The 72089-nt window shown below is 44.3% G+C and overlaps 1 long non-coding RNA gene across 1 annotated transcript; it reads left to right on the plus strand.

Annotated features, from left to right (window-relative positions):
• Nucleotides 1-3314: 3314 nt before the first annotated feature.
• On the plus strand, nucleotides 3315-8601 carry LOC123059597 (uncharacterized). The gene is made up of 6 exons (XR_006427491.1): nucleotides 3315-3415; nucleotides 6172-6322; nucleotides 6524-6566; nucleotides 6995-7106; nucleotides 7546-7639; nucleotides 8478-8601. It is a non-coding gene; the product is annotated as an uncharacterized lncRNA (long non-coding RNA).
• The last annotated feature ends 63488 nt before the right edge of the window (nucleotides 8602-72089 follow it).

Genomic DNA, 72089 nt, shown 5'->3' on the forward strand with positions numbered 1-72089 from the left:
CCGAACCACAGTTCATAAGGTGTCGTCTCGACGGATTTTGATGGTGCCCTATTTAACGTGAATGCAGCCGTCTGTAAAGCATAACCCCAAGATGATAGCGGTAAATCAGTGAGAGACATCACAGATCACACCATATCTAATAAAGTGCGGTTATGACATTTGAACACACCATTACGTCGTGGTGTTCCAGGTCGCGTGAGTTGGAAACTATTCCACATTGTTTCAAATGAAGTCCAAACTCATAACTCAAATACTCACCTCCACGATCAGATCATAGAAACTTGATTTTCTTGTTACGATGATTTTCCACTTCACTCTGAAATTCTTTGAACTTTTCAAATGTTTCATACTTATGTTTCATCAAGTAGGTATAGCCATATCTGCTCAAATCATCCGTGAAGCTGAGAAAATAACGATATCCAACGCGAGCTTCAATGTTCATTGGACCACATACATCAGTATGTATGATTTCCAATAACTCTATTGCTCGCTCCATTGATCCGGAGAACGGAGTTTTAGTCATCTTGCCCATGAGGCATGGGTCGCAAGTACCAAGTGATTCATAATCAAGTGATTCCAGAAGTCCGTCAGAATAGAGTTTCTTCATGCGCTTTACACCAATATGACCTAAACGGTAGTGCGACAAATAAGTTGCACTATCATTATCAACTCTGCATCTTTTTGCTTCAATATTATGAACATGTGTATCACTACTATCAAGATTTAGTAGAAATAGGCCACTCATCAAGGGTGCATGACCATAAAAGATATTACTCATCTAAATAGAACAACCATTATTCTCTGATTTAAATGAATAACCATCTCGCATCCAACAAGATCCAGATATAATGTTGATGCTCAACGCTGGCACGAAATAATAATTATTCAGGTCTAAAACTAATTCTGAAGGTAGATGTAGAGGTAGCGTGCCGACGGCCATCACATCGACTTTGGAACCATTTCACACGTGCATCGTCACCTCCAACTTAGCCAATCTTCGCTTAATCTGTAGCCCCTGTTTCGAGTTGCAAATGTTAGCAACTGAATCACTATCAAATACCCAGGCACTACTGCGAGCATTAGTAAAGTACACATCAATAACATGTATATCAAATATATTTTCACTTTGCCATCCTTCTTCTTCGCCAAATACTTGGGGCAGTTCCGCTTCCAGTGACCAGTTCCTTTGAAGTAGAAGCACTCAGTCTCAGGCTTAGGTCAAGACTTGGGTTTCTTCACATGAGAAGCAACTAGCTTGCTATTCTTTTTGAAGTTGCCCTTCTTCCCTTTACCTTTTTTCTTGAAACTGGTGGTCTTGTTGACAATCAACACTTGATGCTCTTTCTTGATTTCTACCTCCGCAGCCTTTAGCATTCTGAAGAGCTCAGGAATCGTCTTATCCATCCCTTGCATATTATAGTTCATCAAGAAGCTCTTGTAGCTTGGCGGCAGTGATTGAAGAACTCTGTCAATGACACTATCATCAGGAAGATTAACTCCCAATTGAGTCAAGTTGTTATGGTACCCAGACATTTTGAGTATATGTTCACTGACAGAACTATTCTCCTCCATCTTGCAGCTGTAGAACTTATTGGAGACTTCATATCTCTTAATCCGGGCATTTGCTTGAAATATTAACTTCAACTCATGGAACATCTCATATGCTCCATGACATTCAAAACATCGTTCAAGTCCTGGTTCTAAGACGTAAAGCATGGCACACTGAACTATAGAGTAGTCATCAGCTTTGCTCTGATAGGTGTTCACAACATCTGGCGTTGCTCCTGTAGGGGGTTTGTCACCTAGCGGTGCTTCCAAGACTTAATTCTTCAGTGCAGCAATGAGGATAATCCTCAAATTATGGACCTAGTCCGTGTAGTTGCTACCATCATCTTTCAACTTAGCTTTCTCAAGGAACGCATTAAAATTCAACGGAACAACAGCACGCCCCATCTATCTGCAACAACATAGACATGCAAAATTCTATCAGGTACTAAGTTCATGATAAATTAAAGATCAATTAATCAAATTACTTAAGATCTCCCACTTAGATAGACATCTCTCTAATCATCTAAGTGATCACGTGATCCATATCAACTAAACCATGTTCGATCATCACGTGAGATGGAGTAGTTTTCAATGGTGAACATCACTATATTGATCATATCTACTATATGATTCACGCTCGACCTTTTGGTCTCCAGTGTTCCGAGGCCATATCTGCATATGCTACGCTCGTCAAGTTTAACCCGAGTATTCCGCGTGTGCAAAACTGGCTTGCACCCGCTGTATGTGAATGTAGATCTTATCACACCCGGTCATCACATGGTGTCTCGGCACGACGAACTGTAGCAACGGTGCATACTTAGGGAGAACACTTATACCTTGAAATTTAGTGAGAGATCATCTTATAGTGCTACCGTCGAACTAAGCAAAATAAGATGCAAAAAGGATAAACATCACATGCAATCAATATAAGTGATATGATATGGTCATCATTATCTTGTGGCTTTGATCTCCATCTCCAAAGCACCGTCATGATCACCATCGTCACCGGCTTGACACCTTGATCTTCGACGAAGCATCGTTGTCGTCTCGCCAACTATTGCTACTGCTTAGTGATAAAGTAAAGCAATTACATGGCGATTGCATTTCATACAATAAAGCGACAAGCATATGGCTCCTGCCAGTTGTCGATAACTATGTTACAAAACATGGTCATCTCATACAATAAAATTTAGCATCAAGTCTTGACCATATCACATCACAACATGCCCTACAAAAACAAGTTAGACGTCCTCTACTTTGTTGTTGCAAGTTTTACGTGGCTGCTACGGGATGAGTAAGAACCGTTCTTATCTACGCATCAAAGACCACAACGCGATATAGTGATTGCTTTTTGATCTTCAGAAAGAGCCCTGTTCGTTGAATCCGATTCAACTAAAGCTGGAGAAACAGACACCCACTAGCCACCTATGTGCGAAGCACGTCAGGTGAACCAGTTTCGCGTAAGCGTACGCGTAATGTCGGTCTGGGCTGCTTCATCCAACAATGCCGCTGAATCAAGAATCAACTAGTGACGGTAACCAATATGTATATACCCACGTCCACAACTCCTTTGTGTTCTACTCGTGCATATAATATCTACACAGACTACCAGAAACGCGAAATGTGTATATACCCACGTCCACAACTCCAGCTACCCTGTCTTCGACCCAACCCTCAACATTGCCCCAGCAGCATCGGTCGCGGCCTTCGTCGTACCAGTCCGCCGCTCCACCTGCTCGCCTACTGTTCTTCGTCCTCACCGGTGGAGCGACCCAGCCGTGTCCTCGTCGGCGCCTGTGCACGTCCGCCTCACAGCACGCCCGAGCGCCCCGTCCTTGAGTCGTCACCACCTGGGAAAGCAGCGACGGTATTGCCTGATTGTTCGCCCCTTCCTTCTCCTCTCTGCCTCCCTTACAGATCCAACACACTGGTGGAAAAAGGGCCTTTGGTCGCGGTTCGCAACTGCCATTAGTCGCGGTTGCGCAACCGCGACCGAACGGGCGCGACTAAAGGCCCCACCCTTTAGTCGCGAATGCTTAAGAACCGCGACTAAAGGCCCGTCCACGTGGGCGCCAGGTGGCCGTCGGGGCGGAGGACCTTTAGTCGCGGTTCTTCTGGCCAACCGCGACTAAAGGCCGCCGCAGGTTTAGGGTTTTAGCCCCCCCCCCCTCTTAAACCTGTTTTCTGTTTAATTTGTATTGTTTTATTTCTTTTGTGCTTTATTTTAATTTTGAAGGAGTTTCACATATTCTACGGTACTAAATACATGCATATGAATGTACAATTTCAAACAAATTTGAAATTAAAACCAAAAAGAATTCAAGAGGAATATACAATATATATTCAATATCATCGGATGACCATATACAATTTTGAACAAGTTTCCATACATAATTTAATGCATATAAAGTTCTACGTCCTCGTAATGGTGTTCTCCTTTAGGATGGAGGACTTCCCTCCTGAACCATCCAGCTAGTTCCTCTTGAAGTGGTCGGAAGCGAGCTTCTGGACTAAGCATCATCCGGAGGTTATTCCTCTGAGCATTGGTATCACTCGGAACCCGCTCAGAGGTGTATCTCCAGATCATCTCACAGACATAGTATGCACATAGATTGGTCCCCGCTGGCTGAATATCCTCACCATTCTTAGCCTTTGCCCTTTTGAATTCTAGCTCTTTTTTGAATTCACCGACCTTTGTATCTACGAACCGTCTCCAAACCCTACGAGGCAAAGAAAATTAAATGAACAAGAGAGTTATTAGTTACTTGATATTAGGAAATGAACGAAATAGGCCGATCGATATAGAGCGCAAATGAATGAAAATAATTACTTCTGCAGCATTCTTCTCATGTCGACCCAAAGCTTTGGATCCTTATTCAGAGAGTCGTGGACGAGACATTCTGAGGTGTCAACTTTAATTACTAGCAGAATCCAGTGGAACCTGCGGACACGATACATGCACGGTACGTCATGCATGACTCATCGATTAGCCGGCCACATACCATGCATGGAGTAAACAAAAGAGAATGTGCTCAAGACAGAAACACTCACCCAAAATGGTAAGGAAATAGAATATCACTTTTGAGTTCCTGCTTTGTAAGAAACTGCCACAGGTCTGCCTCCATGTCGGCGGGGTGATGCTCCAACACATATCCATTAACGATGTGTGGGTCAATGAACCCAACATCATGGATGTTCCTTACTCTGCATTCCTTAATCTTCATTCTGCATGTATAATAGCGGACACAACAATATAGTTAGGACACAAATTCTCGTATTCACCGCGGTAGAGGATGCAGTCGTTGATGCATGCATGTATCTTCAGAACCTCTAAACCTAGAGGGCAGACAACCTTCTTTGCTTCGTACGTACTGGCGGGCAACTCGTTATTCTTTGGAAACATATTCTTCAACATTTTCAGCAAGTTTTCAAATGCCGAGTCAGCTACACCTGCCTGTGCCTTCCATTTCAGCAAATCCAGTGTGCAGCCCAGCTTTTTCAGACCATCATCGCATCCAGGGTACAACGACTTTCTGTGATCCTCTAACATGCGATCCAAATTCTCCCTCTCCTTTTCAGTTTCGCAGCGTCTCCGTGCATCAGCAATGGTCCGACCAAGATCATCAACGGTCTCATCACGTGCCTCTTCTTCACCTTCACCTTCACCTTCCCCTTCACCTTCCCCTTCACCTGCCCCTTCACCTTCCCCTTCACCTTCAGCATCCTCCATGAAAGTATCACCGAAATGAGCAAGATAGCTTTCATCGATGAAATCATCCCCTTCTTCATCTTCTTCCATTATAACCCCTCTTTCTCCATGCTTGGTCCAACAATTATAGCTTGGCATGAAACCGTGCCGAAGCAGGTGCAGGTGAACTTCTCTTGAGGAAGAGTAACCCTTCTGATTCTTACAGTCAACACATGGACAGATAACAAAACCCTTCTGCTTGTTCGCATTAGCCACTACGAGGAAATCTTTCAAACCCGTAGTGAACTCGCGGGAGAGTCGGTTACCGTACATCCATTGCCGATTCATCTGCATTATTATAATATAAAATATTTAATTAACCATCATGCATTTGTTAAAGTAACTAGCTATAAACAATAGAAATTAAACAATGAACAACACACATGCATATTTTATCAATGACACACATGCATGAAAGGTTCAAGTTGCTAACCGCGATCGAGGAGGAACCTCAAGTGTGGCTCCAACACTTCATATCATGTTTGTTTCACGCTGTTGGGCATTTCATCAAACACCTTGTGTGCATAAGAGGAACCAAAAGCAAACCTACACCCCCTTGTGAAGAGAAGTGGCACCAAATGGCTAAGTGAGTGCGCTGAACTGGTATATATAGGGGAGGAGCTTTAGTCGCGGTTGGCCTGGCCAACCGCGACTAAAGGCCTTTGGGCACCTTTAGTCGCGGTTGGCCTGGCCAACCGCGACTAAAGCCCCTCACGTGCACCAGCCGGCCACCGAGCGCCCTGGCCCAAGCCTTTGGTCGCGGTTCGTCTGCCGAACCGCGACTAAAGACTTCATTAGTCGCGGTTCCTACAGTTTCGCGACTAATGGGGCTGGACGGAAGCCTCTTTTTCTACTAGTGACACTTCCCCTCACAGATCCGCCTCACCAAGATGACAACGACTGCCTCAAGTTGGGGGGACACATCCAGTTGGTGATAGACCAGGGGAGACGTTGCTCCATGAACATGGGAGTACAAACAGGAGCAGGTGGATAAACACTCCACGGAGCTCACCAGAATAAAAATAGGTAATCCTTCTCCCCTGCCGTCTTGCATCTTTATTCTTGGTTCTTGCTTTTCTATTTATGAAGTGCAATGACATATACTACTATTTTAATGCTTGCATACAACTATAATTGCTGGGTTTTTTGTGCCAAATGTTGACTTGTGTTATTCTAAACTTGTGTACGTGAAAGCACATTGACCAGCTCATCTCCACTATGATGCAGGGGAAGAAACTGAATCTGGGGAAGACATTGTTAATATCATCAGGTTGTCATGCTTAAGTACATATACAATTAGATGTGAAGCTCCAAAACAGGGTTTATAATCACTCGGTCGTTTCTGTTTCTTTATTATGTTATCATGATAAGACCAGATACAGTTAGATATGAAGCTGTTTGTTTGTCGCCCTTTATGTTAATGTGATATTCAGTAGGGTAGCTCTTTAATTTATATTTTTCTTTCTCTTAGGCAGCAATGATGCTCCTTATATTGATGTGATATTCTACCATGTTTTATCCTATACATTACAATGCCATTCTGTATTTAGTATGCTCAGGATCATTTGATCTGTCTTGTGCTTGTGTTTTCTTTGTTGGTTCAGTCTTAATGGTACTTATCCTTATAGTTCCTTGGGATTTTTGTCTATCATACCTTTTGACCTTTCACTACGTTAGTATTTTTGACTTATTCGGCAGTTACATTGCAAGTTCAAGGAATATCATTGGCACAGCAGAGAGGTTGCAAACAAGAAGTTGAGTTTATCACCTGGTGGCATTAAAATGTATCATTATTCCTCCAGATGAAGAGGTACCATTCCCTACTGTTACAAAATCAAATAATTTTGTGTTATGCCGATAAGCTTGGTAAAGTTGTGTGCTCACGTCATATCATCAATCTGTCCTCATTTGTTATGCATGTAATCTACTGATTGTAGTAGCCTTATGTAGAAAAACAATTATTTTATTTATGTTCTCCCATCGCAGAACCATCTTGGGTGAAACCGCTATTACCACATTTGAGGGACTGCAACCATTTATTGCTGCCTTAATTTGTTAAATTAGTTTGAAGACAGCCATATGTTTCCATAAATTCTGAATTCTTTACTACACTAAGATTGAGCGGAATACATGGTGTGATTAGCATTTGTTCTGTTTTCCGTTGAAATACATGTAATATTACCACCTACACTCTACTTATCTCTAATTAGATTATGTAATGAGCACTGTCTTTATACATATTTTCACAGACAGAAAATAGCCTTTGCAAAGGATAAGAGGGCGACAACAGAATTAAGATTGCTTTGTGTGTTTGTTGAGTTGGCCTTGAGCTGCTGGGTGGAGGTATGATTTTTTGCTTAATTGCCAAGTGCATGAATTGATTGCCGTGTGTTCTTTTAGTTTCGTGCTTGGAAATTAATCAATTGGTACAAGTTTTAAACTAGCTGCTAAAAATATATTGTTTTAGTTGTATGTCAACCAGCCATCACACATAAAGACGGTTATGATTTTGAGTACCCGTTTGAAAACTAATTTGTTTTGAAATGTTGGAATGGAGACCAGGAACACAACACTCAACAAGTGGTCTGATGTTGAATTTAGTTGTCCATTGCCTCCGGCGAATGTCATCTCCCAGCTCGTGGCCTTGCCCCCCTAGTATTTTTCATACTATACTAAGCTGCAAAAGCTATTTTGTTGATTTTTTTAACTAATGACAATACTTCAAAGAGAAGTAATTATAATAAGATTGTTCCTGCATGTTTTTCTTTTCAAAAAGTAGCCTCCATGCTTCTTAAATCTGGGTACTGTTTTGTACAGAAGCTTTTGTCTATAGAGAAGGACATCTGTTTCTGGTACATACTATTAAAACTAATGAGCAAGTTTGCTGCAATGATGTTCCACATATATGGTTTGCAGCTCCATCAATTAAATTTGGTGTCAACTTTGTGTACAATTCTGCGACTTATAGTTTCACCTAGTTATTATGTGATGGATTTAGAGGGATGGAGGTAAGGTTTGGCCAAGTTAATTTGAGAAACTAAGATGCCGAATAGGTTCTTACTATATCACAGATCAATGGTCCTAGTTCTTGCAATCGTACTTTTGCAATTGACATTTGACATAAAATGTACAACCTCCATGAGTCCTTTCTTTAACAGATTGATGAGTCTTTTTGGTGCAGGCTAATCTGGAAAAGAAGCCAATTCAAGCTGTAATTGAGTAACAAATGAGGTCATGTTTTTCATATGTAGTTGACGAACTTATGTGTTATTAGATGTGCTCTTCCTCCTTTGTTGTATGCAAATTAGACGGATTTGTATACAAAGTACATGTGATTTATTAAAACTATGATTAATGTAACCTCTTAAGCTGTGTATGTTCTTGATTTGTTGTGAAATAGATCAATTATGCAAAATGTATTTCTATCCATTTTATTTTTTTTGTTCACCCAATTCTATTTTCCTGACGGTTCTGTCCCGACAGGGATTTACATTCCCTGACGGCCACCCGACAGGAATAGGTTTCCTGTCGGTCTCCCGACAGGCATTTTCTCCTATCCCTGTCAAGCTATGGCTGACGGGTATTCCTGTCGGTTGGCCGACAGGAAATACTATTCCTGATGGTTTTCCTTATTTTCCTGTCGGTTTCTGACCCACAAAAATATTTGCGTTTCTGGTAGTGACATAATCCTGGCTTGGATGCCACTGTTGGGGAACGCAGTAATTTCAAAAAAATTCTTACGCACACGCAAGATTATGGTGATGCATATCAACGAGAGGGGAGAGTTTCGTCTATGTACCCTTGTAGACCGTAAGCGGAAGCGTTATGACAACGCGGTTGATGTAGTCGTACGTCTTCATGATCGACCGGTCTAGTACCGAAGATACGACACCTCCGCGATCCGCACACGTTCGGCTCGGTGACATCCCGTGAACTCACGATCTAGTAGAGCTTCGAGGGAGAGCTTCGTCAACACGACGGTATGATGACGGTGATGATGTTGTTACCGGAACAGGACTTCTCCTAAGCACCGCTACGATATTACCGAGGTGGATTATGGTGGAGGGGGGAACCACGCACGGCTAAAGATCAATGATCAACTTGTGTGTCCATGGGTTGCCACCCTCCCCCATTTATAATGGAGTAGAGCAGGGGGAGGGGCCGGCCTCTGTAGGTGCGCCCCAAGGGAGTCCTATTCCCATCGGGAGTAGGATTCCCCCCTTCCCTTTGTTGGTTCTAGGAGAGAAGGAAGCAGGAGGAAGAAGGAAGGAAAGGGGGGGCGCCCCCTCCTTTGCTTCTTTTCTCTCTCTTCACTAAGGCCCAATAAGGCCCATATACCTCCCGGGGGGTTCCGGTAACCTCCCGGTGCTCCGGTATACTCCCGATTTCACCCGGAACCATTTCGATGTCCAAACATAGGCTTCCAATATATCGATCTTTACATCTCGACCATTTTGGGACTCCTCGTCATGTCCGTGATGAAATCCGGGACTTGAAACTACCTTGGGTACATCAAAACACATAAACTCGTAATACCGATCGTCACCGAATGTTAAGCGTGCGGACCCTACGGGTTCGAGAACTATGTATACATGATCGAGACATGTCTCCGGTCAGTAACCAATAGCGGAACCTGGATGCTCATATTGGTTCCTACATATTCTACGAAGATCTTTATCGGTCAAACCGCATAACGATATACGTTGTTCCCTTTGTCATCGGTATGTTACTTGTCCGAGATTCGATAGTCGGTATCTCAATACCTTGTTCAATCTCGTTACTGGCAAGTCTCTTTACTCGTTCTGTAATGCTACATCCCATAACTAACTCATTAGCTACATTTCTTACAAGGCTTATAGTGATGTACATTATCGAGAGGGCCCAGAGATACCTCTCTGACAATCGGAGTGACAAATCCTAATCTTGATCCATGCCAAATCAACAAACACCATCGGAGACACCTGTAGAGCACCTTTATAATCACCCAATTACGTTGTGACGTTTGGTAGCACACACAGTGTTCGTCCGGTATTCGGGAGTTGCATGATCTCATAGTTATAGGAACATGTATAGTTATGGAGAAAGCAATACCAACAAACTAAACGATCATCGTGCTAAGCTAACTGATGGGTCAAGTCAATCACATCATTCTCTAATGATGTGATCCCGCTTATCAAAAGACAACTCTTTTTCCATGGCTAGGAAACTTAACCATCTTTGATTAACAAGCTAGTCAAGTAGAGGCATACTAGTGACACTCTGGTTGTTTATGTATTCACACATGAATAATAAACATTTATCATGATATAAGGAAATATAAATAACAACTTTATTATTGCCTCTAGGGCATATTTCCTTCAAGAGAGTCCTCAAATAGCTACCTATTTACTTAACTACTCGCTTTATCTTCACTTATATCTTTTTGGAGTAGCTTGTCATTTGCTCTTGTCCTTCACTTGTATCCTATTAGTAAATTGTTGAATGATGTGAATATAATGAAGTTGAAATCATATGTTCATAGCATACCTACTAGTAGCTTCACATTGGGTTTGGAAAGTTGAAGTTGAAGTTGAAGTTGAAATATTTTGAAGCTTGACAATCACAATATTGGTCATACAAGCAATTCATGAATTATTACTATAAGGAAGGGAACTTTAACATGCAAATACACTATCCTGGAAACTTTTGTGATTGTGAGCCCCCATCAAAATATTATATGCCAAAATTGTTGACGTTGGACAAGGAAGACAACATAATGATTTATGTTTGTTCATATTCACATAGAAGCTATATTGTCATAGATCCTTCTGAAGGAAATATGCCCTAGAGGAAATAATAAAGTTATTATTCATTTCCTTATTTCATGATAAATTTTTATTATTGCTAGAATTGTATTAACCGGAAACTTAATACATGTGTGAATACATAGACAAACATAGTGTCACTAGTATGCCTCTACTTGACTAGCTCATTGATCAAAGATGGTTAAGTTTCCTAACCATACACATGAGTTGTTATTTGATCAATGGGATCACATCATTAGGAGAATGATGTGATTGACTTGACCCATTCCGTTAGCTTAGCACTTGATCGTTTGTTTACTGCTAGTGCTTTCTTCATGACTTATACGTGTTCTTATGACTATGAGATTATGCAACTCCCGAATACCGGAGGAACACTTTGTGTTCTACCAAACGTCACAACGTAACTGGGTGATTATAAAGGTGCTCTACAGGTGTCTCCGATGGTACTTGTTGAGTTGGCATAGATCAAGATTAGGATTTGTCACTCAGATTGTCGGAGAGGTATCTCTGGGCCCTCTCGGTAATACACATCACTATAACCCTTGCAAGCATGATAACTGATGAGTTAGTTACGGGATGATGTATTACGGAACGAGTAAAGAGACTTGCCAGTAACGAGATTGAACTAGGTATTGGGATATTGAGGATCGAATCTCGGGAAAGTAACATACTGATGACAAAGAGAATAACGTATAGTGTTGTGCGGTTTGAATGATAAAGATCTTCATGGAATATGTAGTAACCAATATGAGCATCCAGGTTCCGTTATTGGTTATTGACCGGAGACGTGTCTCGGTCATGTCTACATTGTTCTCGAACCCGCAGGGTCCGCACGCTTAAAGTTCTATGACGATCGGTTTTATGAGTTTATATGTTTTGATGTACCGAAGTTAGTTTGGAGTCCCGGATTCGATCACGGACATGACGAGGAGTCTCGAAATGGTCAAGACATAAAGATTGATATATTGGAAGCCTACATTTGGACATCGGAATAGTTCTGGGTGAAATCGGGATTTTACCGGAGTACCAGAGGGGTTACCGGAACCCCCCGGGGACTAATGGGCCTTGTTGGGCCATAAGGGAAAGAGAGAGGGGGCGGCCTAGGGCAGACAGCGCGCCCCCTTCCCCCTGTCCGAATTGGACTAGGAGAAGGGGGGCGGCGCCCCCCTTTCCTTCTCTTTCTCTCCCTGCCTTTCCCCCTCCTAGTAGGAGTAGGAAAGGGAGGAATCCTACTCCTACTAGGAGGAGGATTCATCCTCCTAGGCGCGCCAACAAGGGTCGGCCGGCCTCCCCCTTGCTCCTTTATATACAGGGGCAGGGGGCACCTCTAGACACACAAGTTGATCACAAAGATCTCCCCCAACCGTGTGAGGTGCCCCCCTCCACCATAATCCACCTCGGTCATACTGTAGCGGTGTTTAGGCGAAGCCCTGCTGCAGTAACTTCATCAACATCGTCACCACACCGTCGTGCTGACAAAACTCTTCCCCAAGCTCTACTGGAACGTGAGTTCGTGGGACGTCACCGAGCTGAACGTGTGTTGAACGCGGATGTGCCATACGTTTGGTACTGAGGATCGGTCGATCGTGAAGACGTACGACTACATCAACCGCGTTCTCATAACGCTTCCGCTTAACGGTCTACGAGGGTACGTGGACGACACTCTCCTCTCTTGTTCCTATGCATCATCATGATCCTGTGTGTGCGTAGGAAAATTTTGAAATTACTATGTTCCCCGACACCTTCAACATGTGGTGCTTGCCCCCCATCTTTGGTAGTCAAAAATTCCGCACCAAGTAGACATACTACTTGTGCATCCAAAAACCCTTAAACACAAATATTATTTTCAAGAGTCCACCATACCTATCTAAGGATTGAATAAGATCCTTCAAGTAAGTTCTCATCGGTGCAATAAGGTAATAAAAATTGCTTCTAAAGAGTGTTAGATCATTTAGTGTAAGACAAAATTGAGCGTTGTATGAACTTGTGATGGCAAAGAATAAAAGCGATAGACTGCATAATAAAGGTTGCTATCATAAGTAGCAATACAAACAAACTAGCAAACATGCCCGTGCGTTGCACCGGGAGAAAAAAATGCCACACTTTCCTTGCCCATTGGCTCAAGACCATATTTTGCTGCATCACTGAGATACTCTCTCTCTCTCTCTCCTGTTATCATTAAGATATTTTCCCACTCTTCCTCTACCAATGAGACATTCTTGGCAACGTAAGTCATGTAATGTATTTTATAGACATTGTGACCTATGTTCACATAGCACTGCACTTAAAGGACATGCTCATTTTCATTGCAAAGAATTGGTTAATTTAAACATGTAAATTACATTCACAATTAATTGAAATATGTAAGGAGCCATTATGTTCATCAGTTGATATATTATTGAGACTTGAGAGAATAAATCATGGGGATCGTACATATATGTTGACAAATAAGAAATTAAGGTTTAATTAGTAAGTCTTGAAATGCCCTTTATTGATTATGAAATTTCTTCTAACCCTGCTTGCACGTCCGACCTATATACAAAGCTTAAAGTGCAACTCAATTTTCTTTTCTTCGATACAGAAGGAAACATAATAAACAGATTTGCACGTACCACACCAAAGCAATTTTATTTCTTTGAAGAATGCGGAAAGAACATTAACCTAATTATATCAGGTCAATTGAACAACATTTGCTAAGCTTAATTAACGACATAGCAATGATTCATGCTACGGTAATTTACTTCGAAATTTTGTTCTTCCAAAGATGACTTTAATACACATGCATTGCAGACCTTTTCTTGGTTGCACCATGGCCTCCATGACGTCCAATGTGTTGATGCCAAATTTTAAATATGAATTTAAAATGTAGGCGGCCAGCAATAATTTTCACGAAATCAAGTGCATGATTCAGATTTTTTTTTAACCATGCATGCTTCCGAATCCAAGGAAAGCCATGATCCAGTTACTTAGACAAAGAGATCATTGATGTTTTGGCAAACCTGATTGCTCTCCTACTTTTGACAGTGATTCCAGAGAGATTAGGAGCACCGGACACAATACCAAGCTATGTTTTGACAACAGTTAGTACGTGATTGAAAAATTGATGCCAAATATGACATACCGATGAATTAGCGAGATGCTCACCGTGTGTGACAGGGAACAAATTAAATATCACATGAATTCATGGAGAACTTGACGATTCAATGGATGGAAGGGTCTTTGAGAGGTGTTAGCTCGGTATTCAGGTTCGTTGTGTCGGTACTGTCCTCCTGTTAGTATAGATTGACAGAGACGTCTCGGTTCTGTGGAATTGAGCTGCGTTGGGTCGGGTGGTTTGACCAAAATCTATAGACCTGTTGTGGTCTAAAAATTGTCTGAATTTTTGAAAATTGATTTTCGCGATGCCGTCGTCGCTAGCTAGGAGGACCTGTATGTCGCGCGGTGGGCGTCGCCGGGGCTACCTTTGTGCCAATTGGTCAAGGCCACGCGGTGGGCAGCAACCGAGGCCATCGTGGCCATGGCTGAGTGCCGAAATTCCAGGAACAACATGAGCGCCATGTAGCGCCGCGTGGCGAGCAGACTGGCTGTGGCAGCGACCGCAGACCAGGAGTACTTTGTGGAGTCCCCTGGAGGTCTTTAATTGTCTTGCTCATCCATGGCGCCGGTGAACATGTCCTCTGCGTTGCCTCCCCGTCTAGCGGCTCGATTGGCCACCGCACCCTTGACGTAGTCCTTCGCCCAGCACTGATCACCATTGTTGAACAAGACGGTGGGTAAGGACTAAAGAGTAGGACATTACGTGCAATAGGTACATCTTGGCATGGATGATAATCAAGCTAGGTTCAAGACCATGGCGGAGGTGGGTTCTGTTTTGCAGGCCGACACCTCGATCTCTTGGCGGAGATTGTGCATAAAATAGACCTTCAAATAGTGTAATTTTTTTACACTATCACAGCTCATGTCTCCTTCTATTATAACTTTGAAATGCAGTACAGAGAATTAGTAATTTCCTGTAGAGCCAGTTTTAATCCTGTGATGATCGTTGAATTGACAGAATAAAATTCTATGATCTTAGCACAGCGCAAGAAAAGTCGGTTTGCAACTTTATTCCAATTAAACAAGAACCTCAAGTGTGCTGTTTGTCAAAACCTTCAGGTTTTTGTTCATAGTAAACTTGATATGTCCCTCTCTAAACTTGCATGGTACACTCCTAAATTTTGCAGTCATCAAAGGGCTCCCTGGAAATCTTCCTGAAGGTACATGAAAAAATGAAATTAGTTCTTCCTCTAAATTCCCACGGCTGGATAAAATCAATAGCAGTAAGTAATTGAAAAAGTACTGCTAACAGGCGTGCTACTTCAAGGTTACTCATGCTCTGATGATGTAGAACGTAGTCTTGTTAATCTAACAATAGAATTGCGTTTAACTTGGCATGTGAATAATATGCTACGGAGCTACAAAAGCGTACAAACACACAATAACGTGGTAAATAACTACATTTAGCTTTGGCATCTGAATAATATAGTACACAGGTACAAAAGCACACAAGCTACAAACAGTTGCACACAAAGTCACAATTGTACAAAGAAATCAATGCGCCAGCAGGAAGCAACGCCAGCAGAGCATCGAGCAATCCCATTCTCTAATTTATATTCTCCAATTCTCTATCACGTTACACAGGAAAACATAAAACATACACTGAATCACTGATACAAATTACAGAGGAGGGATTATCTTAGGACATTAAAAAATATTACCACTTCATGGGTCTACTGCCCTGTCGGCTTTTGGTTCTGGCCTGCTCGGTCCTCGGTGTAGAAGCAGCCGTGATGGCCGCCAGCCCGGAATCAAGCGGTGGAGACCAAAGACGCCCTGCACTCAAGTGACAGCGGCCGGCCGGGAGCCTCGACTCGAGCGACAACGGCTGCGCTGTTCTGTCGTCCGCCCTGGAGAGCATTTGAGCGAAGTAGATTGAACGACTACCAGATTGAATACTTCTGTAGAGGTTCGAGGCCTTTTTACGTGGCAAAAGGAGGGCGGTTGAAGTGGAGTCCGTGTCCGGCACCCCTTGATGGCGTGCTCAAGCCGGACACATCAGAAACTTTCTGATCCGAGTCGGACGACGAGCGCCAGCGAGGTGGGGTTTTACCGGGAGGAGGCCGGAGGCGGGGGCAACGAGCGCCAGGGAGGCGAGGTTCTTCCGGGAGGAGGACGGAGGCGGGTAGGAGAAAGAGAGCAGTAGGAACCTGCCCTATATTTTGAGAGCGCCGCCGAAGTCGGGGTGAGAGGAGCTGTGGTCGTGTTTTTTAGATGGGCGATGTGGTCGTGTTGCTGTTGGAGGGGGTGCTCGCATGGACAGGGGAGGGTGCGCCTGACCAGAAGACGGGCCAGAGATCATTATTTTTTTAGCTTGTAGCGATCAGAACTTATTTTTTATTTTTACGGAAGTAGCCATCAGAAATTAGTCGTAGTCTCGTAGGCGACGGGCGACGTTTGAAAAAAATAATCATTTTCACTTATAGGTGGCATATATGGTGTAATTTTTGTCAACTTACAGTTATGCGGATCTAATTAAATCTCAGCCGTAAATCTAGTAAATAAACGGATATAAAGAGGGTGACGTATGGAGAACTATAAAAACTTTCGTCCTTTAATATTAGGTAAATAGATAAGCGCATGACACCCTCTGCTTCCCTCTGCGAAGGGCTTATCTTTTATTTTTATGTATTTACTTTCATGCAAGAGTCAAAGTTATTCTCTCTATTTCCTTTTTTTCTCTTTTGGCAAGCATCATGTGGTGAGGAAAGATCTAGGCACATATATCCAGTTGGATATGGGTAGCATGAGTTATCATTATTGACATCACCCTTGAGGTGAATACGTTGGGAGGTGAAACTATAAGCCCCTATATTTCTATGTGTCCGGTTCAAACGTTTTGCTCATGTGTGTGCGATGAGTGTTAGCAACCATAGCAGACTATATGATGGTTGAGTATGTGAAGCTCTTACTTAGACTATTTTGGAGACTTTGTTGAATAAGTTGAATTACAATTGCTTGGTGACTGATAACATAGGTTGTTGAGTTTCAAGAGGATTCATTGTTTGAACCTTATCATGTGAATTGGTTGCTACTTCTGTCATGATGAGTTTTATGAGAAACAATTGCTGGTATGATGCTAGGAAAAGTGATTGAAATTTTCATTGATCAAATTTGTGCACGTTGCTAGCATTCACACTCCAAAATTATTTTCTTTATCATTTACCTACTCGAGAACGAGTAGGAATAAACTTGGGGATGCTGATACACCAGTAGAAAATGGGCCTTTTGTTCCGGTTCCAGAGGGCCTTTAGTCCCGGTTCTGAAACCAGGACAAAAGGGTCGGGACTAAAGGCCCCCTTTAGTCCCGGTTGTGTTACGAACCAGGACCAAAGGCCCTCCACGTGACCGCTGTCTGTGCGTGGGCTGGAGAACCTTTAGTCCTGGTTGGTGTTACCAAACGGGACTAAAGGCACCACCATTAGTGCCGGTTGGGAAAAAAATAAAAAAATCATTTTTTTTCAATTTTGTGTTTTTAGTTTGTTTCTCATGTTCTTTCAATTTTAAAATCTTTGAATTATTTGACAATTTAATCTCTAATCACCACTCCTCTGATCTCTAATCAGCACTCATTCAAAATCGTCTATCTTCCCGGCAGGTCACCCATCCTCTCACTACTCTAGCATGAGCACGCTTAACTTTCAGGTTTTGTCAGTCTTAGTTTCCAAGTCTGCTCTTGTTGTTACCTCACAATACTAAGCTATCAATCATGTTAACCCTTAGGTCTTGATGTCACATGATTTAATTTTTTGAATTCCAGATAATTATTAAAATACACAACAATGATTAACAAACAACAATGATTAATTTTAAAACACAAAAATACTTCAAAAAAAGAAAAAAAATTACAAAAAATTCTTTGAAAAACAGAAAAAATCCAAAAATCCAAAATGATACAAAAAGTTCAAAATAAAGTAAGTAATAATAATATTGAATTTCAATGAAAATAAAGTAAGTAATAATAATATTGAATTTCAATGAAAATAAAGTAAGTAATAATATTATTAATATTATTATGCCATTTATTGATTTAATATCCTTAAATCTGTAAATCGAAATTCAACAAATAATATATCCATTATTACAGAAAAATGTGACCATGATGTCACACGCTTCACCATTTGAGTTTGAAATTATTATGCTAAAAACAATAATTATTTAGTAACACTAATATTTATTGAATTAGTAGTTTGACCAGAGTTTGACCACATTTCAATTTTTTAAACTTATGTTAACTGAAGAATTTTTGTGTGTTCAATATGAACCATTCAAAGCCACATCCCTTAATTTCAACTCTTTTTGACTTCATTTACTATTTTTTCATGCATTTAATGATTCTTTGAGCTAAATTAGCCTGAAATTGAAAAGCACTATAAATGAACTCTGAAAGGTTGGAAGTCAGCATGGTATCATCATTTCACATAAATAGCTTGTGGTAAAAAGTTGAGATGGTTATGGCAAAAATTAAATGCACTTCGTGTATAAATTGGACCATCTCTTTCAAAGTAACAGGGTTTAGGACGAAAAAGTTGAGAGGGTTATGGCAAAAATTAAATGCACTTCGTGTACAAACTGGACCATCTCTTTCAAAGTAACAGGGTTTAGGACGAAAACTCAGTTGTTACAAAGACATCTCATTTTTTTAATCTTATTTCAACTCCGGAATTTTTGTGTGTTCAATATGAACCATTCAAAGCCAAATTCTTATATTTCAACCCTTTTTGACTTTATTTGCTATTTTTCATGCATTTAATGATTATTTAAGCTAAATTAGCCTGAAACTGAAAATCACTATAAATAAACTCTGAAAACCCTAAACCCGGGACTTAAAACGTCCGAAACTCTCACTACTAGGGAGAACTCTAGTAGTAGCGCGGATTTTGGGGCTATTAGCAGCGCGGGAAGCCGCGCTACCAATAAGGCGCTACAGCTAACTGTTAGTAGTAGCGCGGTATGTACACGCGCTACTACTCTGGACTGTATCAGCAGCGCGTTTTGGAATGCGCTACTATTAATTAGCTGTAGCGATTTCCTTGCCCCGCGCTACTGCTATATCTTTCATCATCCCCCTCGGTTTCCTACCCCATTTCAACTTCAATAAACAGAAATTTCCAGATACTAGATACTACTAGATATCAATTTCATAAAGCATTATAAGTACTAGGTAGTACTCCCTCAGTTCCAAATTACTTGTGGTGGTTTTAGTTCAAATTTGAACTAAAACCACGACGAGTAATTTGGAACGGAGGGAGTACTAGATAATAATTTCATATATACTCAACATGCATCCTCAAGCAGTACAAGGTGATATCGACGACGTTCATCATATGTAGTTCTAGATAATATCGACGACGATCATCATATGTAGTTCTACATGATATCGACGACGATCATCATATGTAGTTCTAGATGATATAGCCACACACACACATGTAGTTCTAGATGATATCGATGACGATCATCATCCTCAAGCCTGGGCGGTGGGTGTTCCTGATAGTAATTAGGATGGCCTATCCAATACGAAGATTCTTGCCAACGAGGAATCTCTTCCACCCAACCGAGTTTAAGTGTGTACTACCGTCTGTGTCCATGCGGTAAGTACAGGTGGTGACGGAGCCCCTTGCGGTAAGGCGTAGTCCAGCTGAGCCTTCTTCATCAGGCTCGATACCACAACTCACAGATAGGTTCCTTAGCAATTTCTAAATAAGAAAAACATATCAATTAATAAATTGCCTCGCACATACTCTTGCAAATATATTTCTATTAAGTCTAGATTTCTACACTATCAAAAGACATAGTACTACGCATTTGTACTAACTAATCATGAATTCTACTAATAAGTATATATAGATTATCTACACTATTAATAGTTCATTGGATACTACACTAATAAGAGCATGTGATCAGACTCTACACTGAAGCATATCATCGACTAGATTCCACAAAGCATATCACTGGACTCTACACTAAGCATATCATCGGATTCACTAAGCATATCATCGAATAATTTGCATTTGTAAGTATAACAATAAAGCATATATATATATATATATATATATATATATCATCAAATTACTACAGGCAGTACGTATAACATACCATTTCATGCCGATCGACCATGGTACTTGTCAGGCGGGTCACGAATGGCACCCCGACAAAGTCATCACGTGGCGGAATTATGTCCCATAGGTTGCACACCTCCTCCTCGCTCAGCCTCATTCTTGGAGCTATGATGGCTTCATGAAGTGGGTTCTCATCATCTTCATCGAGTGGGTCCTCATTATCTTCATCATCTTCGTCATCTTCCATCGGGTTGAGATAAATGACCGCCAGCTTGGGTGTTTCTGCTCTGAAAGAGAAGCTGATCAACTCACCACCAGTAAGACGCATGTGGGCAAGGAAACGGGCCCATCCATCTCCTCTAATGTGCGACATATTGCATGCTTTCTCGACCTCCATAGTGTACGCCCCCCAGGAGCCTCAAATGGCATAGTGTCTCCTGTCAGCTTGTTGAATTTCAACCTCACATTGCATGGGACGATCTGTGTAAAAAAAGCAAAATGACACAATGCAGTAATGCCAACACTAAAAATAAAATAGTTATTACATTTCATCTAATTTCTTACCGCCGGATGACGAAAACTCGGTTGGAAGTAGATGCCGAACAGCTTGCCAGTTGCAAGGCTGCTGGTGCACCTTGACTTGCACAGTCGACATAGTGGTGGTGGTGGTGGCGCCATTTTCCTAAAGCAATATGAGCAAAGGATTAACGATTCACTTCACAGGAAAGAAAACAGTAGCATGTGATATTTTTGGTTCTTCCGCGAGAAGCAATTTTATGGACAAAGCATTTCGGTGGCACCTATTGCCGAAAAACTTTTCACAAATATCTACCAAATAAGGGTACCAACTACCAAGACATTTGATCTCATCTGGCCCCTATTGCCTAAGATAATTGATTAAAAAAACAAGTGGCAAATTTAACTAAATTGGCACCTACATTTTGCCAAAAAATAACTTATTACAAAAAACAAAAGCATCTACCTATCCATGTACAGAAAAATAACAATAAAATGGTGCATACTAAATCAACTAAATCAACTAGCCTACTAAATCCACTAACATACTAAATCAACTAAATCAAAATGTTCTAAATCAACTAAATCAACTAGCCTACTAAATCAACTAGCCTACTAAATCAACTAAATCAAGATGTTCTAAATCAAGTAAATCAACTACATACTAAATCAACTAAATTAAAATGTTCTAAATCAACTAAATCAACTAGCCTACTAAATCAAAATGTAGCAGGGAGGAGGGGTTGTGGATGGAGGAGGGAGGAAGGAGAAGGAGGGGCGACTCGAGGAGGGAGAAGAGAGTAGGAAGGAGGAGGAAGACAGAGCGAGGAGGGGCCAGCCGGCAGCAAGTGGAGGGAGGACGGAGAAGGAAGGCGGAGCAAGGAGGGGCCGGCCAACAGTGACTAGAGGGAGGACGGAGGAGGAGGCTGGTACCGAGTCCAGCGAGGAGGAGGAGGTGGCGGCGGCGTAGATCGGAGGAGGGGCGACGGGGGAGGACCGGCGTGGGGGGTTGAGGGGGAGATCGAGTGAGTGTGAGTGTGAGTGGATCGGATAGGTCGGAGAGTGGGGGAGATGGAATGGCTTAGCAGTAGCGCGCTATAGCAAAAGGCGCTACTGCTAAACGACCTAGCAGTAGCGCCTTTCACAAAGAGCGTGCTACTGCTATGTGTCAGCATGTAAAAATAGACATCAAAAATACATTGATCATCAATGATCTTTTGTGTACAATCTGATTTGTCAATATGAGTCCTCACCAGTTTAGGAACTAGTGAAGACTCATATTGTGGCCACAAATTTTACACATAGAGTTCAATGAAGACCAAGTGGTTGTGAAAGTTTAAGAAGTAACATATTTAAGGTGGTACAAACTCTCTTCACGAAGCGAGGTGGGACTAATTTTTTTAGTAAACTTAGCAGTAGAGGTTATTGTGTAAATGCGCTACTACTATGGTCCCAAGCAGTAGCGCTCTTCATACAAGCGCGCTGCTGCTAGAACTGCCTCGCGGCAGCGTCGTGGCAATTATAGCAGTAGCGCGTCTTAGAGTGGGCGCGCTACTGATATGTTCATTTCAGCAGCGAGGTTTGTGCGCGAGCGCTACTGCTAGTTAGCAGCAGTGCCTTATTTAAAAGCGCGCTGCTGGTAAGATTCTGTGTATAGGCTTTTCCCTAGTAGTGTCTATTCTAAACAGTAAATACTAAAGGTTCAAACCCTACAACCTAACCCTGCACTTGGAAATCTAAACCCTAGCCCCAAACCCTAAAACGTCTAAAACGTCCAAAAACTCCATTTTCCCTTTGGAATATTGTCATTTCAAAAATTGTCCTAAACCCTAAACCCGGGACTTAAAACGTCGAAAACTCTATGCTAAATAGTAAACACTAAGGGTTCAAACAATAAAATCTAGACCCTAGCCCTAGACCTTAAAACGTCTAAAACGTCCGAAAACTCTATTTTCCTTTTGGAATTTTGTGATTTTAAAAAATAGTCGAAACAGAAAACTTGTTCTGCAAATTTTGACATATTGTATTTTTCTGAATTAGGATGATTTAGTTATGATTTTTTCCAAGTTTAATGTGGTAAAAGGCTTTTGTCCCGGTTGGTGTCTCTAACCGGGACTAAAGATAGACCTTTAGTCCCGGTAAAAGACACCAACCGAGACTAATGGACTGGGAGAAAAAAAACTAAAATTTCAAAAAAAATTGGAAAAATTTGAAAAAATTTCCGTCCCGGTTTGTACCTCCAACCGGGACCAAACATAGACCTTTTAGTCCCAGTTGGAGATACCAACCAGGACTAAAGAGGTCGCATCGGTCGAAGCTGGTCGCAAACCCTTTAGTCCCGGTTGGTGTCTCGTTCGAACCGGGATTGATGCCTGTGCCGCTCGAACCGGGACTAATGCTCACACTAGTCTCGGTTCGTAACTTGACCGGGACTATTGCTCCAATCCGGCTATGACGAAAGCCCTTTTTTCTACTAGTGATATGTCTCCAACGTATCTATAGTTTATGAAGTATTCAAGCTGTTATATTATCATTCTTGGTTTTTTTACAATCATTTTATAGAAAGTTTACATCATTTTTTTGGGACTAACCTATTGACCCAGTGCCAAGTGTCAGTTGCTATTTTTTGCCTGTTTTTTACATCGCAGGAAATCAATATCAAACGGAGTCCAAACATCGTGAAACTTTTTGTGGATTTTTTATGGACCAGAAGACACCCAATGGGCCAGAGCTACACCTGGGGGTGCCCCAAGGGGGGCACAACCCACCAGGGCGCGCTTAGGCCCCCAGGCGCGCCCTGGTGGGTTGTGCCACCTCGGTGGCCTCCGGCACCCCCTCTTTGCACTATAAATCACCAAATATTACAAAACCCCTCGGGGTTAACCTAGATCAGAAGTTCCGCCACCAGAAGGCACTGTAGCCGCGGAAAACCAATCTAGACCCCGTTCCGGCACCCGGAGGCTACCACGATGAGGAGGGAATAGTCCACCCTCGAGGCTGAGGGTTTGTACCAGTATCTATGTGTTTAATCTCTCTCTCTGTCTCTCGTGTTCTTGAGATGCATAATCTTAATGTATCGCCGACTTTGTTAATAGAGTCGGATCATATGTGTTTTCCCGTCTATATCTTGTTGTGATGAATTGAGTTTTCCTTTGAGATTTTGTTTTATCGGATTGAATACTTTTATGGATTTGAGCAAACTTGATGTATGTCTTGCATATGAATACTCGTGGTGACAATGGGGTATTGTATTGATTCACTTGATATATGTTTTGGTACTCACTCACTTATTCCCGAGGTGGCATTGGGGTAATCTATGCATAGGGGTTGATGCACGTTCTTGTCTTTGTTTCTCCGGTAGAATCCTGGGGCACTCTTTGAAGTTCTTTGTGTTGGATTGAGTATTATGAATCTGAAATTGTTTGATGCATATCGTATAATTAACTCATGGATACTCGTGGTGATATTGGAGTATCTAGGTGACATTAGAGTTGGTTGATGTGTGTCATATGGTGTTACTTTAGTACGAACTCTTGATTAGATTGATTGGAAAGAATAGCTTGCTATTATTTTAGTACGAACTCTAGGATAGATTGATCGGAAAGAATAGCTTTGAGGTGGTTTCGTACCCTACAAACAATTTCTTTTTATGTTCTCCACTAGATAGGAACTTTGGAGTGATTCTTCGTTGCATGTTGAGGGATGGTTATGTGATCCAATTATATTAGCATTGTTGAGAAATTGCACTAGCGAAAGTACGGACCATATGCCTCATTTTCAAGTATTGTAATACCGTTTTTGCTCACTTTTGTTACTTGCTACCTTGCTATTTTTAATTGTTCCTATTACAAAAACCAATATCTACTATCATTACTACACTTTTATTACCATCCAATCGCCGAACTAGTGCACCTATACAATTTACCATTATATTTGGTGTGTTGGGGACACAAGAGACTTTTTGTTATTTGGTTGCAGGGTTCCTTGAGAGAGACCATCTTCATCCTACACCTCCCATGGATTGATAAACCTTAGGTCATCCACTTGACGGAAAATTACTACTGTCCTACACAACTCTGCACTTGGAGGCCCAACACGAGTCTACAAGAATAAAGTTGCGTAGCAGACATCATGGGCCCACAGGCCTGACCGGGCCCTCCTAGGCTTGTAAAGCTTCCGCTTTGGCGCTGCAGAAGGCACGTCGTTGGCGTTGCCGCCCCCGATCCGAGCTGCTCCTCTACCTCACCATGCAGAAGATAACGAAGCCACGCCAGGGACCGACCTGCTAAGACCCATATGGGGCCCGCAGGGCCCAGATCTGAGCTCGGGACGCGCCGCCGGCCACCCCGCGCCACCACGCTGCCCTGCCACCAAGGAGTAGCACTACAACGACGTATGCCACTGGCCACCCCGCTGGGACACCGGACCGCTGCCTGGCCGAGCGACGTCGCCACCGCCCCCCGCCCCGGGGTGGGAGGACGTGCACGGGAAGAGGAGATCCTGCCACCGGCGACAGTAGGGGAGAGTACGAGGGAAGAGAGGCCGAGCGAGCCACCCCGGCCGCCTGTCGAAGAGGCAGCGCGAGGACAGAAAGAGGGAAGGGGAAGGAAGGGCGGGGGATGGGGGCCCCGGATCCGATCCGTAAGCTGGCGAGGGCCGCCTGATGCTGTTGGAGATGGGCTAGGGAGGTGGCGGCAGTGAGGGTTTCGTGGGGAGGGAGAGTCGTGAGAGCCTGAGGTCGTCTATCTGGATAGCCTCAAAACCTCCATTCCACCTTTCCCAGGTACTCCTCCACAAGGGTTGGATAGATAGGATTGAAAACACAAAATACTCTTTTCCACGCATTGGGTTGTTAGCAGATCTGGTCCGGAGAGACCTGTACTGTTCAGCAGAAAGCCCATGGAGAGTCCTTTAGCTGAAAGGCTACTCTGGTCGGCGGAAGAGCGAATGCACAATTAGCACTAGGGGTCGCCTGAGGTCATCTCATGAAGTGGGCGGCGGAGTGGCTCTCCAAGGTCACATGTGGCGGAATCAATGGGGACAGGTGGTACTGTCGATGGGGTCAGGGCAGCGTCACCGAGATTGTCGGTCGATTCCCTGGGGTAGAACCGGATGCCACACAGGGTACCGTCGATGAGGTTAGTGCATCACTTGGTAGGGGTGGTTGACCAGTCTCGCATGGCAGCGTTGCTGTGCTCGCCAGATCACTCTCGATCAAGGAGGGTCGGGCTAATGGATATAGGCTGCTGGTGGATTTTCTATTTTGATTAGGGTGAATCGTCCGTTACTGATGGCAGAAGGGGAAGTGAACAGAGGATGTATGCGGGAACCGGGCCTTTAAAGAATTTTTTTTCTACTAGGGTTGATGTGGCAACTTGTGGTCAGGCTCTCCAGTAACCCGATAACTAAAAAATGATGTGGCGGGGCCGCTGAGATGGATAGGCTGCATGTCAAGAGATATAACATAGTGAAGATGTGCTATTTAGGTATTATATATTGGAGATGACCATCTGTCTGTCTGTCCACTCTGCTTTCTGGTTGGCATGCTCAATATTTCTGCATTCAGGGATTGTTTCCTCATCTGCTTGATAGGCCCTGAACTGAGTCATGTAGGAAGAACCTGCAGTGTAGTACTATGCACACCCTATCTGCCGTCCATTTTCCACCTGACCTGATAGAGTCGGGCACCCGGCCCGTCCAAGAATTTTTTTTAAACACGGTATAGATGCAAGCGAAAAAAGGATTTCGCATATCACCTGGGGTTGGGATCATGGGCTGGCTTTCACGCGGCACTCCCACCGGTTGTTGCTGACAGCCTCCTACAGACAAAGGCATCCTCTACAGGATCGCCGTTCGTGACCAAGGCCATTATTCTAGCTCCTCGGTGGGCAGCACTGACCTTGTCGTAGGGGACAATGAGACCGTGCCCAAGCCCAAGAGTGCCACATCCAACCAAGCCCAGGAGCTCTTCTCTGTTCTACCGATGAAGATGACTAAACTGAAACTTTCTCTCTCTCTGAAAAAAGACTAAACTGAAACTGCACAATCATAAGACATCCAAACAACCACAGTGTCGGTGCCTGGTCATAGTCTATTTGACACAAGGGGTGGGAATCAACGGCAACAGATGGATCAATGAATGATCTGCCTACCATGTGTCAGTTTCGTTCTATATTGCTTTTGCCATATTTCGACAGAATATCCAACCATCCTTTAAGAATTTTACTTAGACTACCGCTTGAGTTGGACTGATTCCTCTAGAGGGTCTTTGATTTTTTTTTCTTTCGGTGCATAATTGCAATGTTAACTGCATGACTGCAAGCCTACAAAACTACAACCCAAAAACTGGGATCAAATATTCCTTTCATGTATAACTATCTGTTCCTTCAGTGCATGATTTCCCAGTGTAAACATGACACACTAATACCTACAAGTTTTCCGTGACATCATTTGTGTAGAGAGCTAGATTTTTGTGTGTGCAGAATTGACAGGTGATGGTGTAGTAACATCATCCCATACAAGAGAAAACTGGCAGGTGATGGTTAGCTGTACTCTATGTTGGAAATATGAGCAATTTACCGAATGATTTTATTAGCAGAAATACTAGATAAAGCATGACTAATATAGTAGAGATAAAACAAGTCATGCGTTCTGACAGAGAGAAGGAAAATAGCTTCTGCATATATGAACCGTAGCTTATCATATCTATAGCAGATAGTAGAACTAGTTGCATATATGAGGTAGAACCTAACATATTTAGGGCAAGTACTAGTACGAGAAACTGTGGCAGGATATCTAACAGAAAGAAGAACACATACGGGATAGCAGCAGCAGTAGCACTGGACTTGGGGTTGGTGTCCTCGCCAGCCATGTCGTCGAGGAGGTTGTCGACGTCGGGAAGTAGTCGTCCGAGTCCGGGGCGTCCGTGACGAAGGAGTCAGTCAGTAGTCGCGCAGAGCGCTCCCCAAAAACCTTATCACCCTTCTCCCGTACAGTACTCAAAGAGGTGCGGTTTCGGAGGCCTACTGTCCCGACCTGCGGTGCATGCCGCAAGCCGGGATGAGGAAGACAGCAGCAACTCAGAGATTGGAACCGGTGGCGAGAGGAAGGAGAAGTTCTGGTGCATCTCTCTGAGAGGAGCGACCTCCCTTTTATAGGCGCAAGAGAAGGAGGCAAGAGGCTGCGCCGGGAGCTGAAGGGAACGCGGGAGATGAAACGAACAGACAGCAGCCGAAGGGTGCAACGTTCATATTCAATATCCACTACAGCAAAAACTTTCCAGCTCCCAAGTGACCTCTCATATACCCGTAGTGCGTGGCAAAAAATTCAGACATCGGCTCGGCTCATTCCCGCAACCTGCGGCGCGGCGCGGCGCGGCGCGGCGCGGCGAGGCGGGCGGCGGAGGAGGAGCGCGCGTGGATATCCCTCTTGTTCTCATGCTCGTACAAGTGGGGAAAGAACATCCCTTATAAGGAGGTCCAACTCCCACTAAACTAGCAATGTGGGACTAAACTTTAGTAGTATCCCTTGCCTTGCACAAATGGGCTAAGTGGGCCTCTAGGATTTATTAGGAATTTCTGAAATAGTTATTGGGCTGCCCAAAATAGACTAAATTCCAGCAATCCCCCACCAGATCCCAGAGGCACACAGAAATTTGCCTTTGGTTCCAAAACACTGTTTTATATACCGGTACTGCAGTGGAGACTGTTAAGTTGAACTTCCACCTAGAACTCTATGCTACACTAGTAAGCAACTTGAACAGTGGACTGGGCCTTGAACTGCAAGTTTTCTGCGAATCTAGCTTCACATAAAGCCTTGACCGATACGTGGCTACCGTGGGTCTTCCCCGCGGGTGGAGCTTATGCGTCATACTCTGAGACCTTTCATGAGTTTACTAGAGAGAACCCTACTCTCATAGATTGCGACGTTTAACAATCAGACTCATATAGGTGCGTTCTTCAAAAGATGTTCTGCAGGACAACATCTCTGCTTCAAAGAGCCACTTAGAACACATTAAGATATACATCAACCTGCCATGCAGATTAGGAGAGTATTGCATCTTTATGGAGTGGTATTTTAACAGTAAGGGTACTCTCCTCCTAGTTGACCAACAGCTTGTCTTCCACATCTAATTCACGGGATCTCCGATCACAAAGAATAGGTTACCACTGTGAACAACTCATATTGTGGGTCTCATACCCATCTCCCTCGATGCATTATCTATCACATTACGTGATAGACCCTTAGTAAAAGGATCTGCCAGATTTTTAGACGTTTGGATATAATCCAATGCAATAACTCCGGAGTTTCTCATTTTTCTGACAGACTTTAACCTTCTCTGAACGTGTCTTGATGACTTCATGTTATCCTTTGAGCTGCTCACTTTCGTGATCACAGTTTGATTGTCGCAGTTCATAAGAATACCCGGTACAGGTTTCTCAACAACCGGCAAGTCATTCAAGAGCCGGCGAAGCCAATCTGCTTCGACCGTAGCTGTATCTAGTGCTGTGAGTTCTGCTTCCATTGTTGACCTCGTTAAGATGGTCTGCTTGCAAGACTTCCAAGAAACAGCGCCACCTCCATGAGTGAATACATAACCGCTCGTGGCCTTTATCTCATCAGCATCTGAGATCCAGTTTGAGTCACTATACCCTTCAAGCACCTTTGGGTGCCCGGTGTAGTGAATTCCATAATTTGCAGTGCCTTTCAAATAACGCAAAACTCTCTCTAGAGCTTTCCAATGCACATCTCCTGGTTTTGAGACAAACCGACTCAGTTTGCTAACAGCAAAAGAGATGTCAGGTCTTGTAGCACTTGGCTAAGTACATAAGCGAGCCAATAATCTGAGAATATTTCAATTGATCTCTAGCAATTCTTCGATTCTTTCGAAGTAACACACTCGCATCATATGGTGTTGGAGAGGGCTTGCAGTCACTATAGCCAAAGCGACTCAAGATCTTTTCCACATAGTGAGATTGAAGCAATGTAATCCCACCATCATCGTCTCTCAACAACTTGATGTTCAGAATGACATCAGCCACTCCTAAATCCTTCATCTCAAAACAACGAGATAGGAAATCCTTGACCTCCTTAATAACATTCAGATTTGTTCCGAAAATCAGTATGTCATCAACATACAAGCACAGGATAACTCCCTCGCCCCCACCATGGCGATAGTACACACATTTGTCAGCTTCGTTCACAACAAAGCCTGCAGCTGTTAAAGTTCTTTCAAACTTCTCATGCCACTGTTTGGGTGCTTGCTTAGTCCGTACAAAGACTTCAGCAACTTGCACACTTTCCCTTCCTGACCATCTAGTACAAACCCATCTGGTTGTTCCATATAAATTTCCTCGTCCAACTCTCCATTTAGGAAAGCAGTCTTAACATCCATTTGATGAACGAGAAGACCATGCGAGGCAGCTAGTGAAAGTAGAACTCGAATAGTGGTCAGTCGAGCCACAGGTGAGTAAGTATCAAAGAAGTCTTCACCTTCCTTTTGGGTATAACCCTTAGCCACGAGCCGAGCCTTGTACTTTTCAATAGTACCATCAGGCCTAAGCTTCTTCTTGAATACCCATTTGCATCCTATAGGTTTGCACCCATAAGGACGATCAGTTATCTCCCAGGTTTCATTCGCCAAGATGGAATCCATCTCGCTACGAACCGCTTCCTTCCAGTAGTCAGCATCTTCAGATGCATAGGCCTCTGAAATAGAACTGGGAGTGTCATCTATGAGATACACAAGAAAATCATCACCAAAGGACTTTGCAGTCCTCTGTCTCTTGCTCCTAGTAGGAACTTCATTGTTCTCCTCCACAGGACTTTCAAAGTGTTCTATCGAAATGGCAGGTTTGGTAATTGTAACTGGTTCCTGATTCGATGAACTAGGCATCTCCTGATTAGATGAGGTAGCCATATCCTTCATGGGAAAGATATCTTCAAAGAAAGTCGCATCATTCGACTCCATGATCGTACCGACATGCATGTCAGGTACCTCAGATTTTACAACCAAGAATCTATAGCCAATGCTATGAAAAGCATATCCCAGGAAAACACAATCCACAGTCTTTGGTCCAAGCTTCCGCTTCTTTGGAATTGGAACATTGACTTTCGCCAAACAACCCCATGTTCGCAGATAAGAGAGTTTTAACCTTTTCTTCTCCCATTCCTCGAATGGAGTTATCTCTTTGTTCTTTGTGGGGACTCGGTTCAGGACATGACATGCTGTCAATATCGCCTCCCCCACCATGCCTTGGAGAGACCCGATGTGTCTAACATGGCGTTAACCAAATCAGTTAGAGTACGGTTCTTTCTTTCGGCCACCCCATTTGACTGAGGTGAGTAGGGAGGAGTCCTCTCATGGATTATACCATGTTCCGCACAAAAAGCATCAAATTCATTAGAAAAATACTCTCCACCACGGTCGGACCTAAGCCTCTTGATTTTTCGATCAAGTTGGTTTTCCACTTCAGCTTTATAGATCTTGAAAAAGTTCAAAGCCTCATCCTTAGATTTCAGAAGATACACACGGCAGTATCTAGTGGAGTCATCAATTAACGTCATGAAATATTTCTTTCCACCTTTTGTCAACACACCATTCATTTCACATAGATCTGAATGTATGAGCTCTACTGGTGCAAGATTTCTTATTTCCGCAGTCGTGTGAGACTTACGAGGTTGCTTAGCTTGCACACACACTTGACACTTAGATACCTTGACGGTGGTGAAACTAGGGATTAAGTTCAACTTCGCTAGTCGCGACATGCAACCAAAGTTAACATGACAAAGACGTGAATGCCACACATTGGATTCACTATTGTTGCAAATATGATTAACAACTTTATTGCAAACGTCTGATAAGGATAAACGAAACAAGCCTCCTGACTCATAGCCTTTACCAACAAAGGTTCCATACTTGGATATTACAAATTTATTCGACTCAAAGACAAGCTTGTAGCCATCTCTACACAGAAGAGATCCGCTAACAAGATTTTTATTGACGGAGGGGACATAATGCACGTTCTTCAGCCGCACGATCTTCCCCGAAGTAAACTTCAGATCGACCGTGCCAACACCACGAACAGAAGCACTTGAACCGTTGCCCATCAGCACGGTTGAAGTCCCTGCGGTCTGATAAGACGAAAACATGGAAATATCACCGCATACATGCACATTAGCACCCGTGTCAATCAACCAGTCAGGAGAATGACATACTGAAAGAATAGTGGGAAATATACCATACCCAGCATCCTTCATGTCAGTGTCTCCAATGACAACATTAGCGGTCTTGCCGCCTTTCCCAGGATGACGCTTGTCATAGCGATTAGGGCAACTAGGAGCCCAATGATCAGGATCCCCACACACATGACAAGCACCTTTCTTCTTGCCATTCTTCTTCTTGAAGTTCGTGTGTTGCACAGCCTTGTTCTTCCCATCAAACTTTGCTTTCCATCAAACTTGCCCTTGTTCTTGAACTTGTGGGGCTGGAAGTTCTGCTTCTGTACCACATTGGCACTAGATCCTCCCTCAATACCTCGAGCACGTGTGTCCTTTGCTCTCGCCTTTTCTTCCACATCAAGAGTGCCAATGAGATCCGGGACGGAAAACTCCTGCCTCTTATGCTTCAGCAAGGTAGCAAAGTTCCTCCATGAAGGAGGAAGCTTAGTGATGATACCTCCGGCAACAAACTTGTCCGGTAGCATACAACTGAAGTGCTCAAGTTCTCTAGCAAATGACTGTATCTCATGAGCTTGCTCAACCACGGAGCGCTCTTCAGTCATCCTGTAATCATAGAATTGCTCCATGATGTACAGCTCAGTGCCAGCATCCGAGACCCCAAACTTGGCCTCGAGTGCATCCCACATATCTTTTCCATTATCAATTGACGCATAAGCATCAACTATGTTCTCACCAAGAACACTCAAGAGAGCAGCCTTAAACAGAGTATCCATTTTCTGAAAAGCTTGTGCCTGTTGAGCATCAAGCTCTCCTTCAGGTTTGCCGAGAGTGGCGTCATAGCAACTCATGGTTTGAAACCATAAGACTGCTCTCACGCGCCACCTCTTATAGTGGATACCCTCAAACATAGCAGGTATCATGGAAGCAGCAAAACCACTCGGGGTAAATTGCCTAAAATAAGGTTTTTGGATTGTTGGAAATATGAGCAATTTACCGAATGACTTTATTAACAGAAATACTAGATAAAGCATGATTAATATAGTAGAGATAAAACAAGTCATGCGTTCTGACAGAGAGAACAAAAATAGCTTCTGCATATATGAACCGTAGCTTATCATATCTATAGCAGACAGTAGAACTAGTTGCATATATGAGGTAGAACCTAACATATTTAGGGCAAGTACTAGTACAAGAAACTGTGGCAGGATATCTAACAGAAAGAAGAACACATACGGGACAGCAGCAGCAGTAGCACTGGACTTGGGGTCGGTGTCCTCGCCAGCCATGTCGTCGAGGAGGTTGTCGACGTCGGGGAAGTAGTCGTCGGAGTCCGGGGCGTCCGTGACGAAGGAGTCAGTCAGTAGTCGCGCAGAGCCCTCCCCAAAAACCTTATCACCCTTCTCCCATACAGGACTCAAAGAGGTGCGGTTTCGGAGGCCTACTGTCCTGACCTGCGGTGCACGCCGCAAGCCGGGATGAGGAAGACAACAGCAGCTCAAAGATTGGAACCGGTGGCGAGAGGAAGGAGAAGTACTGGTGCATCTCTCTGAGAGGAGCGACCTCCCTTTTATAGGCGCAAGAGAAGGAGACGAGAGCATGCGCCGGGAGCTGAAGGGAACACTGGAGATGAAACGAATAGACAGCAGCCAAAGGGTGCAGCATTCGTATTCAATATCCACTACAGCAAAAACTTTCCAGCTCCCGAGTGACCTCTCGTATACCTCTAGTGCGTGGCAAAAAAAATTAGACATCGGCTCGGCTCATTCCCGCAACCCGCGGCGCGTCGCGGCGAGGCGAGGTGAGGCGGGCGGCAGAGGAGGAGCGCGCGTGGATATCCCTCTTGTTCTCATGCTCGTACAAGTGGGGAAAGAACCTCCCTTATAAGGAGGTCCAACTCCCACTAAACTAGCAATGGGACTAAACTTTAGTAGTATCCCTTGCCTTGCACAAATGGGCTAAGTGGGCCTCTAGGATTTATTAGGAATTTCTGAAATAGTTATTGGGCTGCCCAAAATGGACTAAATTCCAGCACTCTATACCATGTCCAATGTGCTAGTACTCAAATGATATGGTATTTAATACTAGATTTGAGATGATACCGCATTTAATGGCACAAACTTAAGAATATCTTCTAAATTTATATTTGCATAGATGGAAAGATAACATCCATGAAATGGATACCATCTTATAGATAGAACCATATTTTACAAATTAATTATAGTGAGACGGCCAAATCTTTGTGATCTCATTTTGAGTAAGATGGGAGTAAATATTCTCTAGCAATTAGTCTATATATAAAGATACAATGCTTCTATACGCCCAGACCGAGTCAGGAGTAAGATGTTTGTGTCTTCTCTTATGGAAGGGAAAGCTATTCTTCTTTGCCTTATGGTGCTTGTGCACGTAGGAAATTCCATTCATATTGGTAAGAAATCGATCTCCCCATCCCTATATATGGTTCCGTTCTCCTATCAACCGAAGTAGGATAATATTGTCACTTAAACATCATGAATATTTTCATATTTTTTTCCAATTTGGACTTTTTTTATGGTGTGTGTTTTTCTTTACAGATAAATGCAAGTATAGAGTTCACCCGCAAAGAACAACATGCAAGGATGTAACTGCTTCTATCGGCCGTGAGTGCAATCTGTCAAAATGCCAGGGGACCTGCAAAGATTTGTTTGGAGCGGAACTCACAGCCTCATGGTGTATCAACCCCGTCCCATACTATTGGCATTGTAGGTGTCGTATCTGTCATGTCGGTGAGTATTGATCTGGACAAATGATGTGATCCAATAATAAAATCTTCCAGTGACATGCATCTAAGAATACATAACGATTGCCAAATTTAGGTGTTCTATTCGATTTTGTCATGTGCAATATTGATCTGGTAATTTTAGGTTTGCATGGCCTCGTGATTTATAAGTTAAAAAAAACCAACCTTATACGACATGAATGAATCGACCTAACTATACCGGCAGTCCCGTTTCTGATGGGCCCAGAACACAAGGAAGTAGTATATATTTCTCTAGTCGGTGAGTATGTTTAGTGGTAGAAACTTGTAGGATCAGATATCGACCAGAGCAATGTCCTAAAAAAAGATATCGGCCAGAGGGGGTGAATGTGAATTGAATAATTTTAGCAATTTCTTCAAAACAGATAGAAGACCAAAGACATAGATTATTAAAATCTAAAGGATATTGGCGAATGGAAGAATAACTCAATAAGAAACTATACAACTTAGTAGCATGCGAGGCAAACTAGTAAGATACAAGTGCATAAATGCCTACTGGCGGCGTTTAAAAAATGTATTTAGTGGCAATAGATGCCGTTGCCGCTAGTGTAACAGCAGTGGTAAGTTGGTACTAACATCCACACCCAACGCCAGATGCATATCTCTCATCTGTGGCGTTTGGCATGCGACGCCACTAACTAACAAATTATAAGTATTGCACCATGGACAGTAGATGCCAGTAATATAAGTCATGTGCCATGTGGCTGATGCTCGCTTTGTCCTGTGGGTCCATATGTCAGTAAACACCTACTGTCAGATAACCCAGCATGTTACACTAATCTAGTTAAAACATTAATTAAACTAAACCTTACTCAAACATTAATATTAAACTAGTTGGCTTCCACATTTTACACAGATTTGAACAACAGTATTGAAATCACAAAATTAAATCTAACTAAAACTAAAAGGTGCGCCCGATTCCTCGCCTGCACATCGTCATCCGAGATGGCGACAACGGCCTAATGGTCATAAATGGAGCTTAAGTGCACCACATTGGATGGAGGAGCAGCCGGAGCAGGAGTTGGCTGGCTCAGCTCCTATAGCATCTCGTTGGGAGGAAGCGACTTGAATATCGCCTGAACCTAAGGAAGTGTGTGCGACATCGACAGCTCCTTTGCGTTGTGGCATGTTTGAGGCAGTGGCGGAGGTAGCACTGCTACGAAAACCCCTATAGGCAACCACTTAATAGTGCTGCGGGTTAGTAAGGCAGCCCTACTGCTACTTAGTAGTAGTGCGGATAAAAACAGCGCGCTATCGGTAGAGAATAGTAGCAGCGCGGGCATAGATAAACGACACTACTAGTAAGTGCTCCCCACCGTGCCCCCAGCACAGGTCAGTAGCATGGGCTGTTGAAGACCAACAAGTATAGGGGATCAATTGTAGTCCTTTCGATAAGTAAGAGTGTCGAACTCAACAACGAGCAAAAGGAATCAATAAGTGGTTTTCAGCAAGGTATTCTCTGCAGGTGATATAAAATAGTGGTGACAGATAGATTGATAGCAAGATAATTTGTAGCAACTAACAAGTAACGATATTAACATGGTGCAACAAGGTGGCATAATCATTTTTATAGCAAAGGACAAGCCGGAACTGTTTCTTATAGTGAGCAAAGCGTTCTAGAGGACACATGCGAATGTTGTCTAGTCAAGTTCATCAAGATTCACACTCGCGTTCACTGTTTTGATAAGTTATTATGTGGGTAGACTAGTGGTAGTGTGTTGTTCTTACTTGAACAACCCACTTATCACTACTAGGGAAAACTTTATCCACAGAACTTTAGCAATAGCGCTGGTTAAAAAAGGGCGCTAGTGCCTCATAGCAGTAGCGCGTGCACGTGAACCGTGCTACAGATACGGATGTGGCAGTAGCACTTCTTCAGGGAAAAGCGCTACTACTAAAATTCCCACTACTAAGCCGATAGGCTACAAATAGCAGTAGCGATTTTAGAAAAACCACGCTACCGCTAGGATTATTGTAGCAGCGCGTTTACCGTGAAAAACGCCACTGCTAATGAAAATAAAATAAAATGAAAAAAATAGAAAAGGAAATGAAAATAAAAGAAATAGAAAAAGGAGAAAGGAAAAAATAAAATGTATAGAAAAAAGAAAAGGAAAAAGAAAGGCATAGTAGTAGCGTATGTTCATGACAGTCGCTATAGATAATAGAACAGCAGCGCGTTTTTTAGACCACCGATATAGAAAGGGGAAAGGAAATAAGAAATGAAAAGGAAAATAAATAGCTATAGCAGTAGCGCGTTTTGTAAAAAGCGATGTACCTAACTTAATAATGGCGCATTTTTACTTCCAGCGCTACTCTACGTTTGACCTAACCCCCGCGCGATTCCCCCCAGGCCAGCACTTCTCCCCCAAATCCCTCGCCCCACTTCACCGCCGTCTCCGGCCGACGTCGATGCCCCTGGAGCCACTAGAGCCGCGCGCCATCGACGCCACCGGAGCCGCGAGACCTCATCAATGCCACCAGAGCCACCCTCGACACCCCTGCCTCCTCGCCACAACTGCCTCCCTCGCTGTCACCGGAGAGCCCAGCGTCCCTCGCCACCACTGCCTCCCTCCACTGGTGCACGTCGGTCCTAAACAAACAGTTTTTAACCCTTTCCGCGACAGCATTTGGAACCGTCGCCAAGTGAGAGTGGGCGATAGGGGGGTCCTTCCCACACGACCCAGAAACCGTCAGCGATAGGGCCCCTATAGTACTCCTACTCGTTTCTGCTCGCATTGCCATCGCAGTCGGTATTCTGTGGTGCTACGTTTACGATACGCGGTCCATCACAAACGGTTCACTATTATAGAACGTGTATGATGCAAGACTCATCACAAACGGTTCACTGTTATGAAGATTAGCTAATTGTCGTACGAGTGTCAGATATGATTACCAAACGTTGGACCGTCGTACACGACAACTATCACACACGCTATTCTGTGGTGCAACATTTACAATGCATACTTCATCAGAAATAGTTCATGGTTGCGAATCATGTACAATAAGGCAGCTAACACACACGTTTAGTTTGCCCGCATCATTTGTGATATTGTCTGACATCGCACATGATTGTGTAAATGGCAACTGTGTGCATGCTTGCACACGTTTCCTCTCTGTGAACTGTCTCGGACTATGGTGTATATCACAAACGTTTGTCTTTTACCAACCGTGTGTGCCGTAACAACATGGAGAGCGTAATTTCATTGAAATTTAAATGCTGCTATTTCAAATTGTACCGGATTTGAATTTGAATTTGAATGTATGCTGCAGCTTTATTCATGTCCATCAGGTTCAAACAACTAATGCATTATTTGATTCATGCGTACATATGTTCAAGAATTACATAGGAACCAAATAAAGAATGATGAATCACAGTTGTGTACTTGTACTATTAAAGATGGTAAAGAAAGATGCGCAATATATACTGGTTGCTGAACAAGGTGAAGCAGAATGCCCATAGTGTGCCCTCCTCCATGCAGAATGCAAGCATGACTCTAGTCCAACCCCTTGTGATGGCCGACTGCCCATCCTTCACGGTCTTCATGAAAACATCTAGATAATCATCGTGTTCTGGTAGAAATACTTTAAACTTTGCATGCCACCAATCATGTAGTTTGAGATGTAATCTTGAGTAAACTGCCTTGGCAACCACTTCAAAGGAAAAAGATTCAGTCATTGTCATCTAACACAACTCATTATGGACAGTAAAAAGAAGGCTGCAGAGTTCTTACTTACCATCCTACAGTTTGTTGTTGTCTTGGATAAAGTATAAACAAATAGTTTAATTGCCATCTTTGGACCCATGTTACTAAGAATCTTTATAAGCTTCCTCACTTCATGCTGGTTCATCGATATCTCATTGCCCCATACGCAGAAAGGGTCGAAGCGCGGATCTTTACCGATGACATATGTACCTAAAAGCACCATGTTAATATTAGAAGTTAAACAACAATTGCACAATGATGTAGTACAACACTCTTTTATAATATGTCTATATACATCCGTATGTGGTAGTCCATTTGAAATCTCTAAAAATAAAAATATTTAGGAACAGAGGGAGTATCTTATAACATCCAATATACTCGCATATTAGATGAATTAACATATTATATTATGGGCCGGAAGGGGTTTAGTGCATTCTTACAAAATATCGGCTGATTCACTATTGCTGTATCTAATGGTTACAGTTAGTTTGAGCTAGTTGGGGCTCAAATAGCCCTAAAGTATATCTAAACATGAGGGCTAGTTTGAGCTAGTTGAATCTATAACCCACCCAAAAAAATATATCCAACCCAAGAGGTGCTAATTGGACCTAGTTCTCCTATTGCATTTATTGTCAATCAAACCCTGCCACCCAAACAACTCTTTGGATGGAGTTAGTTCATGGTTAGTAATGAGCTAGAAACTAACTATACCCTCTAGCTAAGTTGAGTATCCAAACAGGGATGTGTTGTTCTTGTTGCTGCTACTACTCTTCTACGTATATCTAGACATCATTAGGACATTAATTTAACACTCTTCCTTATTGCTATGTAGCCTAGGATTGCATATTTAGACATTAAGTACAATGCTTGTTGCTATGTAGCCTCAGATATATTACATATGACCCTAGTTAACCTAACGATAAATGGGTTGCAGATATATTCAGTTAAAAGTTTGATTCATCGATTAGTCCCTTATTAGCTGCCGTCCTATATGGTACCAGCTACTGATATCCTGAACAGTGAGCAGATATAAGACATGGGATGAAACTAACCTCGATGGAAAATAATAGTCGTTCCCAAAATTGTCCTGTGTAGGTACATCAAGAAGCATGTTAAGCACAACAGGCTAAACATCAACCAAAATTATACATGGCAGACAAAATAATCTCCAAAAGATAGCTTTAGTGTGTAGGTTTAAGCACGCTAGTAAAGCAAAACAAGTGGAAATGTGTACTAACTGCAATAGGCCTAATACTTAACAACAAGCAAACATAGTCATTCAAACTGGTGCTGTGCCAGTCTAAGTACACTGGTTATTGGTAAATAAAAATGGAAAGGCGTGCTAACTACAAGATGCAGCAACCAAATGTAGTCATTCATAGTGGTATTGTTGAAACTTGTACTGATGAAATTGAACGCACAGTTCGTACTTGTACATATAGAACATCACGTTGTGAACAACTGGAATAAACAAGGCATACTACGAACAACCAAAGATAGCATTTGAATCTGGACATATGCTAACGATAAACAATCAAACAATCAAAAAACTTTAAAAGAGGCATATCCTAGCTATAACAGGCTTAACAGCAAGCAAATATATGCATTCCTATCGGTATGTTTAAAACTGGATTGATGAAATGTACTGCACAGTAAATAATTGCACATATAGAGCATCACATTGTGAACAACTGAAATAAAGAAGGCATACTACAAACAACTAGATATAGCAATTAAAACTAGACATATTCTCACTACACTACAAAAGGGACTCGACAAAACAAATCATGGGTTTCCCCCTATGAAGAGGCACGGCAAAACAAATCACGGGTTTCCTCACTTGTCACAGATGGGCTCATTCCCATGGGAAGAGCAAAGACCCTGGATGTGCTCCATGTTGTCGCAGATGGGCTGCTTCCCTTTGGAAGAACACAGCTGTAGGGTGCCCTCCCTAATGTCGCAGATGGGCACTTTCCCCTTGGAAGAGCAGATGGGCTCTTTCCCCTTGGAAGAGCCGGAGAGGGTGCCCTCCTCGTGGTCGCCATTGATGAGGTCTGACTTGGAAGCTATGGATCCCAAGCCAGCATCGCAGAACGTGTCCTTCAGAAATGATAAAAGGGGCTCAATCGCGATGTAGAATGGCAAATTGTTGACAACAAGCCAGAGGAGATCGGCAGAGGGGCCATGGATGAGATCGACGGCGGTTGAACCCGAGGGGTTGGGGGTGGGCCACTTAACCTGTGACATAGCCCACCTCAAGCCGTCTTTGTCGATGACCTCCATGTCATAGCCGGCGGCCGAGACATGCCTACATACTCTAGCCCGCTGCTTGAGCGCCTGCCGCCAGTAATGGTCGTCAGCTTCCTCGGTGACGTCAGGCGAAGAGACCGCATACACCTCTTTTGGGCCATTTGATCCTCGAGCTCCACGGGTAGCGTAGCCGGGCTTAGGCTGCGATGCTCCGGAGTGGGGGATGGGGATCTGTGGGAAGGGGGCGTTTGGCAGGCATCATCTAAGAAAGTCAGGGCGGCCTGGGTATGGAGATCAGTGGGTAAGCTGCACGGGCAAACTGACAGATGTTGACAATGGAGGCCTTGTGGCGGCGGCAGGGACCTTGCTAGGGTTTCGAGCAAGGGAGGGGGTCTGTCTGTGCGCGCACGCCCGGGGAGGTTTTAGTGTGTGTGTGTGTGTGTGTGTGTGTGTGTGTGTGTGTGTGTGGAGGGGGGGTGTTTGAGGAAATTAAATGACGTGGGTACTGAAAATTTTAGTACGCGGGAGTGAAATGTCGGGCTATTAAATTTTTTGATGATAGTGCATCGCGACATGGTCCGGAGATAACAACCGTGTGTTATGAAACAGAAAAACCCTCAAGGCGGTAGATATTTTCTAGGGATGCAGGCGGGATTGGCAACAAGAAACATCGCACACAGTCCAGAGATAACCACCGTGTGTTATGAAACAGAAAAACCATTGAGGCGGGCAGATATTTTTGAGAGGGGGAGCCTCGTGGAGCCCAATGTGCTATGTGAATGTGTGCATGACAGGTGCACCGGCATGGCACACTGTTAGTTTGAGTGCATATCTGTTGCGTCATCCGACTTGTCTAATGTTCATAAATTTGGCGAAAAATGACGCGGGAGAGGCTCAGAACACGAACACACTTGCATATGGACCAAATTTATGTATCAAAAGGGTGGTTTCATTTTTCAATACCAAATGCAACTTCGATGTGGCACCTCTCTCGCAAGGAGCATGGTATTGCTTACTCCCACACCTCCTCATGTCGGCATGAAGTGAATCCTAAGCTATGAATGCATGCCCCCTCCCCCCCCCCCAACCGAGGTTCACCTACAAAGTGCGAAGTAGCTAGCAGCCCCCTCCTCCCTCGTGTCGGCATGAAGGGAATTCTAAGCTATGAATGCATTCCCCCCAACTGAGGATCATTCACCTAGCAAAGTGCGAAGTAGCTAGTAGCCCCCCTCCCTCATGTAGGCACGAAGTGAATCCCAAGCTATGAATGCATGCCCCCCCAACCAAGGTTCACCCTAGCAAAGTGCGAAGTAGCTAGCAACCCCCCTCCCTCGTGTCGGCACGAAGGGAATCCTAAGCTATGAACGCATGCCCCCCCATCCGAGGTTCACCCTAGAAAAGTGCGAAGTAGATAGCATCCCCCTCCCTCGTGTGGGCACGAAGGGAATCCTAAGATATGAATGCATGACCCCCAACCGAGGATCACCTAGCAATGTGCGAAGTAGCTAGCAGCCCCCTCCCTCGTTTCAGCACGAAGGGAATCCTAAGCTATGAATGCATGGCCCCCCAACTGAGGTTCACCTAGCAAAGTGCGAAGTAGCTAGCAGCCCCCCTCACTCATGTCGGCACGAAGGGAATCCTAAGATATGAATGCATGCCCCCCCCAACCGAGGTTCACCCTAACAAAGTACGAAGTATCTAGCAGCCCCCCTCCCTTGTGTCGGCACAAAGGGAATCATAAGCTATGAATGCATGCCCCCCCAGCCGAGTTTCACCTAGGCAAGTGTGAAGTAGCTAGCAGCCCCCCTCGTGTCGGCACAAAGGGTATCCTAAGCTATGAAGACACGCCTGATACGTCTCTAACATATCTATAATTTTTTATTGTTCCATGCTATTATATATTCTTTTTTGGACGTTAATGGGCTTTATTTTGTACATTTATATTATTTTTGGGACTAACCTATTAACCCAAGGCCTTGAGCAAATTGATGTTTTCTTGCCTATTTCAGTGTTTCGCATAAAAGGAATATCAAACGGAATCCAAACGGAATGAAACCTTCGGGACAGTTATTTTTGGAACAAACGTGATCCAGGGGACTTGGAGTGGACGTCAAGAAACAATCAAGGAGGCCACGAGGCAGGGGGGCGCGCCTACCCCCTAGGCGCGCCCTCCACCCTCGTGGGCCCCTCGTTGCTCCACCGACCTACTTCTTCCTCCTATATATATTCATATACCCCGAAAACATCCAGGAGCACCACGAAACCCTATTTCCACCACCGCAACCTTCTGTACCCAAGAGATCCCATCTTGGGGCCTTTTCCGGAGCTCCGCCGGAGGGGGCATCGATCACGGAGGGCCTCTACATCAACTCCATGGCCTCTCCGGTGATGTGTGAGCAGTTTACTTTAGACCTTCGGGTCCATAGCTAGTAGCTAGATGGCTTCTTCTCTCTCTTTGGATCTCAATATAATGTTCTCCTCGATCTTCTTGGAGATCTATTCGATGTAACTCTTTTTGCGGTGTGTTTGTCGAGATCCGATGAATTGTGGGTTTATGATCAAGTCTATCTATGGACAATATTTGAATCTTCTCTGAATTCTTTTATGCATGATTGGTTATCTTTGCAAGTCTCTTCGAATTATCAGTTTGGTTTGACCTACTAGATTGATCTTTCTTGCAATGGGAGAAGTGCTTAGCTTTGGGTTCAATCTTGCGGTGCTCGATCCTAGTGACAGAAAGGGAAACGACACGTATTGTATTGTTGCCATTGAGGATAAAAAGATGGGGTTTATATCATATTGTTTGAGTTTATCCCTCTACATCTCATGTCTTGTTACCTAATGCGTTACTCTGTTCTTATGAACTTAATACTCTAGATGCATACTGGATAGCGGTCGATGTGTGGAGTAATATATAGTAGTAGATGCAGGCAAGAGTCGGTCTACTTGTCACGGACGTGATGCCTATATTCATGATCATGCCTAGATATTCTCATAACTATGCTCAATTCTATCAATTGCTCGACAGTAATTCGTTCACCCATCATAATACTTATGCTATCTTGAGAGAAGCCACTAGTGAAACCTATGCCGCCCGGGTCTATTCTCCATCATATAAGTTTCCAATCTATTGTACTTTGCAACTTTTACTTTCAATCTATATCATAAAAATACCAAAAATATTTATCTTATCATTATCATATCTATCAGATCTCACTCTCGTAAGTGACCATGAAGGGATTGACAACCCCTTTATCGCATTGGTTGCGAGGTTCTTATTTGTTTGTGTAGGTACGAGGGACTTGCGTGTGTCTCCTAATGGATTGATACCTTGGTTCTCAAAAACGGAGGGAAATACTTACACTACTTTGCTGCATCACCCTTTCCTCTCCAAGGGAAAACCAACGCAGTGCTCAAGAGGTAGCAAGAAGGATTTCTGGTGCCGTTACCGGGGAGTCTACGCACAAGTCAAGACATACCAAGTACCCATCACAAACTCTCATCCCTCGCATTACATTATTTGCCATTTGCCTCTCTTTTTCCTCTCCCCCACTTCACCCTTGCCGTTTTATTCGCCCTCTTTCTCCGTTCCCCTTCTCTTTTCTAGTTCGTCTCTTTTTGCTCGTTTCTTATTTGCTTGTGTGTTGGATCGCTTGCTTGTCATGATGGCTCAAGATAATACTAAATTGTGTGACTTTGCCAATACCAACAACAATCATTTTATTAGCACTTCGATTGCTCCTCTTACCGATGCCGAATCTTGCGAAATTAATGATGCTGGCCTGGGAAGTAGGGGCGGACCCTCGTTGACAAGCCGCGCGGGCTTTGATTCTCCGGCGAGAGCATGCGGCATGGGCAACGCCCCCACAGATGGGGGTGGACGGGGTCCTGGTGGTGGTCACTACTAGGAAAAGGGCTATAGATGGAAATGACACTAATGGCGCACCAGACAAGTGGTGCGCCATTAGTATATACTAATGGCGCACCACCTTCTGATGCGCCATTAGTGTTGAAACTACTAATGGCGCACCCTGACCACGGTGCGCCATTAGTACCAAATTTTTTTTAACTAGTGCGCCTGTCCAAACATACTAATGGCGCATCCCCTGGTGGTGCGCCATTACTAGTTGTAACTAGTAATGGCGCACCAGCTAGAAGGTGCGCCACTAATGTTATTTTTTTTATTATTGCTTTTATTCCTTTTTTTGCAAAAGTCCTAATGGCGCACCACCAGGGGGTGCGCCATTAGTAACCTGGATTACTAATGGCGCATTTGTTGCTGGTGCGCCATTAGTAAGTGGGCAGCAACAAGATATTTTGGACAGCCTCTCCTCCCACACTCACTTTCTCCCCACTTCATTCTCTCCACCGCCTCCTCCTTGTCTCGGGTGCCTCCTCTTTTTCACCTCATTTCCACCATAGATTCATTCAAATTAAGTGGTTAAGTTACCTTGTTTTGCTAGGTAAGTAAGGGGGGAAGCTATATTTATGTTGTTCTCCCTACAACAATGTGCACATGCACTTTTTATGGCCTAGCTAGATCTATATATGTTCGTGGTGTTGCATATGTTTGTGGTGTTGCATATGTGTTTGTGTTTGGAGGTGTACCGGTATTTGAAATGCGATAGTTGCCAATATTTTGCCGGAATGTTGATTCATTTCCGTTTCGGCAAGAATTTTGGCATTAAGCATTCTTTTTGGTCCTATTTTTAGGGAAAGTCATGCGAAATTTTTTCTTAGTTCTAAAATATCGTTTTGCTCTACCCCGCAGGCGACCATGGTCCGCACGATGACCGAAGGCATCGTGAATAGGTTTTTGAGGTCCGCGAAGGCCGAGATGCTTCAAAAGAACGAGACGGAGATAAGATGTCCGTGTCGAAGATGCAAGCTGAATAGCCTTATTGCGGACCCGGATTCCGGGCAGGTGCGGGACCACCTGCTCTTGCGTGGTTTCATGGATGGCTATCGGTGGCAAGGTGATGAAGATGACTACGAAGTCGTCCATGGGGGCCGGGCAAGAAATGAGGAAGGGCAGCAAGACAACCACCGCGGCTCGGGGGGGCGAGAAGACGAAGAATCCCCAGGAGATGATCACGACGGTGATGCTGTACACAGTCATCATGTAGAAGATGCAGGACATGATGATGATGCCGGCGGAGCAGACGATGTTGGACCATCGATGGGCTGGGTGCAGGACCCTCATATTCAAGAGCTGCTTCTCAAGCAGACGGATAACGCAAGAGCTGCCGCCCGAGAGAAAGCCAAGATGGATCAACTTGAGTTAGACGCGGTTACTCCATTGTATGAAGGATGCAGGCTCGAGGATACCCTCCTGAAAGTAACGCTCATGGCTCTGGAGATGAAGGTAAAACACAAAATGACCGACGCATGCTTCGACGAGAACATGTCATTCTGGCACGAACGTCTTCCCAAGGGGAACAAGAACGTCATTAAAGAAGACCGGTATTTCACCACCATGGTTATACCCGAAGCCAAATCCAAGACCGCGGGCGCAAACGTCACCGCGAAAAATGAGCCATGGGTACTGGCTTCCCAAGTGGACCAATGCTTCTTCATTACCGACCCGCCAAAGCCCAGTCGTGTTGTCGTGAGGAGAGGCAAAAGGAAGATCATCGGAATGGATGGAGTATCCAATGAGCAAGACTTCGACAAGTACGGCGACCCGAGGATCGAACATGACGACGATGATGAAATAGCAGCATACACCACTAGAAGAAGCAGGACCACCCTACCTAAAGGACGTCCGTTCCACAGAAGAACTCCATTTGCGAAAAAGAAGGGCAAGAAGATTGTGAACAGATAGCTAGCTAAGATCGATTGTATTTAAATCGTAGCCTTCATTTCTCGATTGTATTTCATGGGTACTTTTTGAACTATCATGAATATTTTTAAATTTCATGGACACTCGATCTCGATCCCAGCCCCCTCCATCTCGATCGCTATCCCACCTCGCCAGATCCGGTCCCCCTCGCCGCCGAGCACCCCCCCAGTCCACCGGCCGCCGCCGCCGACCCCCCGCACCCTCGATTCCCCTACTCAACCGCCGCCGCCGACCCCCCCCCCACCCCGCGCACCGTCTTATAAAAAAATAAGTATCAAACAGCTTTTTAAATGCTACTATCTTATAAAAAAATATTACTGTTATTATTTAAACAAGTTTGAACATATTTAAACACAAATAAGTATCAAACAGCTTTTTAAATGCTAAAAAAAATTTGTGGAGCCTGGGAGTCGAACCCAGGACCTCCTAGTGTGAGAACTGGCTGCTGACCAGTCAGGCTAGTAGAGGGGACTTGATGTGGATCAGTTCTGGTGGTACATAACATGTTGGCTCGAGTTGAAATAAAAAAAACTACTAATGACGCACCACGGTGAGGTGCGCCATTAGTATGGATATACTAATGGCGCACCACGGTGAGGTGCGCCATTAGTATTGTGCCTTCGCCCGATCCCCCCTTCCCTCTCCCCCTTCGCCTGGTCCCCCCTTCCCTCTCCCCCTCGCCAGTTCCCTCTCCCTCTCCCTCTCCCTCCCTCGCCCTCGCCCTCTCCCTGATCCACCGCCGCCGCCGCCGCTGCCCTGACCCACTGCTCGCCCTCGCCCTCGCCCTCTCCCTCCCTCGCCCTCTCCTCGCCTTCCCTCTCCCTCGCCCTCTCCCTCGCCCTAGATCCCCTTCCCCTCTCCTCTCCCGACGCCGCTGCCCCGCCGCCTCGACGCTGCCCCGCCGCCCCGACGCCGCCTCGACGCCGCCCTGCCGCCCCGATGCCGCCCCGACGCCGCCTCGACCCTGCCCCGACGCCGCTGCCCCGCCACCTCGACGCTGCACCGCCGCGCGGACGCCGCCCCGTCCACACCACCATCGCCGGAGCACCACCACCACCACCCGTCGCCGGAGCATCCTTATCCTCTCCGACCGCCTCCTCCACCCCGGCCCGCTCCTCCAAGGTAAGCTACCGCCCCGACCCCTATCCCCTTCCCTCCTCCCATCCCATCTCCATATGTTCATAGTGTGAGATTGATCCAGATTGCAATTATGTGTTGTTGGTGAAGTGTTTTCTGTGTGAACTAGGAACGTTAGAAGGATATGATGTGGTTGTATCAGTTTCAGCATGATGATTCTCATCAACTTGCACCTGGTCATAGTCCAGTAAATGCATGGCAGTGTTTTGTTCAATTATATTATATAAGAGTGACTCGTGTAGTATAAGGCCCCGTTTGGATGCAAAGTATTTTCAAAGTATTACTAGAATACCACAGTTTTTTGAAAAACTGTAGTTTAGAATACTTAGAGGTGTTTGGCTATACCAAAAATTGTAGCTTCATAAACAGAGGTATTATTGATACTGTGGTTTTTTGGAGTATTAAAAAAAGAGGTCCGGACCTCTTTTTTCTCAAACTGAGGAAAACTCGTTCGTGTCATCCACTCGTTGACTACCGTACATCTTGGTCTGTAACCATAACTAGCCATACTGCAGTATGGTTGCGTAGTATTGATTCATTCCTCTCCAAGGCATGCACCACCAGGATACTGATTCATATTCTTTGTAATTAGCTACGGCCGATCAAGTCTCCAACTTCCTAGAAAAGATCATACAACGTTGCATGCAGCCGGGTGGTCATTAGTGATCTGGTCGTGTAACTCGGTAGGTGTATGAAGCTAGATTAAAGTTGTGTAACTATTGGTCAAAACTACAGTAAAACAACACCAACCAACATATCGGTAGTTTTTCTAAAGCTGAGAAAATTGCAGCTTTTTAAAAACTGTAGTATTCATTGCACATGCATTGCAATATCGATGTTTTGAAATACTACAGTATTTTAAAAACTGCGCTGCCAAACTAGGCCTAAATTCTAATGGTCAAGTAGCTGCATACAGCTGCATGCCATTATCTCATAAGAGTGACTCGTGTAGTATGAATTGACAGTGTGATCTAAGTACCATGTGTGTAATTGGGTATGCTTATATGATTTCTGGCACATTTCCTGTACCTACAATACAAATTTGTGAGCATAGCTTCTGTTGTCAATGCAAAAAACTGTTCCTTGTAATGTACATACTCATACTGCATCTTTTGGATTGTTCATTTCTGTTTATCTTGTGCCGATGCTACTTAGTATGTACTCACATCTTCATGCTGGAAGGATAATACTGTAGGTAGACCATTTACTATTTTTTCATTTTTGAATATGGCTAACTCTGCTTCCCCCGGCCCAATCTGCATATCCTCTGTTCTGAGCATAATTTTTTTGCCATATCCTTTTCACACCTGGCATCTGCCATTGTAACTTCATACTGATGTAACATGTGAATCTGTTGGTCCTGCTTATTGTCTTTAAAGAAGTCAATGTACCTACCTATTTTTGTGCTATGTTATTATATTTGATCAGTATCAGTTGTGTCTCTCTTAAGAGACTCCTACCTTTTCTGACTCGAGTTGTTAACAACATTTCCATACTTCTGTTAGCTACAACATTTTTTTTATTTGAATTTGGTACTCCATGAGTTTTTACTACTGCTAACATAGAGTATTTGCTACTAGTAAAACAAGGATTTTGTATAGTTTTTACTACTGCTAACACAGAGAGTATTTGCTACTAGTAAAATAGGGATTTTGTATGCACTGCTACCTGATGAGTGCTTTCTTTGTACTATTTCACCTTGGCATGCATATGTTTATTTCACCTTAGACGGAAATGAGTGTTATCAAGGAAATGGTTTTAGGTAAACCAGCACATCTCATCAGTCTTTCTTACTCAATGTTATCATCTGCTTGGTTTTAGGTGATGGACTCATTTCCGGTCGTTGTTCTGCTTTAGTTTTCCTGATGTTGTTTCGCGTTGGGTTCTGATTCGCTTTTCTGCTATTGTTTCTGTGGTGATGCAGACTTGTGGTGAAGAAGAGCAAGGCCAAGAAAGACTCCAACAAGCCCAAGCGTCGTCTTACTCCTCATGTGAGCCCCAGATTTGATTTGTTGTTGTGGTTCGATTCACTCAAAAGGGAGTGATAATTTTTCCTATGTTCATAGTGTGAGATTGATCCAGATTGAATGTTATGCATATCTTAAACATAGGAGTGTTAGACATAAAGCATGTCCAGCAGAACCTTTAGTGCATCTTTGCTCTTGTTCATTTAGTTTCAGTAAACAAATATTGCGAAGCATGACATGGCCTTTGTGAGCTCCTTTGTATAAAATGAAATGCAAGGTTGCTGATAATGTAACCCAGATCACACAGATCAATTTTTTTTCAATTTATGCAACTGCTGCTGCTGCTGCTGTACTACTTTGTGCCATGGACCAGTGCATGCATGCTGCTGCTGCTGCTGTACTACTTGTCAAGTGATGCTGCTGCTGCTATCTGCGAGCTGCTGCTGCTAGTTGTGATTTTGTCAAGTGATGCTGCTGCTACTTGTGATCTTCTAAAATGACCCCTTTCTCCTGAAACGTTGATTAATTTCCGTTTCGGTTGAGAAATGGGGCACTCCAAGGTCAAGAAAATTAGCAAAGGTCATGCCCAATTTTCTTGACCTAGAAGGTGCCCGATTCTCAACCGAAATAAAAATTAATTTGCTTTAGTGGTTGGATTAGTTTAGTATTTTTTTCACACACTCAGACACCCTTGCTTGCCATGTGTGTGAGAGAGATAGTGAGAGGAGACAAGAAGAAGGGGGTTAGGAAGATGTTGCCTGCTCATCAAAGCTAACCATCTCCCCCTTTTCACCCCTTTTCCTTTGTCTTTTGTGGGTTGCAAGGAAGCTACTGTCTTAGCTAGCTTAGCTTGTGCACAAATCCCAGTGTTACAATCTAGAAAATTAGCCTGCAAAGATGAGGTCCCATGCTGGCTGTACCACTGCATCATGCAACAGTGCCTTCAAGATCCAAGGCAATATCACAAACATCATAGGCAATTTGACCAAACTCACAACCTTGTATCTTTGCAGCAACCAACTTTCTAGACACACCCCTCAAGAACTAGGTTACCCTGAGAACGTGGACTTGGACCTTAGCAACAACACACTAACAGGTTCTATCCCAAAACACCTAGGCAATATCACAAACATCTCTCAATTGTTCCTTGACAATAACCAACTTTTTGGCGACATTCCTCGAGAATTAGGTTATTTGGTCAACTTAGAGATCTTGTTCCTTGACAATAACCAACTTTTTGACCAAACTTTGTTTCTATTTAGAGAGAAACATGGCCCACAACGATGAGGCCGGGGGTTCGGGCGGCAAGGCATTCTGGGAGCTGTCCCAGGAGATGGAGGAACAACCTCACTTGTATGAGGCCGCCGCCTTCCCCACCGATCCTGAGACCACGGATGGTGCCGCCGAGGATGACCACACTGATGCCACCACTGATGGTGCCGCCGAGGATGCCACCACTGATGATGGCGGCGCACGCACAGATGGCAGCCAACCGAAGAGGCAACGGAAGGACCGGCGCCCGATCGTGCTCCGCACCCTCAAGGAGGAAGTTACTGAAGTGGACTCCAACGGGAATCCAACGGCGCCCGAACGAATAGTCAAGGGGTACTCGCTTCAGCTCGGGTGCATTGTCCGGAGCACCGTCTCGATCAACACCGAGAACCTGAGGCATCCTGACCGAGGGAATTTGCGCCACCTCCTCTTCACGAAGCTGCACGAACGATACAAGTTCCCCGCTGAATTTGAAAACACAAGCCTCAAAGGGAATAAAGTGAACAATGCTGCCCTCACGAAGATGAGCAAGGCCCTGTCTACTTGGAAAAGCAATGTGAAGAGAATGATCGAGAAAGGTGAGAGTTATCAGAAGATCAAGGAGAAAAATCCTTCGATCACCGAAGATGACTACAACGACTTCAAGATCAATTGCTCGAGCACCGCAAGCTCCCAATCAAGTGAGTGGGGGAAACAAATGCGGGAGCTGAACATAGGGGAACACACACTCGGTCCCGGCGGTTACAGAGTGGCGGAGCCTATATGGGACAAGGAGGAGGCGGACCGTGCCGAGCAAGGCCTACCGCCCATCTTCGATAAATACGGTGACAAGCAGACCAGGAACTTTGTTAGGGCCCGGTACAAGAAGGACCCGAAAACAAAGGAGCTTACCACGGATCCGAAGACCAGGCAGCTTGAGCTTGTTCTGGTAAGGAATACACCCCCGCGTAATTAGCTCCATATGGTTGCATTCTAATTAATGAAGCCAAATTTCTAAATGGTTCACATTCCTTCCGCAGGCGACTGAAAGCAGTAGCGCGGGGTCGACTAAGAGCAACCCTTGGGACACCACTCTAAATAGGGGGTTGAATGTAATGAAGAACAAGGATAAGCTCAGTAAGCCGACGTCAGCTGGTTGTGTGGCCGGCAAAGGCTTGTCGACAAAATGGGGGTCATACTATTACCGCTGGTGTGCGGAAGGAGAAAAAGACCAGCTCGGAAAGCCAGGCGCGAGAGGTTCAAGAACTCAAGGCACAGGTGGCGCGGATTCCGGAGATTGTCCAAGAGCAAGTGGAACAACGACTCGGAGCGACGATCACCGCCCTTGTGCCTACCTTGATCTCGGGGTTGAGTGCGTGGATTGCGGGCGGCCAACAGGGGCCGCCCCCGATTCCTAGCTTCACGGCCAGCAACTCGCATAATGCGATGGCGGGGCCATTGGTGCCTCCGGCGGAGGCGGCATTGGTGTCTCCGACGCCGGCACGGGAGCTTAATGCACCCGGGTGTACGCCGGCCGGCACCTCTTCAGCAAGCGGCCCCTCCGTCAACTGCACGCCCGCCGTTGGCGGTGCCTCGACATTAGCCGAGCTCGACGCCATCATCACGGTAACTAATTAAGCCTCTCTCGGCCGAGGACTTCATCTCCTTGCCTTTGACTGGGCATCCCTGACGCCCTACATGTTTTCGCAGGGCGCCGCCGACGTTCCGTGCACTCTCCTCCACTTCGTGAACAACGAGTTGGTCGATGTCGCCAAGGGCAAAATCGTTCAACCGGGCAACCCCTTGTTCCACGGTACCCAGATGCCACCCAACTTGTTTAGGGTTCAACTGGTTCGGGTGCTGCCAGGCTGCGACGACTTGTTACCTCCGATTCGACCCGTCGGGGCCGACGATGAAGACGTGATGACCCTCAGCGCCTGCCTGAGCTGGCCCCTGCTTTGGCCGAAGAGCCAGATTCGTTTGGGGGCGGGGGACACCACCCCAAAGACAACACCGCCAGTCGTGCCGGCGCCAAGTCGGCCCCATGGCAAGACCGCCGTAACGGTGCCGGACATCCCTATGCCACTGGATCCAAACATGCATATGGCACAGGATCAGAACGACGACGACGACGACGATGATACATTTGGCAACGTCGATCAGTACTTTGCCGAGCATGGGTACGATGGCGACTTCATGGGGCCTCCTTCTCAAGAACCAAACCCAACAAAAGACGTGTGCGATCTAGCTCGTACCGCGGAGAAGCCAAGTTGCAACAGGCGCCGTCTGGCGTTCAGCTCTCAGGAGACGCCTCCAGCTGCCGACTTCACCGAGCCTCAGATAGGCGAGGTGCGAAATATTATCAGCCCCAACACACTCAAGAAGGCGGTCTGTGAGCAGAACTCGGTCCCATTACAGGAGAAGAAGAAGGCACGCAAAAGAAAGACTAAGAAGGGTGCGAGCCAGCCGGCACCGAGTACGATCCGTGCTCAGGACGGGCCACCTTCACCGCAGGATATCTCGAGGAGGGTGCATGTGGCGGGTAGGGCGATGCTACCGACAAATATGCTCAATGCTGCAACCGGTGCTATGCGGAGTCTGCATGACAGTGTTCTTGCTTTGGAGAAGCGGCGTCTCAGGGAGAAGGATGTGGCATACCCGGTTTTCGCGGCCAAGGTGCCAGAGGGCAAGGGCTTTGTGGATAACTCCATCGGGCGTACGATCGTCCTGCGTTTTGATGACATCCACGCTATGTTGAACCTTCATCCGCTGCACTACACCTTCGTTCGGCTATTTTCGCTGAGTATGGAGATGCGGATCATTCGCGACAAGACCCCGGACATCGTGATAGTCGACCCCTTCTACATGCGTGCCAAGATCTTGGGCAGCGCTGGGGACCGGCAAGTCGCGAGTTCTTACCTCGAAGGCGTCATTCTGGCAAACCAAGATAAGGATAACTTCCTCGTGCCTTACTTTCCCGAGTAAGTCCTCCCCTCAACCGGCCCGTAACATATGAATTCTTACATTTCGATCGTTTTTCTTTTAACATTCCGTGTTTTCTGCAGTGACACACGTTGCACGCTCATCCTCCTAAGCCCCAAATATTCCATGGCCACGTATTTCGACCCGGACCGTCAGTCGAACGTAGACTACACAAATGTCAAGAAGGTTCTTGATGATGTTCTCCCCGGCTACGCCCAATCTGGAGGCACCTTCACCAGGCCTATTCGTAAGTACGGCAAGCACGTGTTCTCCCACAATACGACGTTCTGCTGCGTCAAGCAGCCGCCTGGCGGTCAGAAGGGTGCCTACTACGCCATCCATCACATGCGGGCGATCGTACGGGACCATCATCAACTTCTGCTACCGAGTAAACTCAAAGATTGGGCCGCGAGCGTGTCGGCAATCCAGGACGCGGACCTCCGACAAGAATTCTTTCGCATCCAGTCGGAGTTTGCGGAAATCATCCATCAAGATGTCCTTCGTACCTCGGGGCAGTTCTACCTCAGAAATCAACCGTCCAACAGTGACATCGACACAATGCTACAAATGCAGGATGACAACGCCCGTTCTTTCATGACTCCCACGATAGACGGCGGCTTCATCCACGCTCCGGTCCCTTGAGTCGAGTTGTCTAGTTCTGAAACATCGATTGGCTCATGTTGTAATTAAACTTTAATGAACTTGTAGTATGTCTCTTTGGTTTCGAGAGTCGTTCAACTTAGATGTAATCGATGCTATTAATGTCTTGCTTTTCTCTTCCGATCGTTCTGTTGCATAATTATATATTGCTTATGTATTGTCTGTGAATTGGTACTAACGTTTCGTTTGGCTAGTGCATAGCGATGCCGACGTATGTCGTGTACAAGGGTAAGGTTCCCGGAGTCTACGATGACTGGGAGGAGTGTCGGAGACAGGTTCACCGATTCAGCGGTAACAGTTACAAAGGGTACACCACTAGGGCCGAGGCCGAATCTAGATACGCCCGCTATCTAGCGGGAGAGGGGAGGGAGCGTTGGAGGAACCGGATGAAGACGAGTTTCATCGTGATGATGCTCATCGTGATGACCGCAGCTCTCTTCTATGTGATGGTAGTTTAGATGATCGATATCGACTTGTAATGTGAAGACAAACTCGCTACTCGCGGTCTCGAGACTTGTAATATAATGTTCTATCTTTGTTCGGTCTTTTTAATTCGGAGACTAATATGATGAATTGTATTCGGAGACTAATATGATGAATTGTATTCAAAGACTAATCTTCTATTGTATTCGATGAATCTGTTGTTGATGTGTGCTGTCTATATTTTGTCAAATTATACATTTTGTAACCTGTGCAAAAAACAGAAAATAAAAAAATAAAAAAACCTAATATTCATACTAATGGCGCATCACATGACAGTGCGCCATTAGTATGACAGTGCATACTAATGGCGCATCACTGGGTAGTGCGCCATTAGTATGCCGCGGTTACTAATGGCGCATCCAGTGGTGGTGCGCCATTAGTTTGCCAAAGCACCTAGGTATACATGGCCCCTGGGAGGCATACTAATGGCGCACGCTGGCCTATACTAATGGCGCACCCACGGTGCGCCATTAGTATACCAGATACTAATGGCGCACCAGGTGGTGCGCCATTAGTAAAAATTACTAATGGCGTGCTGTTAATGGCGCACCACAGATGCGCCATTAATGGCCATATTAGGTGCGCCATTAGTAGGGGTTTTTCTAGTAGTGGGTGGTGCCGGGTGATGCGGTCCTTCCTTGGGCGGCAGCGTGTGGAGCACGGCGGTGGAAGGGTTTTCAATGCCGGACCTGGCGGACAGAGCAGATGAGGCCGAGGGAGATGCCGCCTGACGCACGTCATCGATATCGACAGGCTCAGCAACTCTTGAGACACCTGATGATTGAACTTGGTTTGCACCTGCGCATTTCTCTGCCTCCGCCTTCTCCTTGTCGAATCGCGAGAGGAGCATCTCCATGAGAGCCGCGAGGTTGGATGTCTGATTCTCGATGGCGGCCATGAGTTACCGCGTCTGCACAGAATCCTTGGACGGCGCCGTTGCTCCCGCTCTGAGCAAATCGAAGCCCGTACAGGATTTTATGCGAATTCACTGAAGCGAATCCGCACCTGATGCGGTGGATGTTACCGATCTACCAAGAGGACACTACTAGGGAAAACTCTAGTAGTAGCGTGGGTTTTGAGGCTATCAGCAGCGCGGGCAGCCGCACTACCAATAAGGCGATACAACTAACTGTTAGTAGTAGCGCGGTCTGTACCCGCGCTACTACTATGGACTATATCAGCAGCGCTTTTCCGGAACGCGCTACTATTAATTAGGTGTAGCGATTTCTTGGCCCCGCACTACTGGTATATCTTTCATCATTTCCCCCTGGCTTCCTACCCCGTTTCAGCTTCAATAAACAGCAATTTCTATATACTAGGTACTACTAGATATCAATTTCATAAAGCATTATAGGTACTAGGTACTACTCCCTTGGTTCCAAATTACTCGCCGTGGTTTTAGTTCAAATTTGAACTAAAACCACGATGAGTAATTTGGAACGGAGGGAGTACTAGATAATAATTTCATATATACTCAACATGCATCTTCAAGCAGTACAAGGTGATATTGACGACGATCATCATATGTAGTTCTGGATAATATCGACGACGATCATCATATGTAGTTCTACATGATATCGATGACGATCATCATATGTAGTTCTACATGATATCAACGACGATCATCATATGTAGATCAAGATGATATAGTCACACACACAAATATGTAGTTCTAGATGATATCGACGACGATCATCATTCTCAAGCCTGGGCGGTGGGTGTTCCTGATAGTAATTAGGATGTCCTCTCCAATAGGATGATTCTTGCCAACGAGGAATCTCTTCCACCCAACCGAGTTTAATTGTGTGCGACCGTCTGTGTCCATGCGGTAAGTACAGATGGTGACGGAGCCCCTTGCAGTAAGGCGTAGTCCAGCTGAGCCTTCTTCATTAGGCTCGATACCAAACTCACAGATAGGTTCTTTGACAATTTCTGAATAAGAAAAATATATCAATTAATAAATAGCCTCGCACATACACTTGCAAATATATTTCTATTAAGTCTAGATTTCTACACTATCAAAAGACACAGTACTACGCATTTGTACTAACTAATCATAAATTCTACTAATAAGTATATATGGATTATCTACACCATTAATAGTTCCTTGGATTCTACACTAATAAGAGCATGTGATCAGACTCTACACTAAAGCATATCATGGACTAGATTCCACAAATCATATCATTGGACTCTACACTAAGCACATCATCGAATAATTTGCATTTGTACGTATAACAATAAAGCATATATATATATACATATACTTGATATATATATATATATATATATATCAAGTTACTATAGGCAGTATGTATAACATACCATTTCATGCCGATCGACCATGGTACTTGTCAGGCGGGTCACGAATGTCACCCCGACAAGTCATCACATGGCGGAATTATGTCCCATAGGTTGCACACCTCCTCGTCGCTCAGCCTCATTCTTTGAGCTACGATGGCTTCATGAAGTGGGTTCTCATCATCTTCATCGAGTGGGTCCTCATTATCTTCATCATCTTCCACCAGGTTGATATAAATGACAGCCATCTTGGGTCTTTCTGCTCTGAAGGAGAATCTGATCAACTCACCACCAGTAAGACGCATGCGGGCGAGGAAATGGGCCCATCCATCTCCTCCAATCTGCGACATATTGCGTCCTTTCTCGACCTCCATAGTGTACGGCCCCTAGGAGCCTCAAATGTCACTACAAGACATCTGTTGATCCATGACGGATTTCGCATGACGTTTTCGAAATCTGTCATGAATGGCCCGGTACAGCCCCACAAGCCCACTAAAGCCCGCCTAACCATTCACGTATAAAAAACCCAAACCCTAAGTGCCTCTCCTCTCTCTGTCTCTCCCTTCGTCGTAGCCCCCCTCCCGATTCCCCATCTCCTCACACACATCGCCGCCACCCACCACCACATCGCCTCCTCCCACTGCTCGTCGCTAGCCCTTTCCCTCCTCTCACCTCGCAGCTCCGGCAGCTGCTAGATCCGCCGCCACCCCCACCAATCCATCTCTCGCGCAACCCATCTCTCCCTCTCCCGCGAATCATCACGCCGCCACCAAGATCCACCGATTCCGTGACGTCCGCCACCGTGCAGCAAACTCGCGAGCTCGTCTCCGACCCCTCCACCCTCCAGCCCGGCTGGATCTGCTGCTCCCAGCCCCCTGCGCTCGCACTCAACCCCTAGCCAATGACTAGGGTTTCAGCTATGGTGGCGCGTCTGTCACTGGCGCGTCTCCAACGGCACCACTTCATCGTGCATCGCCCCCCCTCGCGCCTCTCCGCCTCCCCCTAGCTCAGTGCGCTTGACTGCGTTGGGCTGGACGGCGGCGACCCCGACCCCCTCTTCCGTGTCTCCGGCGCAGTGGTGCGTCCTGTGGCAACCTCCTCTGTCACGCGAGATGGTGTCTGACCAGCACTGCGGCCATTCCATTGCTTACAAAGGTCTCCGGTGAGCACTGCGACCTCTACCTCCCTCTTCTCCTTGATTCAGCTTGAGTTTGTATCTTTCCTCTCAAGAATTGATGATTTAATATTTACAAACATTAATCCCTCTGTTATAGAATTTATAGTCTAGTAGCAAGTTAGGCTCATAGTCAGTAAACTATTTGATGCTTTCCTGATTTGATTAAACTGACTGTTGCAGTCAGGTAGCTGTAGTTTTATTTGACTGTACTTTTTTAGCTGTATTCTGTGAAAGTAAACTCCAGAGTGCAAAATTGTATTCGGTGTGCATTTTTGTATCTTTTCAAAACCAAAAGAGATGAATTGAACCTTTACTAGCTCCTAATAAAAGGCAATGTGCAAAACTGTATGTGCTGTACATTTTTGTATCTTTCCAGAACGAAAAGAGATGGAGAATTGAACCTCTTCTTACTGCCTAATAAAAGGGAGTGTATTACTAGTTCAATCACTTCCAGAATGCTTCTTGATATATCAGGAAAAGCGAGCTATCCACTTTATGAATTACTGGATGTTGCTTTACATTCTACAGTAGCCTCCTTTTTGTCTTTCTGTATTGTGGAATCAGTATTCTGTGAAAGTAAACTCCAGAGTGCAAAATTGTATTCATTGTGCATTTTTGTATCTTTTCAGAACCAAAAGAGATGAATTGAACCTCTTCTAGCTCCTAATAAAAGGCAATGTGCAAAACTGTATGTGCTATACACATTTTTGTATCTTTCCAGAACGAAAAGAGATGGAGAATTGAACCCCTTCTTACTGCCTAATAAAAGGGAGTGTATTACTAGTTCAATCACTTCCAGAATGCTTCTTGATATATCAAGAAAAGCGAGTTATCCACTTTATGAATTACTGGATGTTGCTTTACATTCTACAGTAGCCTCCTTTTTGTCTTTCTGTATTGTGTAATCAGTGTTCCTTGTCTGGCATATTTCTCTACTACTTTAAAGTGTATATATTAATGCAGTATCATTATGCTTGTTATGATATCTTAAGCACTGTTCCTTGCTCAGGTCTCCACTAGATCAGTGACGAAGGTTGATGATTACAACTGAACGAATGAATCAGTCCACTGGTAGAATTAAATATAGTTGAAGAACTATGCTGCAGACAAAAGAACTTGGTGTGTCAATTCTTTAGGACCTCACACTGCAGTACATAGTCAATCATAAAACTTTATATTAGTTTAGAACTTTAGATATACTTCCTTGAAATGTTATGTGAACCATCGTTGGCTGTATAGCTCTTCTGTTCATCATTACTTCCAGCCTGGTTATTTCTTGTGGTACTGGTAGAGATCAGATTGCCATAGCCCATTATATAAGTTCTAGGTTTGATTTACTTCCTCTACCAATTCTAAATATAATAATCAAAATTTGCATTTGTTTAATGTAGGATCTGTTATCAAAATCGAGAGTTAGTGGTTCAAGTTTATTAAATCATGTTAAGTGCAGTGTAACTTTGAAAGTGTCTCCACCTTGAACATTTCATTTATTCTAATTTTCTCTACCATTAATAGGTATTATTTATAATCTGCTTCCTCAATTCCAAAATAATTGAATTTGATCAAGTTTATAAGTAAAAAAGAGGTCACTTGGCTATTCTTGATACTATAGTATACCTATTATGTCTGTTCTCACACGTAGATAGGTGTATTTGTTTACATAAGAAAAATGACACCAAGTTAATTAGTTCATGATCATGGTTTAGGAAAAAAATGGTGTGCACTATGGTAAAAAGAAGTACAGTTTTGTTGCAAGTAGTTTTCCAGAAACAATAACTTATCTTGTTCCCCTATCCGTTTATTATTTGTCAACACCCCTCTGATCTTCGAGATGATAATTTTTCAAAGGTACCTACAGTTGCACAACATGGTGGAGCTCCTCAGCGCTTTGGCATGGGTAAGCTCCTGTGCCCTTCAGGATGATTTGAACTATTTGGCACTAGGTTACTCATGATTAGTTATCGATGTTGTGTTGCTGCAATGAAACAATATTGTTGATTAATGAAAAACAAGCAATCCTGGCATAACTCTTAAGTATATAGGCCTCATGAGTGAGGTTCAAACCACGCGAAATAAAAATGGTGGTTCAAATGATAATAACTACTATTTATGTTGTTGTAATCAGCTTGCCATTTTGTAACAGAAGCATATTGTCTGTTACAGGTTTACTTGGTGGTCAGAGCCAAAAGGAAGTTCGAGGTGTAGGCATGAACTTGATGATTAAGAGGGTTTGTACAATCTTGTATATTTGTTGATGTAATTTGGTGTAAATATTAATCTTGTATATTTGTTGGTGTAATCTGGTGTAATTATTACTAAGGGCCTGTGATCTGATGTTGGATGTTTTATTGGCCACGTTTTAAAAGGGATTTACTCAGTGAAATAATTGAATAGAAATTTGTCAAATGCTTCACATTATGGGCCTGTTCAATAGAAATTAATTGTGTTGTGAAAGCTTGTTTGGTTATGTGTAATGAGTGGCCCTGTAACTGGTTGGATGGAAATCATGGCTGGTCTAAAATAAATGTTCTAGACTACCACAACAAAAAAAGTGGATGCCACGTCACATCCATGATGGTGCCACGTAGATGCCACGTCAAGCCCATTTTTGTAGAGTTGTCTAAATCCATGATGGACTAGTCTGTCATAGAGGACCGGGCCTAGGGACTGATCGGTGATGGCCAGGATCTGTCATGATGGTACAGTTGTCAAATTATGATGTGATATACATGACGGATTATAAATCCGTCACGAACAACCCTCCTTGACGGTTTTGCACAGTTCCATGACAGATTGCATCTGTCATGGATTAACAAGATTCTTGTAGTGTGTCACAGTGTCTCCTGTCAGCTTGTTAAATTTCAACCTCACATTGCATGGGACAATCTGTGTAAAAATAGCAAAATGACACAATGCAGTAATGCCAACATTAAAAATTTCAACCTCACATTTCATCTAATTTCTTACCGCCGCATGACAAAAACTCGGCTGGAAGTAGATGCCGAATAGCTTGCCAGTTGCAAGGCTGCTGGCGCACCTTGACTTGCACATTCAACATAGTGGTGGTGGTGGCGCCATTTTCCTAAAGCAATATGAGCAAAGGATTAGCGATTCACTTCACAGGAAAGAAAACAGTAGCATGTGATATTTTTGGTTCTTCCGCGAGAAGCAATTTTATGGACAAAGTATTTCGGTGGCACCTATTGCCAAAAAAACTTTTCACAAATATGTACCAAATAAGGGTACCACCTACCAAGACATTTCATCTCATTTGGCCCCTCTTGCCTATGATAATTGATTAAAAAAACAAGTGGCAAATTTAACCAAATTGGCACCTACATTTTGCCAAAAAATATCTTATTACAAAAAAACAATAGCATCTACCTATCCATGTACAGAAAAAATAACAATAAAATGGTTCATACTAAATCAACTAAATCAACTAGCATACTAAATCAACTAAATCAAAATGTTCTACATCAATTAAATGAACTAGCCTACTAAATCAACTAAATCAATATGTTCTCAATCAACTAAATCAACTACATACTAAATCAACTAAATCCAACTAGATGGAGGAGGGAGGAGGGAGAAGGATGGGCGACTCGGGGAGGGAGAAGAGAGTAGGACGGAGGAGGAAGACGGAGCGAGGAGGGGCCAGCTGGCGGCGAGTGGAGGGAGGACGGAGGAGGAAGATGGAGCGAGGAGGGACCGGCCAGTGGCAACTAGAGGGAGGACAGAGGAGGAGGCCGGTACGGAGTTCAGCGAGGAGGAGGAGGTGGTGGCGGCGCAGACCGGCGTGGGGGTTGAGGGCGAGATCGAGTGAGTGTGAGTGTGAGTGGACCGGATAGGTCCGAGAGTGGGGGAGATGGAATGGCTTAGCAGTAGCGCGCTATATCAAAAGGTGCTACTGCTAAACGACCTAGCAGTAGCGCCTTTCACAAACAGCGCGCTACTGCTATGCGTCAGCATGTAAAAATAGACATCAAAAATACATTGATAATCAACGATCTTTTTGTGTGCAATCTGATTGTCAATAGAGTTCAATGAAGACCAAGTGGTTGTGAAATTTTGAGAAGTAGTATATTTAAGGTGGTACAAACTCTCTTCACGAAGCGAGGTGGGACTTAATTTTTTAGTAAACTTAGCAGTAGCGGTTATTTTGCAAATGCGCTACTGCTATGGTCCCTAGTAGTAGCGCTCTTCATATTAGCACGCTGCTGCTCGAACTAGCCTCACGGCGGCGGCGCGGCAATTATAGTAGTAGCGCGTCTTAGAGTAGGCGCACTACTGATACATTTATTTCAGCAACGAGGTTCGTGCGAGCGCGCTATTGCTAGTTAGCAGCATCGCCTTATTTTAAAGCACGCTGCTGGTAAGATTCTATGTATAGGCTTTTCCCTAGTAGTGGGATGTGGGCGACGGCGCTGATCGACAGTGGAGAAGAAAATTTTTGGGGCCTCTGATACCAACTGTGATGACCGATGAACCCTAGGAAAGGGGATCGATCGCACGGAGGGGAAAATGAGTAGGTGAGGAGAGCAGGAGGGAGATAGATGAAGAAAGACGAGAAAGAGTTGTTGAGTATTCTCTCATTGCAATTACCAGCCCATTGATACACGATAGCTTAAGTACTCCACTCTAGGCCACACGCGACCCATTACATCCACGGGCTCCAGCCCACTGGCTTATGGCCCAATTCCTCTCCTCTCCTATTACATATCCACCGATACACTTTTATCAGGTGTATTAGGTGTGACACATATGTTTCAAAAGCATAGACCGTGTTGCATAAACGCATCCAGGGAATGTGACGGAAGCAGCGGTTGCGATCCGCCGGGTGATGGCAAGCGTTTCCCAATAAGAAAGAGAAAACAGTTGAGGTCCTTTCGCCGGCCACGCTGGCCACCACTTTCCTCTCGCCGGCGCCGCTCCGCTCAGCAGGTGCGCCTCCACCTGACCCCGTCAAGACCCTCGCCACTGTCCGATCGCGGCCGAGCAAGCGACAGCTCCTGGCCAGCCGGGCCGGCCGCCTCTCGGGTTCTCTGACCCCCCGACTCCACCTGTCCACGCACGCATCCAGCCTATGCGCACCCAGCCCCACCTTGCCCGGAACAAGAGAGAGATATGCAGCAGAGCAGAAACTAGCGGAACAGAAACAAAACAGAGCTGGCACAAGTCAAATCATAACAGCACTGCGCGTCTCTGCCCTGATAAAATCGCAACGCATTCGTCCCTCTTCCCTTCCTCGATCGCCCCCTTTTGTGTGGCGCCCACGATCGCGGGTTTGTCACCTATCGGTGCTTCCAGGACGTAATTCTTCTGTGCAGCAATGAGGATAATCGTCAAGTTACGGACGTAGTCCGTGCAGTTGCTACCATCATCTTTCAACTTAGCTTTCTCCAGGAACACATTAAAATTCAACGGAACAACAGCATGCCCCATCTATCTACAACAACATAGACATGCAAAATACTATCAGGTACTAAGTTCAAGATAAATTAAAGTTCAATTAATCAAATTACTTAAGATCTCCCACTTAAATAGACATCTCTCTAATCATCTAAGTGATCACGTGATCCATATCAACTAAACCATGTCCAATCATCACGTGAGATGGAGTAGTTTTCTATGGTGAACATCACTATGTTGATCATATCTATTATATGATTCACGCTCGACCTTTTGGTCTCCAGTGTTCTGAGGCCATATCTGCATATGCTACGCTCATCAAGTCTAACCCGAGTATTCCGCATGTGCAAAACTGGCTTGCACCCGCTGTATGTGAACGTAGAGCTTATCACACCCGGTCATCACATGGTGTCTCGGCACGACGAACTGTAGCAACGCTGCATACTCAGGGAGAACACTTATACCTTGAAATTTAGTGAGACATCATCTTATAATGCTACCGTCGAACTAAGAAAAATAAGAAGCATAAAGGATAAACATCACATGCAATCAATATAAGTGATATGATATGGCCATCATCATCTTGTGCCTTTGATCTCCATCTCCAAAGCACCGTCATGATCACCATCGTCACCGGCTTGACACATTGATCTCCAACGAAGCATCGTTGTCGTCTCGCCGACTATTGCTTCTACGACTATCGCTACTGCTTTGTGATAAAGTAAAACAATTACACGGCCTTTGCATTTCATACAATAAAGCGACAAACATATGGCTCCTGCCAGTTGCTGATAACTGTGTTACAAAACATGATCATCTCATACAATAAAATTTAGCATCATGTCTTGACCATATCACATCACAACATGCCCTGCAAAAACAAGTTAGACGTCCTCTACTTTGTTGTTGCAAGTTTTACGTGGCTGCTACGGGCTGAGCAAGAACCGTTCTTACCTACGCATTAAAGACCACAACGCGGTATAGTGATTGCTTTTTGATCTTCAGAAAGAACCCTGTTCGTTGAATCCGATTCAACTAAAGCTGGAGAAACAAACACCCACTAGCCACCTGTGTGTGAAGCACGTCGGGTGAACCAGTTTCGCGTAAGCGTACGCGTAATGTCGGTCTGGGCTGCTTCATCCAACAATGCCGCTGAATTAAGAATCAACTAGTGACGGCAACCAATATGTATATACCCACGTCCACAACTCCTTTGTGTTCTACTCGTGCATATAAAATCTACACACAATCCTGGCTCGGATGCCACTGTTGGGGAACGCAGTAATTTCAAAAAAAATCCTACGCACACGCAAGATCATGGTGATGCGTAGCAACGAGAGGGGAGAGTTTCGTCTACGTACCCTTGTAGACCGTAAGCAGAAGCATTATTACAACGCGGTTGATGTAGTCGTACGTCTTCATGATCGACCGATCTAGTACCGAAGATAAGACACCTCCGCGATCTGCACACGTTCGGCTCTGTGACGTCCCATGAACTCACGATCTAGTAAAGCTTCGAGGGAGAGCTTCGTTAACACGACGGTATGATGACAGTGATGATGTTGCTACCGGAACAGGGCTTCTCCTAAGCACCGCTACGATATTACCGAGGTGGATTATGGTGGAGGGGGCACCACACACGGCTAAAGTTCAATGATCAACTTGTGTGTCCATGGGTTGCCCCCCTCCCTCGTATATAAAGGAGTAGAGCAGGGGGAGGGGCTGGCCTCTATAAGTGCGCCCCAAGGGAGTCCTACTCCCACCGGGAGTAGGATTCCCCCTTCCCTTTGTTGGTTCTAGGAGAGAAGGAAGCAGGAGGAAGAAGTAAGGAAAGGGGGGTCGGCCCCCCTCCCAATTCAGATTACGCTGGGGGGCACCCCCTCCTTTGCTTCTTTTCACTCTCTTCACTAAGGCCCAATAAGGCCCATATACCTCCCGGGGGTTCCGGTAACCTCCTAGTGCTCCGGTATACTCCCGATTTCACCCGGAACCATTTCGATGTCCAAACATAGGCTTCCAATATATCGATCTTTACGTCTCAACCATTTCGGGTCTCCTCGTCATGTCTGTGATCAAATCCGGGACTTCAAACTACCTTGGGTACATCAAAACACATAAACTCGTAATACCGATCATCACCGAATGTTAAGCATGCGGACCCTATGGGTTCGAGAACTATGTATACATGACCGAGACATCTCTCCGATCAATAACCAATAGCGGAACCTGGATGCTCATATTGGTTCCTACATATTCTACAAAGATCTTTATCGGTCAAACCGCATAACGATATACGTGGTTCCCTTTGTTATTGGTATGTTACTTGTCTGAGATTCGATAGTCGCTATCTCAATACCTAGTTTAATCTCGTTACCGGCAAGTCTCCTTACTCGTTCCATAATGCTACATCCCATAAGTAACTCATTAGCTACATTGCTTGCAAGGCTTAGTGTGATGTACATTACCGAGAGGGCCCAAAGATACCTCTCGGACAATCGGAGTGACAAATCCTAATCTTGATCCATGCCAAATCAACAAACACCATCGGAGACACCTGTAGAGCACCTTTATAATCACCTAGTTATGTTGTGACGTTTGGTAGCACACAAAGTGTTCCTCCGGTATTCGGGAGTTGCATGATCTCATAGTCATAGGTACATGTATTGTTATGGAGAAAGCAATAGCAACAAACTAAACGATCATCGTGCTAAGCTAACGGATGGGTCAAGTCAATCACATCATTCCCTAATGATGTGATCCCGTTAATCAATGACAACTCATGTTAATGGTTAGGAAACATAACCATCATTGATTCAACGAGCTAGTCAAGTAGAGGCAAACTAGTGACACGCTATTTGTTTATGTATTCACACATGTACTAAGTTTCCGTTAATACAATTCAAGCATGAATAATAAACATTTATCATGATATAAGGAAATATAAATAACAACTTTATTATTGCCTCTAGGGCATATTTCCTTCAAGAGAGTCCTCAAATAGCTACCTATTTACTTAACTACTCGCTTTATCTTCACTTATATCTTTTTTGGAGTATCTTGTCATTTGTTCTTGTCCTTCACTTGTATCCTATTAGTAAATTCTTGAATGAATTGAATATAATGAAGTTGAAATTATATGTTCATAGCATACCTACTAATAGCTTCACATTGGGTTTAGAAAGTTGAAGTTGAAATCTTTTGAAGCTTGACAATCACAATATTGGTCATACAAGAAATTCATGAATGATTACTATAAGGAAGGGAACTTTAACATGCAAATACATTATCCTGAAAATCTTTTGTGATTGTGAGCCCCCATCAAAATATTATATGCCAAAATTGTTGACGTTGGACAAGGAAGCCAACATGATGATTTGTGTTTGTTCATATTCACATAGAAGCTATATTGTCATAGATCCTTCTGAAGGAAATATGCCAAAGAGGAAATAATAAAGTTATTATTCATTTCCTTATTTCATGATAAATGTTTATTATTCATGCTAGAATTTTATTAACCGGAAACTTAATACATGTGTGAATACATAGACAAACATAGTGTCACTAGTATGCCTCTACTTGACTATCTCATTGATCAAAGATGGTTAAGTTTCCTAACCATAGACCTGAGTTGTTATTTGATCAATGGGATCACATCATTAGGAGAATGATGTGATTGACATGACCCATTCCATTATCTTAGCACTTGATTGCTTGTTTACTGCTATTGCTTTCTTCATGACTTATACGTGTTCTTATGACTATGAGATTATGCAACTCCCGAATACCAGAGGAACACTTTGTGTGCTACCAAACATCACAACGTAACTGGGTGATTATAAAGGTTCTCTACAGGTGTCTCCGATGGTACTTGTTGAGTTGGCATAGATCAAGATTAGGATTTGTCACTCCGATTGTCGGAGAGGTATCTCCGGGCCCTCTCGGTAATACACATAACTATAAGCCTTGCAAGCATGATAACTGATGAGTTAGTTACGGGATGATGTATTACAGAACGAGTAAAGAGACTTGCCGGTAATGAGATTGAACTAGGTATTGGAATACTGACGATCGAATCTCGGGCAAGTAACATACCGATGACAAAGAGAATAACGTATGGTGTTGTGCGGTTTGACCGATAAAGATCTTCGTGGAATATGTAGGAACCAATATGAGCATCCAGGTTCCGCTATTGGTTATTGACTGGAGACGGGTCTCGGTCATGTCTACATAGTCCTCGAACCCGTAGGGACCACACTCTTAAAGTTTTGTGACGATCAGTTTTATGAGTTTATATGTTTTGATGTACCAAAGGTAGTTCGGAGTCCCGGATTTGATCACAGACATGATGATGAGTCTCAACATGGTCGAGACATAAAGATTGATATATTGGAAGCCTACATTTGGACATCGGAATAGTTCCGATTGAAATCGGGATTTTACCGGAGTACCAGAGGGGTTACCGGACCCCCCCCCCCCCCCCCGTGGACTAATGGGCCTTGTTGGGCCAAATGGGAAAGAGAGAGGGGCCGGCCTAGGGCAGGCAGCGCGCCCCCTTCCTCCTGTCCGAATTGGACTAGGAGAAGGGGGGCGGTGCCCCCTTTCCTTCTCTTTCTCTCCCTGCCTTTCCCCCTCCTAGTAGGAGTAGGAAAGGGAGGAATCCTTCTCCTACTAGGAGGAGGATTCCTCCTCCTAGGCGCTCCAACAAGGGCCGGTCGGCCTCCCCCTTGCCCCTTTAAATACAGGGGCAGGGGGGCACCTCTAGACACACAAGTTGATCACAAAGGTCTCTCGCAGCCGTGTGCGGTGCCCCCTCCACCATAATCCACCTCGGTCATACTGTAGCGGTGTTTAGGCGAAGCCCTGGTGCAGTAACTTCATCAACATCATCACCATGCCGTCATGCTGACGAAACTCTTCCCCAAGCTCTACTGGATTGTGAGTTCGTGGGACGTCACCGAGCTGAACGTGTGCTGAACGCGGAGGTGTCGTACGTTTGGTACTAAGGATCGGTCGATCGTGAAGACGTACGACCACATCAACCGCGTTGTCATAACGCTTCCGCTTAACGGTATACGAGGGTACGTGGACAACACTCTCCCCTCTTGTTGCTATGCATCACCATGATCCTGTGTGTGCGTTGGAAAATTTTAAAATTACTATGTTCCCCGACACCTTCAACATGTGGAGCTTGCCCCCCATCTTTGGTAGTCAAAAATTCCGCACCAAGTAGAGATACTAATTGTGCATCCAAAAACCCTTAAACACAAATCTTATTTTCAAGAGTCCAGCATACCTACCTAAGGATTGAATAAGATCCTTCAAGTAAGTTCTCATCGGTGCAATAAGGCAATAGAAATTGCTTCTAAAGAGTGTTACATCATTTAGTGTAAGACAAAATTGAGCGTTGTACGAACTTGTGATGACAAAGAATAAAAGCGACAGACTGCATAATAAAGGTTGCTATCATCAGTGACAATATAACGTGTTGTTCTTTTGCACTAAGGGGTTGGTCATACAAACAAACTAGCAAACATGCCCGTGCGTTGCATCTGGAGAAAAAAATGCCACACTTTCCTTGCCCATAGGCTCAAGACCATATTTTGCTGCATCACTGAGATACTCTCTCTCTCTCTCTCCCATTATCACTGAGATATTTACACACTCTTCCTCTACCAATGAGACATTCCTGGCAACATAAGTCATGTAATGTATTTTATAGACATTGTGACCTATGTTCACATAACACTGCACTTAAAGGACATGCTCATTTTCATTGTAAAGAATTGGTTAATTTAAACATGTAAATTACCTTCATAGTTAATTGAAATATGTAAGGAGCCATTATGTTCATCAGTTGATATATTATTGAGACTTGAGAGAATAAATCATGGGGATGGTACATATATGTTGACAAATAAGAAATTAAGGTTTAATTAGTAAGTCTTGAAATGCCCTTTATTGATTATGAAATTTCTTCTAACCCTGCTTGCACGTCTGACCTATATACAAACACTAGTAGAAAAGAGGGCTTTGGTTCAGGCCGGGTCAGCCCATTCGTCCCGGTTCAGTCCTGAACCGGGACCCATGGGGGCATTGGTCCCGGTTCATGAGGGTATTTAGGGGCCTGCTGGGCCTCGTGGGGGCATTGGTCCTGGTTCGTCTGGCCCCTTTGGTCCCGGTTGGTGGGACGAACCGGGACCAATGGGCCTCGCTCCTGGCACACCACCTTTGGTTCCGGTTGGTGGCTTGAACCGGGACCACAGGCTGCCCTTTAGTCCCGGTTCATGCCACGAACCGTGACCAATGAGGTGCCTATATATACCCCTTTCCCGCGAGCAGAGCACTCCAGTGCTCTGTTTTTCTATAGCCGGCGAGGGGAGGGCTTTGTGGTGCTCTAGCTCACCTCCTATGCACATGAGGTGTTCGATGACATGCCCGATCCACACTAGTTAAGCTTTCTCATGTCGAAGCTCGACCTCAAAGCTCCATTTTCCTCGAGATTTGTCTAGGTTTAGCGGCCCGTCACGTCCCATTCCCGTCTTCACCGCCGTCGATCTCCCGCGCCGATCTTGTCGTCGGCACCACCGTGGTGAGCCTCTTGTTCTTATCTTCTTTCTGAAAGAAAAAAATTCTTACTTTAGATAGATACTTGTCTAATTTTCTTACTATTTTATTGCTTGTTATTATATAGTGCGATGGTTTTGGTATCCGCCCCCGTCGGCCCTCGTCATGTCTATGATTCGGATGTGGTATATATTATCTTTTCATAACTATTTGGTTCATTTACTGTTTATGACAATTATGCCGACCAACGTGACATAGATTTTATTTATGTAGGAGGTAGTTGAACCGGAAATTCCAACCGACCCTATTGTCGAGAGGTTAAATTTAGTTGAAGAAGAAAACAATTACTTGAAGGAAAAAATAAAAAAAATTGCGGAGGAGAAGATGATATTGGAGTTGCATGTTGTGGATGTCGTCGATGATCACAAGATCAAGATGGATGCAATGCACTTGAAGATTAGAAAGATTAGAAAATATGCCATACATACCGAGGCTTGGTATCATTATGCCGTTGGATCAATTGTTACCTTGGTTGCGATTATGATCGCATTTGTTTTCACATTGAAATGTTTTACATAGTTTCAATGTATGGTTTAATTAATTAGATGCTCTGGAGAGCTATATGTTGTTAGATGAGAACTATGTATGTACTTTGGTTTTAATGTGATGATGAACTTCTATAAATTTGGTCACTTATCTATCCATGATGTTCTGTAATGGTTTTTGACACACTTAATTATATATAATGCACGCAGATGAACCGCTAATGGATGTACAGTGACAGACACACCTCCGAGTACATTAAGGGCGTGCATGATTGTCTCGAAGTGGCTGGGGCAAACAAGGAGAATGGTTTTATGTGTTGTCCATGCCCTAAATGTGGGAATACGAAGTCTTAGTATGACCAGAAAATCCTTCACACCCACCTGCTTTACAGGGGTTTCATGCCACAATATAATGTTTGGACGAGGCACAGAGAAATAGGGGTTATGATGGAAGACAGCGAAGAAGAAGAGGACGATGACAACTATGTGCCCCCTGAATACGGTGATGCTGCAACGGGGGAAGCTGTTGAAGATCAAGAGGAACCAGACGATGTGCCCAATGATGCTGCAATGGGGGAGGCAGCTAAAGATCAAGAGGAACCAGACGATGTGCCCGATGATGATGATCTCCGCCGGGTCATTGTCGATGCAAGGACGCAATGCGAAAGTCAAAAGGAGAAGCTGAAGTTCGATCGCATGTTAGAGGATCAGAAAAAAGTGTTGTATCCCAATTGCGAAGATGGAAACACAAAGCTCGGTACCGTACTGGAATTGCTGCAGTGGAAGGCAGAGAATACTTTGCCTGACAAAGGATTTGAGAAGCTACTGATAATATTGAAGAAAAAGCTTCCAAAGGATAACGAATTACCTGACAATACATACACATCAAAGAAGGTCGTATGCCCTCTAGGATTGGAGGTGCAGAAGATACATGCATGCCCTAATGACTGCATCCTCTACCGTGATGCGTACAAGGATCTAAACGCATGCCCGACATGCAGTGCATTGCGGTATAAGATCAGACGAGATGACCCTGGTGATGTTGATGGCGAGCCCCCCAAGAAG

This window comes from Triticum aestivum, chromosome 3A, assembly GCF_018294505.1.
Source record: "Triticum aestivum cultivar Chinese Spring chromosome 3A, IWGSC CS RefSeq v2.1, whole genome shotgun sequence".
NCBI lineage: Eukaryota > Viridiplantae > Streptophyta > Magnoliopsida > Poales > Poaceae > Triticum > Triticum aestivum.